This window comes from Furipterus horrens, unplaced genomic scaffold (assembly GCF_987537825.1).
Source record: "Furipterus horrens unplaced genomic scaffold, mFurHor1.1.pri manual_scaffold_10, whole genome shotgun sequence".
In the NCBI taxonomy this organism is placed as follows: Eukaryota; Metazoa; Chordata; class Mammalia; order Chiroptera; family Furipteridae; genus Furipterus; species Furipterus horrens.
Window position 1 is genome coordinate 64,395,903 of NW_028327180.1, and position 72,089 is coordinate 64,467,991.

At 41.1% G+C, this 72,089-nt stretch overlaps 2 pseudogenes; both read right to left on the minus strand.

The window, feature by feature from the left end:
* Window positions 1-31,934: 31,934 nt before the first annotated feature.
* On the minus strand, window positions 31,935-32,391 carry LOC150000515 (calmodulin pseudogene; annotated as a pseudogene).
* A 5,400-nt stretch (window positions 32,392-37,791) lies between these two features.
* LOC150000516 (U6 spliceosomal RNA) lies at window positions 37,792-37,862 on the minus strand (annotated as a pseudogene).
* Window positions 37,863-72,089: the final 34,227 nt, after the last annotated feature.

Sequence of the window (72,089 nt, forward strand, 5' to 3'; positions counted from 1 at the left end):
GCAGGAGCAGAGCAGATGAGCTTATTGCTGCAATTTTATGTGAATCGACATAAGCGAGCTTGAATTTTTAAAAGAGTGGTGCACAACAACCACCTTCTTGTTCCCGGGGTCCTTAACAAAATGTTCAAATATGTGCACAAATATGACTGTTGAAGCTTTATTCTGAAGTTCAAGCAAAAACAACATAACTTGAAATCACAATGAGGTTAATAGTGAAAACTGAAATTACATTTTTAAATAGCTTAGAAAATAATCTGAAAATTGGGTTGAAGAAAAATTATTCTTCAAAATCCCTTTTGTGCCCATAAAGTAGATTAGACACGGTCTTGGATAGTGATCCCAGTGTGAAATAATTCATGCCACTTCTATTTAAGGAAAATAGTATTTTCTAATGTGTAGAAATTCTGCCTTCAAGATAACCTATCAATCCTTTGCAGTGAAGAGAGTGGATGAAGGATTCTAAACTGTTCCTGTTTTCAGGGTTTAAATGCTATTAAAATACCTTAATAGCTTCCCAGGTGGTTGTGTGAATCACGCGAGTTAAACAAGATGAATACACCCAGCAGACGGTCTGGATCACAGAAGGTGCTTAATAAATATCTTCTATATTTGAAAATGTTTCTTAAATATATGCATATATTTAAGCAAGTGATCAAATTTTTCTCCGCAGATGTATGTGTATAGGAAACTCCAACAACAGTTTGGAATAAGAGATAAACCTATCTGTATTTTAACACTTTCAGTTTCAGTGTTAAAATATACACACAAACACAGACAGAGACATCTATGAAGAAAAATATGAGCACTTACTCTGGCCTTTCTGAGGTGGCATTTACTCTCTTATTCCATGGATCATCTTGACCCCTACTTGTTGATTCAACAAAGATTTAGTAATCTCACCTCTAGGTGGCGCTGTTCTTAGTGGGGTTTCATCATTAAATAAAGCCAAACAAGTTCCCTTGCCCTTATTTTAGGGAGATGACGCACTAGCTGGTGGGGGACAACAAAATAAAACACAACATTAAGTTGGACTGTATGTAAGATGGTGAGAAAAATCTATGAAACGTAAGTCAGGAAAGGGGGTTAGGAACTTATAGACAGAGAGGCAATTTTCTTTTAAAAGTATATTTTATTATGTTGTTACAGTAGTTCCAATTTTTTCCCCTTTGCTCCTCTCTGCCCACTTACCCCACTTCCCACAGCAATCCCACCCCCCATAGTTCATGTCCATGGGTCATGCATATAAGTTCTTTGGCTTTACACTTTCCTATATTATTCTTAACATCCCCCCTGTCTATTTTGTACCAACCGATTATGTTTCTTAGTCCCTGCACCATCCCCCGCCCCCCAGCTGATAACCCTCCAAATGATCCCCATACCTATGATTCAGTTTCTATTCTGGTTTGCTTAGTTGGATTTTGTTTTTATTTTTCAGATTCAGTTGTTGATACTTGTGAGTTTGTTGTCATTTTAGCGTTCATAGTTTTGATCTTCTTTTTCTAAAGTAAGTCCCTTTAACATTTTATATAATAATGGCTTGGTGATGATGAACTCCTTTAGCTTTACCTTGTCTGGGAAGTACTTCATCTGCCCTTCCATTCCAAATGATAGCTTTGCTGGGTAGAGTAATCTTGGTTGTAGGTTGCTTTTCATCACATTAAATACTGCCTGCCAGTCCCTTCCTGCCTGAAAAGTGTCCTCTGAGAAATCAGCTGATAGTCCTACAGGCACCCCCCTGTAGGCAACTCTCCACCTCTCTCTTGCTGCCCCCAGGACTCTGTCTTTATCTTCCGCCTTCGGTATCTCAGTCATGATGCGTCCTGGTGTGGTCTCCTCTGGGTCCAGCTCGCCCGGGATTCTCCATGCTCCCCGGACCTGTATGTCCATCTCTTTTGCAAAATTTGGAAAGTTTTCCTCATTTTTTTCAATTCTTGCTTCCTCATTCTGCACTGGTTGACTTTTTTTCTTCCTTATGTTCCAAATCATTGATTTAAACCCCAGTTTCCTTCCCTTCACCATTGGTGAATTTTTTGTTTCACTTAGCATAGCCTTCACTTCTCTTATGCATTTGCTGTACTCAAGGATATCTGTCAAATCTGTGAGCATCTTTATCACCAGTGTTTTGAATTCTGAATCTGTTAGGTTATCTCCTCATCTGTTAGGTTGGCTATCTCCTCATCGCTTAGTTCTCCCACTGGAACCTTGATTCATTCCCCCTTTTGGGCCATACTTCTCTGTCTCCTCATTCTGACAGGCTCCTGTGTTTGTTTGCCTCCACGTCCCAGGTAGAGCTGTCACTCCTGTTACATTGTAAGGGGAGGTGTCTTAGGGATTGGTCAATAAAGGGTGACCTGTTTCACCACGTTGTGGTGCTGTATGGGGGGAGGGGTCCGAGAGGGAACAATGCCACCTGCCCAGCATTCGCCCCTTTTCCAAGTACCTCTCCCACTTTTGCACCGGACTGATGCTCCTGTAGCTGCTGCCCTGGCCATTGTTCCCAGAGTGGGTGGGTCTGCGTATGTTCTAGGACTGTGGGGGCCCTTTAAACAAGCGGACTCTGCTGAGACCCGCAGTTTCTTCCTCCATCCCAACCCCCACTGGTCCGCACAGTCAGAAGCAATGAGGCTTGATTTTCCCCGGTGCTGGGACCATGAGCTGCAAGGTCCGATGAGGAGCTGGGGATGCTCGCCAGGTGTCTCTTCTGACATTTTAAAATGTGTGGCTGCACTTTCTGCTGGCCTGCCACTGCCGCCACTTATGCTGTCACCACACCACATCCTCTCTGCCCCAGCTCCGCTACTCCTACCCGTCTGTATGAGTATTTCTTCTTTATATCTTTGTTTGTTGGATTTCCATGCAGCTTGATTTTCTGGAACTTCTGGTTGTCTCTAGTTTTGGGTAGTTGTATTCCTTCTTAGTTGTGGAGGGAAATGCAGCATGTCTGTCTACACCTCCATCGTGCCCAGAAATCCCAGGGAGGCAATTTTTAAATACAGTGATAAGGAAGGGTGTCATTCAGAAGATGACCTGGGAGCAAATGCAGGAAGGAGGTGAAGATGCAGAATACAGTGAGGTCGGTGGGAAGGGCTGAGCAGGCAGGAGGAGCATGCGTGGTGAGTTCCAGGATAGTGTGGAGGGTAGGTGGCTAAGGGGTGTGAGCAAGGAGAATGGAGGACGAGAGGAGGTGAGCAGGGCAAGGGGTGTGTCCTGGGGCACCCTTGGCCGATATAAGGCTGTCACCTATACTAGGCTGGGAAGGTTGCTGGCATTGAGCAGGGGAGGGCTGTGACTGCACACGTTTTAACACACATTCCGCCAGAATGGGTCTTGCAGAGTCACATCCAATGTGCAAGTTAGGATCTCAAACTAAGTTTTAAGTAACACACCTACTCGGTATCCCTTCACGATATAACACCTTTAGGTTTGTTTTCTGTTTTCCATTGTAGAGTTAAAATAGCAAAAACAAACAAAAAGAAAACGACTATTTTTAAGCGGAATTCTAATCCAACATTTCCAGAAACCGCCTTCAAACCCCTTTGTGAACCCACAGAACAGAGGCTGATGACTCTGAGTTAAATGAGCTCCAAGACCCTCCTAGCGCCACATTCTCTGTAGCCCTCATTGTCAGGATACTACACCAGGGGCCCAACTTCCATTTTCTAGCTACAGGCATTTCTGCCTGACTTTTAAATCTGTTCTCCAGCAGGTTGTAAGTACATTTTTCTGCATGTCCTACCTATCCTATTCTCAGGAATTGTGCACTCCTTCACCTGCTGCTGTGTACCGGCCCTGCCAGCATCCACTTTGAGCAACACCTCCAACTCGCTGGAGCACAGGCCTGTTTCATTAGCCAGACTCCAAAACGCCTAGAGGTGCTGAGATTTTCTGATCATGTGATATCTTTTCAGAGGTAACGCCCTCTGTGATTCAAGCTGCAGATTCTGGTTAGATATGGACACCAGAAAAATGTTTTTATTTTTTATTTTTTATAAAAGTATATTTTACTGATTATGTTGTTACAGTAGTCCCAATTGATTTTTCCTTTGCTCCCCTCATCCCAGTAACCCTCTTCCCTCCAGCAGTCCCACCCCCCTTAGTTCATGTCCATGGGTCGTGCATATAAGTTCTTTGTCTTCACCCTTTCCTATATTATTCTTAACTTTCCTCTGTCTATTTTGTACCAACAAATTATGCTTCTTAATCTCTGCACCATTTCCCCATTTTCCCCTTCCCCCTCCCTGCTGATAACCCTGCAAATGATCCCCACACCTCTAATTTTGTTCCTATTCTGGTTTGCTTAGTTGGATTTTGTTTTTATTTTTTAGATTCAGTTGTTGAGATCTTGAGGAAGACAACAGTTCTTCCTACCTCTGTAAAAGTATTAGCTTCTGGATGGGATCTCTTTGACTGACCCAATGGATAAGGAGAGAGAATAAGTCCTTTGGGGCCAAATAGTGAGAGCGATGACATTTCTAGAGCCTGTGAATCAGACTGAAATTTGTGCACCCCCTTCTGTCCCCCTATGTAGTGGCACTTTAGGGACTCCAGACCCTAGACAGAGTGGTTCCAGACTCTGAAAGGACCTACAGCATCCAGCAGAAGAGAAGCAGGGTTGAAGGGACCATGCTTGAGGAGTGACGGATGGATCAGTGCAAACCTCTGCAGACCTGAAACTTAAGCAGCATCCTAGATATTTGATGCTGCACACAATGCTAAGATTTTAGATAAGCATGGTGGGGGCATAACCCAGCTGTGTCTTAGATTTTATTTCTTGCTATTCACACCCAATGGAGGTCTTGGAGATGAACTGAAGGTCGCTTTAAAAAACGAAAGAAATGTGACATTGAGTGTATATTGAGTATGTACAATAGATTAAGATTTACACCATATGAAGTCCTCTATCCCTTAGGCAATAATGGCCTTTAAACATATTAAAAAATAAGTTCCTTTCCCCAATGACACTGTTAACCAAGTACTTGTTGTTGCTTCAAATTCTTGTAATTTGTCTCATTAAACAACGGTTCTTAGCAATCACATTTATTCAGCTAAAGAATGTCAATAAAGTTGACACTCATCCAATAGAAATTTTCCATTCTTTGATTTTAGACCCTCAGAAAGCTTCAAGTAAGAGTTACAATGCATAGAACATTAAACTATTTTAAAAAATTAATTATTACCACACCCTGAAGTAGATCAGACAAATGTCTAATTTCATCCACTTAAGGATGTTTAATCTTTTGAGAATTGATGCTGGTCAGCAGAGGCAGTCTGAGAATGAAGAGGATGAACTCATGAGGTGGGCGAAAACTGGACCCCACTCTCATTTAAGCCTCTAAACCCAGCTGTGTTAGGAAGGCCATTCTGAGATTTTATGCCATGTTTCATAAGCTAGTCCATGAGAAAGTTCTGATGCGACTAATAGAATTTTCACTAAAAGATTAAGTGTGCTTTGAAGTCAGACCACATGTACTCAAAGCCCAGCTCTTTCACTTGCCAGCTTTGTGACCTTGGACAAGTCAATCAACGCGTTGTGCTCAGCTTCTTCCTCTGTAATAGAGGTGTAATAGTAACACCCAGCTCCATATGTAAAGAGCCATAATTAAGTGTGTATGTGTATTATACTATGATTTCTGGTACTTAGTAGGTGCTCAGAAAATGCAAGCTAGTGCTATCACAATCAGTGTGCACACTGGAAAAACAATTACCTGGTTAAGAATAGATGCATTAAAACAACCAATTCATAGTAGGAAATTGAAAAACAATACTAAGGCAGAGCAAAGGCAGAGAAAATAGAGCACACTGCAATTAAATGGAGCTCCAAGAATGCTAAAGAAATTCTTAGTAAAAAAACAGGAAACTAAAAATAGTGAGGACATAATTTTTTATATTTGATGACACCAGCAGCACAAAATCCATGAATCAAAAGTTGCCAACCAGTGGCCCAGACATTCTATTTTATTTTTAAAATGGAATCTTTGATTTTGGTGCTAAAACAAAAACTCCATGGAAAACACCAACCAGTAGATATTCTAAACTGGCAGAATTTTTGTCAGCTATTTCAGTACCTTAGTTGTACATTTTCCTTAATTTTTTTTTCTGAGTGTGTTAACAGAATTATATGAAACTTGAATATTAAGTTTCCAGTTTCCTGAGAATTTTGTACACTCGGAGCAGACATTTCTACAGACATGTTGTAAAAGATCTTTAATGGAATGCAGTTCCAGTCAGAGGCTTTTAATTAGGGCTTGAGACAAATAAAATAACATCAAAAATCAGATATTAAAATTGGAAAATAAATTATATGGCAGCAGTTATTATAGTAAAATGATCATTTATATGAACACTTTATTGTTACTTTTAAAATATAGCTAGTCAGTTCCTAGGCTTGAATCAAAATGTAGGAATGAAAAATAATACAATGTAGGAAAAGAAACAAGTCATCAACCTTTCTGCCTATAGCAAGAATTTTTTTATTGCTGATAACTTATAAATGTATGCATATATTCTATAAATATTAAATCTTAAGGTAAATTTTATTACTTTTTCTCTAAAGTGAGTCCATCTCTGGAATGGAAGTAGTAGCAAAATATAACATCAATAAAATACTGCAAATTGCATAATTTTACATAAATGAGAAAACCTATTTAATATTATTGTAACTAATCATTTCTTATATCAACATTACCAAATAATTGGAAGAAATATTTAAACAGTGTAACCCCTACATTTCCCTATTAGGAGTTCTATGTCTCGAAAATGTCTGTGACTTAGATTATATATAATTATGTGCATATAGCTACTATCGTCAAGCTCTTTTAAATAAATAGATATTATTGTGGTATTAATTCATACATATACTATACAGATGTCCAAAAAAAAAAAAAAAAAAGCAAGGATCCTTTTCTAAACTACCCACAAGGAGACACAGGCACTGCGTTGGAGGAGTTTTAACAATAGCTCATTATCTTTTGTTTTAAACAGTGTCTTCTGATTAAAATCTCTACTATATTAATGTTCTCTTAATCCCAAATTAAACTTTCTACAGGCTCTTCCTCTCTTTCACTTTCCTCTTCCAGGTAAAATTAGGGTACAGAGAACACTTTGCAGCCCTTGAGGCATGGAGCGAGGGGTTCCCCAGGCTTGTCTGGTGTCATCCTGGTATGAGCCTTTGCCGTGGGGAGCCAGTAGAAGTGCCTTTGATCTTTATAATCACCTCTGCATCAGCCCTGTTATCCCTTCATGGTGGAGAGGGCTCAGCCTCTGGTGGTCTACCAGGCTTTGAATAGAGAGCAAGGTGAGACCTATTCTGTTTGCCACTTTCTCCAGATCCTGCCTAATAGACATTCCCAGTGATTCCTGGTGCACTAGCCTGGAAAGGGGCAGTCAGGACACAGGGCACAGACTGTCTGTGTCCTTCTTTTCCCAGTCCAAGGTCACCCAGGGAAGTCTCTCACTCTCCTCTCTGTGTTGCAAGGACTGCCCTTACCTTACTCTGGTTTTGTTCTACCCCTGGTTTATGATGAAATTCTACAATCCAATCAACAAAGCTTGGCCCCAGATGTGTCCATGAAATCCTCTTCACACAGCCTACCTTTCATACCTATTTTTATGCTCTTCACTCAAAAATCCCATTCTGGACATTGAATGCTAAGCATCGACTCTATCTTCCTCTTGGCACCCTTCCATAACAACCAAAATCTGTGCTGAAGAAACATAATGCTTGTGGAGGAATGAATAAGCAAGAGTAAAAGGAATTTTTAAGAGGATAAAAATACACAAATGTATTTCAAAATCTATTATTTGCTTTTCAGTTAGAACAAGCCAACACTTCCTTTATTCAAACTTAGTGAACAGTCACACCTACATTGTTATGACCAATGACAACTTCAAGTTAAATATGTTTAGACATCATGAAAATCTGTGGAAGGATATGAAAAATAATGTTAATTGTAACACAAATTTAACCACACAAACATAGAAAGGGAGGAGAGCAATGTACTTGGAGAATATGTGAAAGATGCTGTAGCCACCTGAAGGATTTGGAACCGTATCTCCTTCAAGGGGATTCTCCCCCGGCACCATCTCCTCCTCCTCGTTACTCTCATATATAAATGTTATGTAAGAGTTGTCTGTAAGGAATACAATAGTCATCAGGAGCCATGACTAAATTTGATGCATAATTAACATAGCAGAGAAAGGGAGAGTGACTGTCTACCAGAGATGGACACTGTAGACAAAAGGGGGCCACGTACTGAACTTGACAAGCTCCAGAGAGGCCTGCATGGTGATCTTGCAAACTCAGACACACAAGGTAGCCACATAGGATGGTCTGAACAGAAACATTCCCAGCTTAAAAGTGGATCATGGGAAGAAGTGACATCCTGGGCATGTAGCTTCCTTGACAAAGGTCAGTCTTTACTTTAACTGAGTCTGTCTGTTGTCCTTTTACATCCTCCAGGAAAACAGACCTTTGGAATGTCAGAGTAATCTCCTCTTCCAGACCCCTCAGGGCAGGAGACCACCAAAACTCTCAATGTTATCTTGCTCCTCATCCCATCCCTGTGTGCTGTAAATAATAACTGAATCATCCTGTAGCCACCAAGGTAAATGAAGTGTGTGCCTCTCCATTTTATCTTTTATCCAATCCCATAGACTTCTCTGCCTGCTTTCTCCCCACTTCCTAATTTACAACCAGTGCATCTCTTGTAACTCCATCCCCCATTTACATCTCCTCCTTTGATTCTAATGTATAAAATAAGATGCAAAACTGCCATTCTCTGGAACATATTCTCAATCCATTGAGATTTTGCTTCCCAACAGTTGTCACTTTGGCTAAAATAAATTCATAGACATTCTCTACAGGTTTGGACATTTCTTACGTCGACAATGCAATGGCTGTTGGAACTTTGCTTCTCCTTATTTCTGGGAAAGAGAACCTTTCCATTTGTATGAAAATAGCTGCATTATGTATTTTCCCATTTTTATCCAAAGTATTACACTGATGCTGAATAGTCAAAGGTGGGTTTGCTAGTTATTAAACTCTTCTCTCTCAGCTCTAAATCCTCTTTTCATATTCATTTTGAGATAGTATGGCTAAAATGCTACAAATCACATTGTTGCTTTGGGCTGGTTCCCTGTTGTCTCAGCTGATGCCCAGTACCAGGGAGAGACAGAGAGACAGACAGACAGACAGACAGACAGAGGCTCAGGCTATGGGAGGGAAAATAAACTTGTTCTGTCCTGTTTGCCCTGTGTTTGCCTCCTGTTTGCTTCCTGCTCCTATGTCATCATGTTATCAATGCTAAAAAAACATTTCCAGCAAAGGAAGCTGTGGTTTCTTCCTGTAGCAGTGTTTGACTCCATTTTATATTTTTCCAGCACTTTCAGAATCAGCTTTGTTCAACTGCTTACAGAGACCCTCACGCCAGCCCAACAAGGTGGACCCTGGAACAGCATGAGTCCACTTACGCGTGGATTTTTCATTTTGTAAGCAGATGGTGTAAATTTATGGTATCAGTAAATACAGTACCAGGCTGTAAATATATTTTCTCTTCTTTATGATTTTCTTAAGAACAGTTTCTTTTCTCTAGCTTACTTTGTTTTTAAAACACAGTATATAGTACACATAACATACAAACCTTGTGTTAATCAACTTTTGATGTTATCGGTAAGGCTTCTAGTCAACAGGAGACTATTTGTAGTTAAGGTTGCAGGAAGTCAAAAGTGATATTAGAATATTTGACTGTCTCTGTGGGGTGTTGGTGTCCCCAACCGCCATGTTTTTCAAGGGTCATTTGCCAGTGTTTTTCACAGAGATCTGGGTTTCAGCTTCATCAGGCCCCTCCTTCAAGCTTCTGATTTGTATTAATATTCATTGCTTTACTTTGTTTCCCAAATCCAGGGTATATATCTGCTTCCTGCAGTTGCTATCCTTGTGATACCATAGTGTAAAAATTGCTTTGGTTAAATGATCTCTTTTAAAAAGTAAATATTTTCTTTTATAACAGTGAACTGATACAAATGAATACTTTTTGTGACTGTTCTATGTGTTCTGAAAAATAAAATACTTGCTATATTTTTTGGAATGTGATATTCTCCATAATGTTCCAGACATTTTCTATTTTTTTTGTCCTCACATAGGGACATGCTTATAAATTTTAGAGAGAGGGGAAGAGAGGGACAGAAACATCAGTGTGAGAGAGAACATCGATCTGTTGCCTCTCCTACATGCCCAGACCAGGGACCAAACCCACAACCTAGTTATGTGCCCTGCCTGGGAATCAAACCTGTGACCTCTCAGTTTACAGGACAACACTCCAACCAAACCTCACCAGCCAGGGCTATGTTCCAGACATTTTCTAAAGAGATTACATATATTAATTCATTTAACTAAACAAAATGAGAAAAATAAAAATCTTGGGGTAGATAATATAATTCCTATTCATAGGCAAACAAACAAGCATCAGACAAAACAAAGAAAAACTGAAGCATAGTGAAAAAATGTAACTCACCTAGGGTTACACAACTATTAGATGTTAGAGCTGGGATTCCAAACTGTCAGAACATTCCTCTTAGCTGCCATAAGTTATATGTGTGTATTGGATCCAAAATCATATCACTCAGAATTTAGTGTGGGAAACAGAAACCCATTTGGATTTTTCAAGGAGTGAAGGATTTCTGATAAGGGATTAGGCTTTTACAAACCCTTTAGATGAGAACTATGGCGCCAGAGCCTGTCACCAAATTTTTGAATTAAAAGTCACTACCCGACACAACAATCCAGATCCCAGGAAACCACTGTTGCCATTTATAACTCTGGAAACTATTGCTGTCACTGCATTGCTGCAGTTGACACAGCTACTCTGCATGCAGCAGGTTCTTACAATGGGATACAAATTACAGTGGTACCTCCGTGCTTCTGTTAATTCATTCTGAATCTCGTTACAAGTGCCAAAACCAATGAGTACCAATGAGTACCAAATGAATGATGAAGCATTTCCTCTTGCGTGGCGGCAGTGTGACTCATACAAGTTCCAGCAAATGTGACCAGTCCCGAGCAAGCACCAAGAGCTGAAACTTTTTTTTTTGTTATCAAAATGCAATGAGTACAGGGTTTGACAAATTCTGGAGCCGACAAGTACCAAGGTATGACTGTATTTTCATGCTCCACTCTTTCCTATTTTTGTTGCCTTTAGGCCACAACTTTCATCACATCCCCACATGCTCCAGAATAATGATCTCAAGGATGCCCATATCCTGTGAAAAGATAAACTTAAGCCCTGGCCGGTGGCTCAATTAGTTGGAGCATTGACCCTTGCACCAAAAAGGCTGTGACTGCATCCCAGGTTGGGGCGTGAACAGGAGGCAACTGACTGATATTTCTCTCTCAAATCTATAAACATATCCTCAGGTGAGGATAAAAAAAATGTTAAAATTATTTAACATATTGAAGTATGTAAACTTTTTAAAAAAGTATATTTTATTGATTATATTGTTACAATAGTTCCAATTTTTTCCCCTTTGCTCCCCTCCGCCTAGCACGCCCCCTCCCCCAGCAATCCCCCCGCAAGTCCATGTCCATGGGTCGTACATACAAGCTTTCCCGCTTCACCCTTTCATATACTTATTCTTTAAAAAAAATTAATTAATTATTTTAACAATAAAAAATAACAATTGGATATAAAGAATCCTTATTATGCTTTGGAGCTTGCTCTGCTTTTCTTATCTCTTAAACATAAAAAATCTCTCGCAAGGAATGTATGAAACCTGGCACCTAATGCCAGTATGGTGTCAAGATGTTTAATAGACCCTGACACAGACTGGCCACTGTGCCCTCTATATTGATACTTGTAATCTGTAACTGTCAACTGTAATTCAGGTGCCTAAAAGCTATTGATAATTTATGAATTTTGACCTTGTATCTCCCATGTATACTCTTCTCAATAAAAAGCGTGAGGAATGGAGATCTTGCGCTTTCTCCACTTAGAGGGAACAGCCACCTCCTTTTCTCCCCAGACAAAATACAGTGTCCTGGACAAGTTTGTTCCACCGTGATTGTGAAACTTCTGCTGGACAGAGTAGTTTCCAACTGAGCTGGGGCGTTAGAGGCAGCTCAGCCTCATATTTAATGAGTTATATCAGAATAGAGATAAATGAAGAAAGATAAAGAAATCTTGGCCTTCTAATATCTACCCTACATGGTTTACAACAAAGCCATCACCTGTGTTTGCAGATTAATAGATACCACTTATGAGTTCTCATTCTACTCCAGGGAGTTTGCTTCTCTTTTTCATACATCATTTTATTAATCTTCAGAGTAACCACAGCTGAGGAAACTGTGTCTGAGCGATATTGAAAAACTGGTAAAATCAGTTACCTGACCAGTGGCAGGGCTATTTTTTGAACCCGGGTGCTCTTTGTCCAGAGGCCAAGTGCTAAATCACTACATACTCTCTCTGCTAAATGTCCATCTCAGCACTGAGCCCGTTAGTTTGAACCTTCAGTAAACTTCTGTGCATGCTCTTCTTGTCCTGTTGCACAGATCAAGAAACTGACACGGGGAGAAGTACAGCAGCTCATCTGAATTTAGCAAGTAGATGGTAACTCCAGGGCTCTCTGGCCGTACACCTAAAACTTTCTCCTTGGGAAGGCAGGTGGAGTACAGGTAAAACATCACCTCCTGCAGAAGTGTAAGATATGGGCAGGTTCATCTAAGGACCTCTTGGCTTGGTGAACTTTGGCTAAATCCCCAACAGGTTCAGATCATGTTTAGGGGGACTTAAAAATTTTATTAAGGCTTTCAATCAAGATGGACAGATAAATGCTGTACTTGCATCCTCCCAATCAAAATTAACACTACACTACAGAACCATGATCATTGAGAACTGCCTGAAATCTAGCTGAAAAGAAGTCCTATAAGGACACAAAGAAGAAACCAAGATGAGACTTGAAAGAGGGGTGGACACATGAAAAGAGGGGTCCTATACCCATGTGCAGCAGTTAAAAATTGGGAGGAATATTTGGACTGCAGAAGTACTCCCTGACAATCCGATGGCACCAGGGGCAGATCCAGGAAGTGCAGATCAATCTAAGAAGCAGCAACAAACAATAAGAGTCACAAAAATGGGGTGACAGAGAAACAACCCCCCACCCCCATCGAAATGAAAGGTAGAATCCCCAAAAAGAGTGCTAAATGAAATAGAGGGGAGCAAACTATCAGATATGGAATTCAAACATGGATTATGGAGAAGCTCAATGAACTCAGCGGAAACTACAAACAACTTCAGGGAAACTACAAGGAACTTACTGAGAATTACACCAGCATGAAAAAGGACATAGAAGCTATCAATAAGAGCCAGGAGGAAATGAAGAATATGATCTCTGAATTGAAGAACACAGTAGAAGGAATTAAAAGCAGGCTAGAGGAAGCAGAAGATTGGATCAGCGAGCTGGAGGACAATGTAGACAAAAACTCCCAGGCAGTGCAACAAAATGAAAAAAGACTGAACAATACTGAAGATGTTCTAAGACAGCTGCAGGACAACATGAAATGTAATAATATTCGTATCGTAGGAATTCCAGAAGGAGAAGAAGAAAGCAACGGATAGAAAACCTCTTTGAAAAACTAATGACAGAAAACTTCCCTAACATGATGAGAGAAAGAGTCATGCAAGTCCAGGAAGAACAGAGGGTCCCAATGAAGAGGAACCACAACAGGCCCACTTCAAGACACATCATAATTAAAATGGCAACATTCAAAGACAAAGAGAGAATCCTAAACGCAGCAAGAGAGAAACAACTCATAACATACAAGGGAGCTCCAATAGGCTATCATCAGATTTCACAGCAGAAACACCACAAGCCAGAAAGGAATGGCAAAAAAATATTCCAAGCAATGAAAAACAAAGGCCTACAACCAAGAATACCCTACCCAGAAAGGCTCTCATTCAAAATGGAAGGTGAAATAAGGAGTTTCTAAGACAAAAGAAGGCTAAATGAATACATCTCCACCAAACCAGCATTGCAAGACATGGTAAAGGGTCTGCTTTAAGAAGATGACGAAACAGAGAGAGACAGAGAGGAACACAAGTACAAAGGGGGAAATTGACAATGAATAAGTACCTACCGGTAATAACCGTAAATGTAAATGGATTAAATGCTCCAATCAAAAGATATAAGGTAGCTGAGTGGATTAGAAAGTGCGACCCACATATATGCTGTCTACAAGAGACCCACCTTAGAACAAAATATCTACACAGACTGAAAGTAAAGGGATGCAAAAAAGTATTTCAAGCAAATGGACATAAAAAAAAAAAAGCTGCGGTAGCAATATTTATATCAGACAAAACAGATTTCACAGCAAAGGCCATAAAAAGAGACAAAGAAGGGCACTTCATAATACTTAAGGGAAAAATCCATCAAGAAGATATAACCCTTGTAAACATATATGCACCCTACTTAGGAGCAACCAAATATGTAAGGAAAATTTTGAAAGATGCCAGGAAAGATATAGACAGCAACACACTCATAGGAAGGGACTTTAACTCCCCATTGTCAACAATGAACAGATCTTCGAAGCAAAGAAACACCAAAGATATTGAAGCATTGAACAACACTCTAGATCAAATGGACTTTTCACCCCAAAGAAGCAAAATACACATTCATCTCAAGTGCACATGGAACATTTTCAAAGATAGACCACATGGTAGGACACAAAACAAGTCTCAATAAATTCAAGAAAACTGAAATTCTATCAAGCGTCTTCTCAGATCACAATGGCTTAAAACTGGAAATTAACCTCAAGGAAAAAACTCAAAAACATTCAAACTCATGGAGAATGAATAACACGCTATTAAATAATGAATGGGTTAACAATGACATCAAGGAAGAAATCAAAAAGTTTCTGGAAACTAATGATAATGAACACACAACAACCCAAAACCTACGGGATACAGCAATAACAGTTCTGAGAGGAAAGTTCATAGCAATACAGGTCTACCTAAAAAAGCTAGAAGAATCTCTAGTAAAAAAATTTAAACCTATATCTACAAGAACTAGAGGAAGAACAACAGGCAAAGCCCAGAGCGAGTAGACAGAAGGAAATCATCAAGATCAGAGCACAATTAAATGACACAGAGACTAGACTAACAATTCAAAGGATCAACAAAAGTAGAAGCTGGTTCTTTGAAAAGATAAAATAGACAAGCCTTTAATCAGGCTCATCAAGAAAAAAAGAGAGAGGACCCAAATAAATAAAATCAGAAATGAAAGAGTAGAAATCACAACCGATACCACAGAAATACAAAGGATTGTAAGGAATTATTATGAACAACTGTACGGCAAGAAATTTGACAACCTAGAGGAAATGGACAAATTCCTGGAAACATATTCTTCCAAAATTGAATCAAGAAGAAGCAGAAAGCCTGACTAGACCAATAACAACTAGTGAAATTGAAGCAGTAATCAAAAAACTCCCGACACACAAAAGCTCTGGACTGGATGGCTTCACAGGTGAATTCTACAAAACATTTAGGAAAGAACTAACTCCTATCCTCCTCAGACTATCCAAAAATTCCAAGAAGAGGGAAGACTCCCAAACTCGTTCTATGAAGCCAGTATTACCCTAATTCCAAAACCAGGTCAGACACAACAAAGAAAGAAAACTACAGGGAAATATTGCTGATAAACATAGATGTTAAATCCTCAACAAAATATTGGCAAACCGGCTCCAGCAACACATTAGAAAGATCATACACCACGATGAAGTGGGATTCATCCCAGGAATGCAAGGATGGTTTAATATTCGCAAATCAATAAACATAATACACCACATCAACAAAATGAAAGACAAAAGCCACACGATCATATCAATAGATGCAGAAAAAGCATCTGATAGAGTCCAACACCCTTTCATGATGAAAACTCTCAGCAAAATGGGAATAGAGGGAGCATATCGCAACATAATAAAGGCCATATACGAGAAACCTGAAGCCAACATCATACTCAATGGGCAAAAACTGAGAGCATTCCCCCTGAGGTCAGGAACAAGACAAGGATGTCCACTCCCTCCACTCCTATTCAACATAGTCTTGGAAGTTCTAGCCACAGCAATCAGACAAGAAAGAGAAATAAAAGGCATCCAAATTTTAAAAGAGGAAGTAAAACTGTCATTATTTGTAGATGACATGATAGTGTACATAGAAAACCCTATAAACTCTACTCAACCTAATAAGTGAATGTGACAAAAGAGCAGGGTACAAAGTCAATATTCAGAAATGGAAGGCATTTCTGTACACCAGCAATAAGATCTCAGAGATAGAAACTAAAAGAAAAATCCCATTTACCATAGCAACAAGAAAAATAAAGTACCTAGGAATAAACTTAACCAAGGAGGTAAAAGACCTGTACTCAGAAAACTACATAACACTGAAGAAAGAAATTAAGGAAGATACAAATAAATGGAAGCATATACCATGTTCATGGATGGGAAGAATCAACATCATTAAAATGTCCATACTACCCAAAGCAATTTATAGATTCAATGCAATCCCTATTAAAATACCAATGACATTTTTCACAGACCTAGAACAAATAGTTCAAAAATTGATATGGAACTAAAAAAGAGCCCGAATAGCCACAGCAATTTTGAGGAAGAAGAACACAGTTGGAGGAATCACAATATCTGATATCAAACCATACTACAAGGCCACGGTAATCAAAACAGCCTGGTACTGGCATAAGAACAGACGTATAGATCAATGGAACAGAATAGAGAGCCCAGAAATATAACCCGGTATTTGGTCAACTAATATTTGACAAAGGGGGAAGGAACATAAAATGGAGTGAGAAGAGCCTCTTCAACAAATGGTGTTGGGAGAACTAGACAGGGACATGCAAAAAAATGAAACTAGACCACCAACTTACACCATACACCACAATAAACTCAAGATGAATCAAAGACTTAAATGTTAGCTGTGGCACCATAAAAGTCCTAGAGGAAAACATAGGCAGGAAAATTTCAGATATCCCACATAGCAACATTTTCACTGGTATGTCTCCTAAGGCAAGGGAAATAAAGGAAAGAATAAACAAATGGGACTACATCAAACTCAAGAGTTTGTGTTCAGCAAAAGAAAACATCAGCGAGATGAAAAGGAAACCAACCATATGGGAAAATATATTTGCCAATGATACCTCAGACAAGGGATTGATCTCCAAAATATATAAAGAACTATATGACTCAACACCAAGAAGAGAGACAACCCAATTAAAAAATGGGCAAAGGACCTGAACAAACACTTCTCCAAAGAGCACCTACAGAGGATCCATAAACATATGAAAGAATGCTCAACATCACTAGCCATCAGAGAGATGCAAATAAAAACCACAATGAGATACCACCTCACACCAGTCAGAGGGCCATCATCAACAAATCAACAAACAACTTGTGCTGGTGAGGATTTGGAGAAATGGGAACCCTGGTGCATTGCTGGTGGGAATGCAGACTGGTGCAGCCACTATGGAAAACAGTTTGGAATTTCCTCAAAAAAATAAAAATGGAACTGCCTTTTGAACCAGCAATTCCATTGCTAGAATTATATCCAAAAAAATCCTGAAACACCAATTCAAAAGAACCTATGCATCCCTATGTTCATAGCAGCACTATTTACAATAGCCAAGTGCTGGAAACAACCTAAGTGCCCTTCTGTAGATGAGTGGATCAAAAAACTGTGGTACATTTACACAATGGAGTACTACGTAGCAGAAAGAAAGAAGGAACTTCTACCATTTGCAACAACATGGATGGAACTGGAGAATTATGCTTAGCGAAATAAGCCAGGGAATGAGAGAAAAATACCTTATGCTATCACCTATTACAGGAAACTAATGAACAACACAAACAAATGAGCAAAATTGAACCAGAGGGCATAAGCTTATGATCTCATTACCTGAGTGATTGTACATATAGGCCTCACTTAATCCTGTCTGCACTGCTGCCTCCAGAGACTCAACGATTTGGCTGAACTAAGTGGCTGGGTTGTGAAGCATGGGGTGTTCTGTGGGCTTCACTTAAAAACTGGTTTCTCTTTTCTGTCCTAATGGCTTGCACAGAAAGAGCCCAGAGGTCTGAGAGGGGGGAAACCTAAAATATTTCCCTCAGCCCAAACTACGTATAATGGGCAAAAGTGTTTTGGATAGGTGAGATGTGCCTGGCACACCTTCCTCCAAAGAAGCCCTTCTTTTCTCTAATGTGGGACATTAAAAAATTTATCCCTGTCTTTTGTCATCTAGTGGTTATGGATTGAATGATGTCTTTTAACCCTGTTGCCAAATCTGTTGCCCCCAGAATACAACAAGGATGCTAGCCTGTTAAACCAAGCACACTGTTGTCCGGGGACAGTCAACTGACCTGGGGTCTGCAAGATCCTTCCCCATGTGGGAAGGCCATCCTCCCCTCCACACCCCCACTCTTATTGGGGATTTCTGGACCCAAGGGTAGGTAGGACGATGACCATGTCCAGCTTGAAGCAGCTAGAGGAGCTCGAGACCTTTGCCCATTGTCCTTTATAAGATAATAAAGGGTCTTAAGTCTGAGAGGGAGGGATTGTTATTTTTTATTGTTAAAATAATTAATTAATTATTAAAAAAAGAAGAAGAATATGTGAAAGGGTGAAGTGGGATAGCTTGTGTTTACGACCCATGGGCACGGACTTGGGGGGGTGGATTGCTGGGAGAGGGGTGGTGCTGGACGGAGGGGAGAAAAGGGGCAAAAATTGGAACTATTGTAACAATATAATCAATAAAATATACTTAAAAAAAAAAGAAGTACCCCCTGAGGAGGAAGGAGTCCCAGCCCCATACCAGCCTGCTCAGCTCAGGGTTCCAGTGCTGGGAGGAAAGGTCTCCATAACTTCTGGCTGTGGAAACCAGTGGGGATTATGGTTGTATGAGTGGAGGACTTCTAAAGTCTTAGGCATTTTGCTAAAAGGGCCGACACATGAACTTGCACAGATTCACTGGCTCTGAGCTCCAGTGCTGGGGCAGCACTTCAAAAGGCGCCAGGGACATACAAGGAGCAACTGAATTGTCTGGCTTCAGGTTGAGGGCTGAAGGTCCAGCTTCCTCCCAGACAGAAGTTCTGGCAGAGGCCATTTCTCCTTTGTCGATCCCTCCCCACCAGAGCTGGCAGGTGGGCATCATATCTGAGTCTTCAACAGCCAGGCTAACAATGTTTGCCCCACCCTGGTGATGCCTTTAGACCCTGTGCACAACAGGACAGCATGTACAATGCATAAGGGGCAAGGGGACACACATCAAGTGACCATCCTGGGTGACCAGGGAGGCTGGGCCACTGGGCCCTACAATGTCACCTACTACATAAAGCCACTCTACCAAGACTGGGAGATGTAGAAGCTCTTTGTGATACAGAGAAACAAACACAGACGTAAAGGGAGCCAAAATGAGTAAAGAAGCATATCCCAAATGAAAGCACAGAACAAAACTCTAGGAAAAGAATTCAACAAAACAGAGACAAGCAATCTACTGAAGTTTAAAACACTGGTTATAAGAATACATAATCTCAGTGAGAACCACAACAAAGAAATAGGAAAGATGAAAATGGAGATAGAAAACATAGAAAGAACCAGCCAGAAATGAAGAACATGGTAACTGAAATGAAGGATACATGATAGGGAATCAACAGCAGAGCAGAAAAAGCAAAGGATGAAATGGACAATTTGGATGATAAGGAAGCAGAAAACACCCAATTAGAGGAGCAAAAGAAGCACCCCCCCCCCCCACCAAATGAGAATAGTTTGGGGAACCCCTTAGACAACTTCAAGTACGCCAACATTCGCATCATGGGGGTGGTGGAAGGACGAGAGAGAGAGCAAAACAACTGAAAACCTATTTTTAAAAATGATGGAAACTTCCCTATCTGGTGAAAGAAATAGACATTCAAGTCCAGAAGGTACAGAGAGTCCTCAACTCAGAGGCCTACACCACAACACATCATAATTACAAAGTCAAAAGTTAAAGACAAAGAGAGAATATGAAAAGGAGCAAGAGAAAAGCAGTTACTTATTTACAAGGCAGCTCCCATAAGACTGTCAGCTGATTTCTCAACAGAAAATTTGCAGGTCAGAAGGGATTGGCAAGAAATATTCAAATACATTAAAAGCAAGGATCTGCAATGAAGATTACTCTCCCCAGCAAAACTATTATTTAGAATCGATGGGCAGATAAAGAGCTTTCAAGATAAGCAGAAGAGTTCATCGCCACCAAACCAGTAGGACAAGAAATACTAGAATCTTCTTGAAGAAGAATACAAATAGATCAAAAATAGAAATAATAAAATGGCAATAAGTACATATCAATTAACAATTATTTTAATAGTTAATGGTTTAAATGCTGCAATCAAAAGACATGCAGTGACTGAATAAGTGACTAAACAGGACCCTTACACATGCTGTCTATAAAGGATTCACTTCAGATTGAAAGACACACACAGATTGGAAGTAAATATATGGAAAAAGATATTTCATGAAAATGGAAAACAGAAAAAACTATGAGAGCAATACTTATACCAGACAAAATAGACTTTAAAACAAAGGCTTAACGAGAGACAAAGAAGTAACCAGCAATTTCACTTCTGGGTATTTATCTGAAGAAACTCAAAATACTAATTAGAAAAGACATATGCTCCCATATATTTACTGGAGCATTATTTACAATAACCAATATATAAAAGCAACCTAAGTGTACATCAAGAGATATAGAGAGGCTTCTGGCCAAGATGGAGGCATAGACAGACACGCTGCATCTCCCTCCACAACTAAGAAGGAATACAACTACATCAGAACTAGAAACAATCAGAAGTTCCAGAAAATCAAACTACATGGAAGTCCAGCAAACAAAGATATAAAGAAGGAATACTCATACAGACAGGTAGGAGGGCCGGAGCCAGGGCGGAGAGGAAGCGATGTGGTGGTGGCAGCAGCAGCAGGCTGGCAGAAAGCGCAGTTACACATTTTAAAAAGTTCGGAGGGACCCCTGGGGAGCATTCCCAGCTCCTCGCCGGACCTCGTAGCTCACGGGAAAATCAAGCCCCATTGCTTCTGACTGTGCAGACCAGTGGGGCTTGGGGTGGAGGCAGAAACTACTGGTCTCTCAGCAGAGTCTGCTTGTTTAAAGGGCCCCCACAGTCCTAGAACATCTGCAGACCCACCCACTCTGGGAACGACAGCCAGGGCAGCAGCTAGAGGGGCGCCAGTCCGAAGCAGAAGTGGGAGAGATGCCTGGAAAAGGGGCGAGTGCTGGGCAAGCGGCATTGTTCCCTCTCAGACCTCTCCCCCACATACAGCGCCACAACATGGTGAAACAGTTCGCCCTGTACTGAAGGCTCCGCCCCTTATAACGTAACAGGAGCGACAGCTCTACCTGGGACATGGAGGCAAACACAGGAGCCTATCAAAATGAGGAGACAGAGAAGTATGGCCCAAAAAGGGGAACGGATCAAGGTTCCAGTGGGAGAACTAAGCGACAAGGAGATAGCCAACCTAACAGATGAGGAGATAAACAACCTAACAGATACAGAATTCAAAACACTGGTGATAAAGATGCTCACAGGCTTGACAGATATGCTTGAGTACGGCAAACACATAAGAGAAGAAGTGAAGGCTATGCTAAGTGAAACGAAGGAAAATCCACACAAAACCAATGGTGAAGGGAAGGAAACCAGGCTTCAAATCAATGATTTGAAACATAAGGAAGAAAAAAACAGTCAGCCAGTGCAGAATGAGGAAGCAAGAATAGAAAAAAATGAGGAAAACTTCCCAAATTTTGCAAAGAAACTGTACATACAGGTCCGGGAAGCATGGAGAATCCCGAGCGAGCTGGACCCAGAGGGGACCACACCAGGATGCATCATGACTGAGATGCCAAAGGTGAAGGATAAAGAGAGAGTCCTGGGGACAGCAAGAGAGAGGTGGAGAGTTGCCTACAGGGGGGTGCCTATAGGACTATCAGCTGATTTCTCAGAGGACACTGCAGGCAGGAAGGGACTGGCAAGCAGTATTCAATGTGATGAAAGGCAACCTGCAACCAGGATGACTCTATCCAGAAAAACTATCATTTGGAATGGAAGGGCAGATGAAGTGCTTCCCAGACAAGGTAAAGCTAAAGGAGCTCATCATCACCAAACCATTATTATATGAAATCAAAGGGACTTACTTAAGAGAAAGAAGATCAAAACTATGAACACTAAAATGAAAACAAACTCAGAACTATCAACAACTGAATCAAAAATGAGAACAAAATCCAACTAAGAAACCAGAATCGGAACAGAATCATAGGTATGGGGGTCATTTGGAGGGTTATCAGCTACGAGGGGGACGGAGTGAAATGGGGATATGGTGCAGGGATCAAGAAGCATAATCGGTTGGTACAAAATAGACAGGAGGAAGTTAAAAATCATAGAGGAAAGGGTGAAGCCAAACTTATATGCACGACCCATGGACATGAACTAAGAGGGGTGGGATTGCTGGAGGGAAGGGGGGTACTGGGCAGAGGGGAGCAAAGAGGAGAAAAATTGGAACTACTGTAATAACATAATCAATAAAATGTACTTAAAAAAAGAGATATGGATAAAGTGGTGGTTCATGTATAATATAATGAAATATGTCTCAGCTATAAAAAAAACATAAAATCTTACCAGCTGCAACAACATGATTGGACCTAGAGTATTGTACTGAGTGAAATAAGTCAGAGAAAAAAAATACCATATGATTTCACTTACATGTGGAAACTATGAAACAAATGAACAGCAGAACAGAAACAGACTAATAGATACATAGAATATCTTCATGGTTATCAGATGGGAGGGGGGTTGTGAGGATACGTGGGAAAGGTGGAGAGATGAAGGAGGACAAATTGTAGTTACAAAATAGCCATAGGGATGTAAATACAGCATAGGGAATGTCATCAATAATATTGTAAAAACTGTATGGTGTCAGATGGGTACTAGATTCATTGAGGTAATCACTTCATAAGTTATATAAATGTCTAATTACTCTAATGTACACCTGAAACTAATGTAATAGTACGATATGTCAACTTTAATTTAAAGAAAATTTGAAACATTATTAATAAAACTTAGGTATGGCAGCTCATAATGATTTAGCAGGTGCATCCCATGAGGGTTCTGAAATGTACACCTCCAGAACTTCATAGTCAATCCACTGTGGTTCCCAGTCTCCTGTGGGATTCCACCGTGGATGCTAAATCTCCAACAATCACAAGCCTTTTCCTGCCTCACTTATGTCTTTAGGAAATCTGAGAACAGAAAGAAGTACAATGTGGCTGATGTGCAGGTGTCTGAAGGTCATCTTTGGACTCTACCCAGGATTATAGCTATGGCAGGTGAGGGCTTTGCTTGTCTTTAAGTGCTATTCAAAGTGTGGGCTCTGAGCTGTTTGTTAACAATCCAGGAGTCTATCAATCAGACACTGAAATAACATATATGTGTTGTTGAAACTCAGTGGTGAGTTGCTTGTGAAGCGAGCTGGGACTACTCATGCACATGGGACCACATCTCAGTCCATCATGTACTGGGGAAAAAATAAAGCTGGCCCTTTACCATAGATAGTTTGAGGCACACTAGTCTAAGCGTTATTTAAGGGCCTTTTGGGGAAAAATCTAAAATAAGCATTTCATTTCACACCAGAACAATAATAAAACCAATGATAAAAATACATACCTGGCTGTTTGGCGTCTCGTCGGCTTTCCAGGAACTAATCGGCCTCCGCCCAGAGGCGAGTGTCAGTAGCTGGGCCTCCAACACCGAGGCAGCCAGCCCTCTCCCCTGCCCCGCGGCGGGAGAGCCTGCCTGTCAAGGCCGGTGGTGGTGGTGGTGGTGGTGGGGGGGGGGGGGGTGGCTCTCTCACCCTCCGTCGCCCCCCTGTTTCCCGCAGCCTCCGGCCAGCACCTCGAGCGCCGGCCTCCTCTTCCATCTCCGTCACTGCCACCAGCTGGCTCGACCGCCCCGCTCGCCGCTTCTCCCAATTTGAGAAGCAGAGCAAGGAAACAAGTAAAACTGCGGCCATGAAAGCCCTGAACCGTTGCTGTCACCGACCCCTGCCGGCCCCGAACGCAACGAACCGGGGTCCCGGCTGCGGCCTCTCCGCTCCGACGGCCGCCGCGCCTGCCTATCCCACCACCGCCCCTACGGTCAACGTTGCCGCCCCCGCTCCCACCGCAGCGCCCGCCGACGCCGCCGACGCCGCTCCCACCGTCGCCACTGCTTCCGCCAAGGCCGCAGCTCCCACCGCCCCTCCAGACGCCGCAGACGGAACCCAAACACTGTAAAAAAAAAAAAACCAAAAACGAAAACAAAAAAATACCCCAGCAAAACGAAGGTACTTAAGGCACTTTATTCATTGTTCCCAACTGGCTAGGAATATGTTGATTAGTGGAACTAACTTTGATTACCTCCCAGGGTGATGTCGAATTCTGTTGTAGTGTGACCAAAGCAAATATTTGTCAGTGTTAACATTTCTAACAGATATGTCTAGAGTAAATAAATACTAATGGTTGTGTTGGTTTTGACTAAAGTGACTTTTTGTTGTTGTTGTTGCCCCCCCCACTCACCCACCCCCACTTGCTCTTCCCTGCCCTGCCCTCCCACCCTGCTCCCACAGTCACTCCCCACTGACTTCTGATTTTCTGTTTCCTTCTTTTTTTTAACAAGTAAATACTATGGGAGCACTCTTAAAATACTTGTTTACCTTCTTAATTGAAAGCTTCTGAGGAAGAAAATCAAAATTTATGTAAAGGACTTTTTCCTAGGATATATGAAGTACACAAGTGTGCCTGCCCTCTGGCATCATTAATATTTGTTTAATGTGCTCGTTAGAAAGCTTGCTTGGCTGAAGTTGCCCTGAAGAGCGCCTACCTTCTGACTACTGCTATGTATTTTCTCTTCGCAAAAAGGAAGATTTGTAGCTAAATACAAAGTTCTTTATTCATAAGCCACTGCTTGCATTTAGGAACAGATTCAAAGGTGGAGTAGGAAGAGATGAAAAATGGCTTAGGAAACTCTGGATATTGGCTAGTTTCTTAAAGAAAAAGATTTTATGTACTTCTAGAGAGAGGGGGGAAGGGAGGGAGAAAGAGAGGGAGAGAAACATCGACTACTTGCCTCTTGCCCCCCACTGGGGACCTGGCCAGTAACCCTGACTGGGAATCAAATTGGCCACCTTCTGGTTTGCTGGCCGCTCATTCCACTGAGCTGCACCAGCCAGGGCTGGGCCTGGAGGTTTTGATGGCTTTGAAAATTGAGGTGACTTGAGTCTGTCAATAAAAACCACTTGGAGAAGTTATAAGACTTTCCAGACCCGTTGGCTGGAGTCCTTGGTTGGGAATCTAGTGGATGTTCTTGACTGGAATGATGTAGATTTATTAATAGCAGGCCTTCAGATAATGATGGCAACTGTGTGCCAAGCACTGTGGTAGGCATTTCACACATGTTTTCTCTTAATCGTCACAACCCTATGAGGAGGACAGGTAGAGGATTAGCTCTATTTGACAGGCAAGAAAACCAAAGCTTAGAGGGGTTAGAGTGATTTGTCCAAGTGAATTCTTAAGATGTTCTAGGCACTCTTTATAGATGTACTTAGTATAATTTCACTTAGCAAGCAGCTAACTAACTTACTGGCACATATATCTTTCCTGAGAACACCTCTCTCTTTCATTCATAATTACTAATTTCAGCTGGATTCAATTTGTTGTCAGTTCATTCTGTTGTGAGGCTATGTGAACCACAGTCTGATGGGGTAAGGGACTTGCTTGTGATTACAGCATGAATCAGCAATAGAAACTTCTGGGCTGATCTTCTGGCCTCTAGGCTGTGCCACCTGTCAGCTCTAGAGCTAGAAATACTGATGATGCCCAAGTATATAACAGAAAAATAGATGGCCTTTAATTTGGTAATGGAGGGAAGAGACTGAGATATGCTTACTGTTATATGGTAGAGACCTTTCAATTAGGGGAATGTGGAATAACTGAGACACTGGATTAAGTTCTCAAGTCTCTTGTTGATTCTGGGGTCCTGAGTTCTGGATTGGAGCCATTGAACTGACTGGTGGTCTTGTCCCTTTCAGAACATGTCTTGACAGTAGTTCTTTGCAGTTAGTTGTTCTCAGCTCTGGCTGTGCATTAGAATTTCCTAAGGACCTCCCCCCCCCCCCCAGCTTTTCTTTATTGATTATATTGTTACAATAGTTCCAATTTTCTCCCCTTTACTCCCCTCCACCCAGCATCTCCCTCCCCCAGCAATCCCCCCCCCAAGTCCATACCCATGGTTCGTAAAAAATATCTATCCCTCCCTCTCAGATATTAAGACCCTTTGTAATCTTGTAAAGGACAATGGGCGAAGGTCTCAAGCTCCTCTAGCTGCTTCAAGCTGGACATGGTCGTCATCTTACCTACCCTTGGGTCCAGAAATCCCTAATAATAGTGGGGGTGTGGAGGGGAGGGTGGCCTTCCCACATGGGGAAGGATCGTGCAGACTCCAGGTCAGTTGGCTGTCTCCGGACAATGGCGTGCTTGGTTTAACAGGCTGGCATCCTTGTTGTGTACTGGGGGCAACAGATTTGGCAAAAAGGGTTAAAAGACATCATTCAATCCATAACTACTAGATGACAAAAGGCAGGGATTAATTTTTCAATGTTCCACATTAGGAAAAAAAAAAAAAGGGCTTCTTTGGAGGAAGGTGTGCCCATTATATTTAGTTTGGGCTGAGGGAAATAGTTTATGTTTCCCCCCTCTCAGACCTCTGGGCCCCTAAGGACCTTTTTTGAAAGTAGTGATATGTGAGGCCCTTCCCTAGCAATTCTTTTGGTCTCGGCTTGGCCCTTGGGCACTGACATCCACAGCTTTAAAAGTCTCTGCAAGGGATTCTGTTGTGTAGCCAGGATTTAGAAACCACCGCTTTAGAATTTAAAATTTTCAGCAGAGAACTTGCTTCTCCCAGGAACTTGACTTTCTTGTCTGCTTTCCCAAAATTTCAATCAGATCATCTCATTTCTATCTCCTGTAAGAGAAAGGAGGACAGATTTTACCCCTAAGTTATTCACATGTATATCCTAGCAAGTTGTCTATAAAACATTTCAAAAACAGTACTCTGAATTTTATCTCTGGGTCCGAGGCCTGACTGTCCCTTCAAACTTGAACTGCCTGTTGCCTGGATGTAGAGATAAGAGCCAATTTCTCACTATTTTTTAGTATTAAAAAAATTTTTTTTTATTATTTGATTTCAGAAGGAGTGAGAAAAGGAGAGGGAGAGAGAAACATCGCTTTGTTGTTTCACCTTTTTATGAATTCATTGGTTGACTCTTGCATATGCCCTGATTGGGGATCGAACCTGCAACCTTGGCATACTAGGGTGACACTCTAACCAACTGAGCTACCTGGCCAGGGTCCAACCTCTCACTTTAGATGTCTGATTTCATGCCTTCAGGGAAGTGGAAGACAAGATGAAGGAGTTGATTTTAGCAACTAGAGTCATAAGTCTGTTTGCGGTCAGTTGTTGTCATCAGTTTTAGAAATGACAATTCTCTACTCATCAGAGAGGAGTCCTGTAAGCACTATGAAACTGTTTCCTTGTCAGTGTGGTAATAAGTGACTAAAATGATGGAATCTGGCTTTATCTAAATGTATGAAGACTATTAGGTGCTTGTCTTAAAAGCATCAGGGTCAAATGCAGGATCACCTGAAACAGTCTTGGGTAATGAGGTTTGGGGACTGTGTGTTTTCTGTATATGCCTCTTCTCTTCATTAGGCTTCAGTGGTTCTCGTGATAAAGTTAGCTGGGGGGGTCTGTGTCCCTCTGACTTTTGTATGTATTTGAAATCTTATAAACCAGTTCCATGGGTTGAGGGCAAGGCAAAATTTTGTCTGAGATCTGAAGTCTCACCTTTGAATTGTTACCACCGATGCCGTAATTGTTGCTAACTGAAGATGTTGGTAAAAGTGTGCTCCGTTAATTCTAACTTCCGACGAAATGCTGGTCACTTCCGAACCTCACTGGGATTGAAAGGTAAATGGTAGGAGTGAGTCTAGCCCGGCAGTGTTTGAGCGACCATTTGTTTTCTGTTTGCCTTGCTGCCATCTCACAGGACTATTTGCCTGTCTCTTGGGTTGTAGTTTGGTTAGTTTAGAGAGGATGGCAAACCCTTCATTTACCCCATGTTGTTGACAAGCTGAGTGTGAGGTGATAGCTGTCAAAATCTGGAGTGCAGGTTATCAGCTCACATTTCCTTTCCTTTGCAGATATGCTTCAGCTTGGATTGATTTAGTCTGGTGTAAAATAAGTCGGTCATCTTACTGTTCTAGAAATCATTGTTTCTGGGTGCTTAACAGTTTTAAGAATTACCCAGATAATAAGTATATAGAACAATAATTCTGTATACTGAAGTCAGAATCTTAGAGGGTGAGGGCTGAGTACAGGAATCCTTTAAAAGCTCACCGGAGTGATTTCTATGAACTGGTAAAAGTGGGTAATAGTTCCATTTCCCAAAGGCAATTGTCCTTAACAGCCAGCTGCGTTGCCTTTTCAAACATGTTTCTAATAATTACACATTTTTAACACTAAACAGGATTAAGCTATATATTTTGGGGAAAAGAGTTTCTATTTCTAAGGCTCATGCGGAATCCTCTTGACTTTGGAAACCAGCACTCCCTTCAAGTTTGAGGGTCAGTCTAATGGATTTCTTCATTAAGAGTCCCTCTGCCTCCATTCTCTTTTAAGTTTTTGCTTTAATGCCATTAAATGCATGTGCAGACTTGATTTGGTCAGATATCCATGTTGAAATAAGACAACATGGAATGGGCAAAAGGACAAGAATGTTAATAAATTAGTTTTTCTTTGGTCTAAAGGCTAATTTCAAGACCTCTTTCACCTTTTGTTATTTAGTTGTGAATGTGTCTCCAGATAGGTTTAAAAACAAAATAAAACAAAACAAAAACAAATCTAACTCAATAACAATTTGTCCGAGGTCTGGTTTAGTTGTTTTCTACACAGATAAAGTACTAATATTTAATTTTTTAACAGTATTTTCTCTTACAATCTTCTCTCCTGATGTTAGATTGTGAGCTTTTCACTAATTGTTAAAACTCTCTGAAATATTACTTTTTCCCTCAGACTCTTTTCTCATGATAAAATATTCATAATACAATACTCATTATTTTAAGCACCCCTAAGTGCACAATTCAGTGACATTGAATGTGTTCACAATGTTATGTAAATACCACCACTGATAACCCCTGGTAACCTTTATTTCTTATTTCTGCTACCTAATATAAATGAAATTACATAGTATTTATCCTTGTGTGTCTGGCTTCTTTGACTTAGCATAATGTTTTCAGGGTCCATCCACGTTGTAGCACATATCAAAACTTCACTCTTCTTTATGGCTCAGTAACCCATGGCAGTTTGAATCTTCAAGGCCAACAAGGGTGTGTCTCTGCTATTTGGGTCTTACTTCTTTCATCTCTGACCTTTAGGTCCTCTCTGGTTAAGTCAGGTCCACCCAAGGTAATTTGCCTTTTGATGAACTTGAAGACAACTAATTAGTAACCTTAATGACATCTACAAATTCCTTCACCTTTTCCATATAATGCCAGCTCATCAAGAGAGTGACATCCCTCATATGACAGGTCTCACCTACACTGGACGGGAGAGTACAGGGTGTATACATCAGCTGGTGGGAGTCTTGGGGGGCCATCTTAGAATTCTGCCTATACAGAGATCAGTCGAGAAAGTAGGCTCATAGTTCCAAACTACTCCTTTCCTTGGCCCTCAGATTCTTCATCCATAAAGTGGGGTGGGTAAGCCCTACCTCACAAGATTGTAGAGAAGGTTCAATGTGATCACACAGATTGGTGGTTTTCACCCTGACTTCACATTAGAATCATTGGGTAGGTGCATTGGGTAACCTCAGATCAACTCATTCAGAATCTCTAGGATGGGGCTTAGGCATCAGCATTGTTTCAAAGTTCCCCAAGTGCTTCTGAGGCACATTTGATATATTGGTCAGCTACTGCCACAATAATGCTGTGAAACAACACCCAAATCTCCATGATTTACAATACCAAACTTGTTTTTCCACGTCTGTGTCTGCCAGATGGGCAAAGGTTTGGACAATTTCAGTCGAGTGTGAACTCTCTATCCAGGCACTCTAGGCTGTGTGTCTCATTCTGGCACACCAGCAGCTCTTTGGGCATTCCTTGGTTATGGTAATGGCAGGAATGCAAGAGGCCATAAAAATGTGATGCCTCCTGAAGCTGAACTGTATCACTTCCCCGTCGTTCCACAGTTCATTGGCAAAGGCAAGTCACATGACTAAGCTTGGAACCAAAGGGGCAAGGAAGTGGACTCCACCCACAAGCCACATGGCAAAGAGTTTAGATATATAATGCCACCGAGGGAGGATGTAGAGTGAGAACAATAATCCAATTTGCTACAGCTGATAACCACCGATACAAGGCAAAAAACCAAAAACAACAACAACAAAAAAAACCGAGAAAATGCCGAAGAAGAGAAGGAGCTCAATAAATACTGTGCCTTCTCCTAGAGAGCAGACTCCCTCTTGCTGGCTTGTTCCAGGGTGCAGAGGAGGAGGCAGCTCTGGGGGATGTTTCTGAACCAACAAGCAAGAACTTTCCAACAGTCCCCCCACAAAGGTCTCACCAATCAGAAAACAGTAAGTAGGCTACAGACCGGCTGGGACCAATTAGAGATGCACACACCCGCCTCCCGTGTAGTCTAAGGCCCTCGCGGTTTCCTTGTATAAAAACAACACCCTAACTCCCTAGAGACAGGCTGATCACTTGGGTCAGCTCCATCCCTGTCCCCCCTCTGCCCCCGCCCCCTAATAAAACCTTTCTTTCTCTGGTGCCTTGGTTCCTGTTCTCTCTGCTCAACCCCACCTCTCTCTGTGCTCCTGGTCTCTGCCAGACTAACATTTTTGGTCCCCCCTGTGAGGAGGGGTAACCCAGTTCCTGGGGCCTTGGTCTCATAGAATTGGGACCCCCTCCGAACTATCGGCGAGGCCGGGGCAAGAGACACAGGAGGAGCGCCTGGGACTTACGACACCTCAGCTCTGCCCTTGTCAGGACGTCCAGACATCACCACCATCACAACTTATTGACGGGTGAGTGAGAGCCTCTCAGGGAACTCGGCTCTCTACTGACTAGGCCTCTGGTGGCCTCTTCGGAAATCCTAGTGCTAGATCAGCAGTTCCCTCCTGGTGCATACAAAGGACTTTTTCTTTTGGGGAGGGGGGTAAAATTCTTTTTATTGGAAAACAAATACATCACTTGGAATGGATTTGAGGCAAATTGTTCCACAAGTAGGTTTTCTTTAAGTGGCTAAACAAAGTTTAAAAAGCAAGTAACAATAAAAGAAAATGTTTCTGGTACAGGACCAGCAGGACAGAAAAATAGTGTACGAGTACCTGGATAATACACCCATTTTGCAATAGTGCAACTTTTAAGTACATATTGTTGACTGTCCATAGGCCACGCGGACTTACAACTCCACACTCCAACAACAATATGCTGACAGTTCCTAAAGGAAACTGCTTAAAAGACATAACCCAGATGTTCCCTCATTCGACCAACTCCACCGGTTTACATGTGCAGAAGGATTAGATACATCCAGAGTAAGCCGCGTGCAACTTGCCACTTGATCAATTTTCAAAGATAAAGATTCAGGACAATGACAATAAGGGAAGAAAACATGGAGGAATGAAGTCCTAATTACTATTCATGCATATGTTTTTGACAGTAGGGGAAACCTTTTACAGATGCATTACAAACAAAGGAAAGGCAGATAAACAATTTTGTACAAGAAATTTAACACATTTTGTACAATGTCTTCATTTTGCTGCCATTATTTGTAGAAACTCTTCAGAGTTTACTTGACCATCACCATCAATATCTGCTTCCCTGATCACTTCACCAACCTCTTCATCTGTTAACTTCTCTCCAAGGTTTGTCATCACATGGTGAAGCTCTGCTGCACTAATGTAGCCATTGCCATCCTTACCAAACACAGGGGATGCTCCTCTAATTTCTTCTTCACTGCCTGCGGCTTTCGTTTCTCTAGCCATCATTGTCAGAAATTCTGGGAAGTCAGTTGTGCCATTACCATCAGCACCCACTCATTAATCATGTCCTGTAACTCTGCTTCTGAGGGATTCTGCCCAAGAGACCTCATTGCAGTTTGCAACTCATTTGCTGTAATGGTTCCATCACCATCATTGTCAAATAGTGAAAAAGCCTCTTTGAATTCTGCAATCTGCTCTTCAGTCAGTTGGTCAGCCATGCTGGAAGGGCCACTGGTGTCTGAGACACAACCACAGAACCACTCTGCTCTATCGCTCACTCGCTCCACTCGAACTAACTCGGACTTTTTCTTCTGCTGAGACAAACTAGGTCTGGGACGCCCATTTCTCAGCCCGCTCTTGTTCTCTCTCGGACTGTAGAGGGGCCTCGGGGTGCCTGACTCCCCTCGCGGTCCCCTATTTACTCGGCCTGAGCCTCCACATGGCCCTCACTATGGGTCCCGGCCAGTCACTTTTACCTAAAGACTCGCCTCTTGGCTGTTTAATGAGGAATTTGAAAGCCCTCGATCTGGGCAGTGAAGTCAAACCAAAAAAATTAATATTCCTCTCTAAGGTGGCCTGGCCCAAACAGAAACTAGACAATCAAAGCCAATGTCCCGAGAATGGGACCTTTGATTATAACGTCCTCCTAGTTCTTGATAATCTCATTTGGCCTAAGGGCAAGTGGGCTGAGATGCCCTATGTCCAAGCGTTTTGGATATTTCGCAGGCACCCCTCTCTCTGTCAGTCTTACACCTCTCTCTGTCAGTCTTACACCTCTTTCCAGATTCTATCGTTTAACGAAAAAGCACCTGGTGAGCGTCCCATTCCCACACCAGGTTCTGCTCCCTGGCTCTTCCTTCTCATCCTTCTTCTCCTCCATGGACTTTGATCTGGCAGGTCACCCTCCCTCCTAAGCTGCGCCAGGGGACCCAGACTTTACTGGGTCCCCTTGCCTGCCTGGCTCTGGCCTGGCAGCTTCTCCCACTGCTGCTCCTGGCCCAGCCCCTCGCCCTGCTGCTCCACCGCCCTCCTCTTCCCCTATGCACTCACCTGAACTTTCAACTTCTTCCCCCCCAGCACCACCCCCCACAACCTCTACACCCCTTTACTCCATCAAGGGCACAGAGTCCTTCCCAGCCCAAACCTATCCTACCCTGGAGGAAAGCAGCAGGACAAGATGGAGTCACGAGGGTGCATGTACCCTTTGCCCTCTCAGATCTAGCTCAAATTGAGCAGCAGCTTGGGTCCTTTTCGGCTGACTCTACTAAATTCACAAAATAATTCCAATATCTTACCCAAACATATGACCTAACATACCAGATGTTTATGTAATTCTTACATCAGCCACCACTCCAGAGGAAAAGGGGCACATCTGAGCCGCGGCGATAGCCTAGGCCGACGAATTGCATTTCCAAAACCCTGATAACCATGTTGGCCCCACTGTGGTCCCATCTGCACCTCCTGCTTGGAACTACCAACCCCAGTCTCCAGACTTAGCCAAAATGTCTCACCTCCTTACTTACCTCACCGGGGATATGAAGAATGCAACCCTTAAGGCCGTCAGCTACAATATAATTCAAGAAATAACCCAGGCCTTTGATGAGAACCCTGTGGCTTTTCGGAGCCAGCTCACAGAGGCTGTGGTCAGATATACCAACCTCAACCTCAATACCGAAGGAGGGAGACTATACCTTCACACTCATTTCATATCCCAATCTGGCTCTGATATCAGGAAAAACACTCTCAAAATTAGAAGGTGGTCCCGAACGCGCCCCCCCTCCCCCGCCTGCCCCTCAGAGACCTATTTAAAACAGCTTTCTGGGTCTTCAACAATAGAGAGGAGGTGTGAAAGCAAGAAAAGGAGAAGAGAAATCAGGCTAAGTATTTAATGCTAGTCACTGCCCTCCAGAATGGTCAGGCCCAGAGGAAAAAGGCTGCCTCAGCAGAGCCTCCCCCAGGACCTTGTTTTCAATGCAGCAATCAATGACATTGGGCCAAGGCCTGCACTACCCCTCCACTACCTGGTCCCTGTCCTCTGCGCAAACAGACTGGGCACTGGAAGGCTGATTGTCCATCGGCCTCACACTGAGGGATAAAACACCTTCCTCGGGCAGGCACCTGCCTCTAACTTGGTTCTTGAGCCAGATTTCGCCATCTCTGACCTTCTCGGACTCACTTCGGATGACTGATGAGGCCTGGGTTCGGAGGCCCTAGCGTTTGCCATCACCACAGCTGGACTGAGGGTAACAATGGTGTTAGCAGGTGTTAGAGGGTATTTTTCAGATGTCCAGCCAGTAGGGTAATTAGCTGAACTTGGGTCCCGGACTCAGGACCCCCGCGGTTGCATGCTCTGACCAAGCAGAACAGGGAACTTAACCTAACTGTTATTCCTTTGAGCAGTGACCTTTTCCTTTGAGCAATGACCTGGGAAAGAGTGGAAAATTTTTGTCTATACAAGCTGTACTTCTGTCCAAGTTCCTGCCCCTGCAGGAACAAGAATGCACCTGAAATGCTTTATAAGTCCCCCAATCCCTAAGGTTGGGGCTGTCCACCTAAGTCCGGCTTGTGGATGGGTGGGCAGTCGCTGGCCAGCTAATAAAGGCTCTTTAAATTCTAATTTGGTTGTCTCCGACCGTTTGGTTCTTGCACTTGCTCCACAACAGCAGGTAAGCCAGTCTCATTCCTCCTAGACACTGGGGCCGTGCACTTAGTACTACCAGAATATTTGGGATCTTTGTCCCCTTCCTCCATCTCTATTGTAGAAGTAGACAGAACACACCGTCGACTTAAAGTACCCCTCCTTTAACCTGCATGCTAGACCAACAATCCTTTCCACACCTCTTTTGACTCACTCCCTCCTGCCCAGTTCCTCTACTAGGCAGAGACATCCTAACTAAACTCCATGCTATCATACATCTTCCAGCAATCCTCACTCCACAAACACCTTGGCAACCGGCTACGGTCCTGCTACTCTCCCTGGGGATCTCTGCACTCTCTAATATAACCCCCACACTGCCCAAGCTTGCACAAGTAAATCCTGTAATCTGGGACACTGACCACCCATCAGTAGCAAAACATCATCCACGAGTGCAAGTCTCTTTATAACACCCAAATAACTATCCCAGCAAACAACAATACCCACTAACCCCTCAGGCATTGCTAGGTCTGAAACCAGTGGTAGTAGACAGGCTATTTGCTGCAGGTCTCCTACGGGTCACTAACTCCCCTGCCAACACCCCCATCTTAGCAGTTAAAAAACCTAAGGGTTCCTATGGGCTGGCGCAGGACCTTTGAGCAGTAAATGGGGAGGCAACCATCCCCATCACACCTACAGTCCCCAATCCTTATAGCCTTCTGTCAGGACTCCCGCCAACAGCAACTCATTTCCCACTTCTAGACTGAAAAGATGCTTTTTTCACTATTCCCCTCTCCCAATTCCCAAAACCTTTTGATCTCTACGTGGACATATCCAGTTACCCAGGAAAAACGACAACTTACATGGACTGTCCTTCTCCAGGGATTTCGAGACAGCCCCCACTTTTTTGGTCAGGCCCTGGCTGCAGACCTCACCCATTTAGAGCTAGCCCACAGCACCCTCCTACAATATGTAGATGACCTGCTACTTTGCAGCCCATCCTTCGAGCCTCTCAAAGTCACAGGGTCGCCCTACTGAATTTTCTTGCCACCAAGGGCTACTGAGTCTTGAGAGACAAAGGGCAGTTTTCTCAAATCGAGGTCACCTATTTAGGGTTACTCCTCGCTGCCCCAAACAAAGCCATTTTGGCCCGCCAAGAGGAACTGATCACAAGCACCCCCTTCCCCCAGTCCAAGCTAGAGCTCCTCTCCTTGCTCGGCTTGGCCAACTATTTCTGAGTGTGGGTCCCCAATTTAGGTCTTACAGCCAAAAGCCTCTATTGGGCCACCTCTGGAAATCTTCACAAGCCACTGGACAGACTGTAGGCCTTGTCCTTCCACTTAGCCGCTTCGGAGAGGCCCCAGGCCCGGCCCCTGCTATTTCCCTACCTATAACACCCTTATCTTTTCCTTCTCTATACCGATAGTCCAGACGGCTATGCCCTTGGTCTCTTAGCACAGGATATGGACCTGAGACCAGGGCAGTTGCCTATTTCTCCAAACCATCAGATTCTCCTTTTCTGGGATGGCCTGCGTGCCTAAGAGCTCTCACTGCAGCGGCTACTCTTGTGCAGGAATCCTTAAAACTTGTTCCCTATGCTACTGTTGAGGTCTTCTCTTCTCACTCTGTCTCTTCTCTCTGAAGTCATCAGGCTGTAAATAATTCATCTCCATCATGCCTCCAGTTCCTGCATGCCTTTCTTTTACAAAACCCTCAAGTATCCCTTCACAAGTCTCCCTTTTCACTCAACCCGGCATCATTCCTTCCTCTCCTGCTGCCTATGAACACTTGACTCTCGGCACAGCTGCTTGGATATAGTAGATCATTTTCTCCATCCTCCCCAATTATACAGGGCTTTTTCCTGTCTCCTCCAGTGCCTAACTGGTTCATCGATGGCAGCTCTCTTAAACATCCCTGCCCAAGAGCAGGATATGCCACCGTCATGCTTGAGACTGCCCTTGAGTCAGGACCCCTGCCCCCAGGTACAATCTCTCAGCAAGCAGAATTAATAGCATTAACACCAGGCCCTAGTCCGGGCCAAAGTAATATAGGTCAACATCTACACGGATTCCAAATAATGCTTATCACGTTATTCATTCCCATACCCCCATCTGGAAAGAACGAAATACCTCACTTCTAAATACTCACCAATTATTAACAAGAATATAATTCTCAAACTTTCACAGGCTGCCCCGTTACCCCACCCCCCACCCCCCAAAAAGCAGCCATCATTTATTGTAAGGGTCATCAACAAGATAAGGGACCTATAACACAGGGAAATAATTGGCCTGATCACTTGGGTCAGCTCCATCACTGCTTCCCACCCCCACCCCACCCCTGGAAAAAACTTTCCTTTCTCTGGTGCCTTGACTGGTGTCCTCTGTGCTCCCGGTCGCCCCCAGACTAACAGTGGCCAATGTCTAGGCCGTTCTCCCATCCCTACATGTTGCATATCAGTGGCAAATTGTGCACCATAACTTGGTTCCATTCCCCCCTTCAAGAAGCAAAGAAGCAAGGTAAAATCTAAGAGATATGTATTTTAAATACACTCAGAATTTTAATTTAAACTATAAAATGATTATATAAATTATTATTTAAAAAGCTAAGAATATTGCTCACATTTCTGAGAGCTTATTTTGTCAATTTTCACTGGGAAGCTGGTGTTGTTATCATCATCTCCATTTTACAGACCAGGAAACCAGACGAGTCACACAGGTAAAGCTGGGACTTGTCTTAGGCTCTGCGCCCACCGAGTCTCAGAGAAGTGGGGTAAAATTCCCAAGGCGAATAACAAGTGAGTACAAATTGAGAACTAAATTTCTTTCTTTCTTTCTTTCTTTCTTTCTTTCTTTCTTTTTTTTGATAATGATTTTTTTCTTATTTTTCTATTACAGTTGTCCCCTTTTCCCCCCATGCTCCCTCCATCCCACTCCCGTAGTCAATGCCCACCCTGTTGTCCATGTCCATGGGTCATTCATACTAGTTCCTTGACTTGTGCAGCGGCCATGCTAATCTTCTCTGTATTGTTCCAATTTTTGTGTATGTGCTGCCAAAGCCAGCATGAGATTTCTTATCTAGCAGCTTTCCCCACTACATCTCTCCAATTTCATGTGGGAATTCTGACTCACTTTAGTAATTACCTGCATAAACACTCACTAGGAAATATAAACATGCTCTCATCATCTTAAAAACAGTAAGCAAACTCACATTGAGAGAGGCTTTACCGTGTTGCAGGCCCTCTGCTGGGTGCTCTGTGTTCTTTATTTTATGTCATCATCACAATATATGCTCGGGGGGAAGCTATGTCAGTATTTTCACTTTTTAGGTAAGGACTCTGAGGCTCTGAGAGGTGAAATGACTTGCCCGAGGTCATGCAGCAAGATGTGGCCCAAACTCAGTTGGGACCCAGGTCAGTGTGAAGCTCTCAAGCCTTTGCACTGAACCCCAGTGCTGAACAGGAATGAGTGCTGCTTTTCCTTGACTTCACTTTACCAGTGTCCCAGGCTGCCTCCATTCATGATCACTAAGAGGTGACTGATGTAATGCAGCCTGTTGTACCTGGGAGTTATTCTTAGCAAGTTCCTGCATAAATCCCTCTTCTCCTACATTAGGAAGGAGTCTCCTTCCTCAATACATTTTCTGGTTGGCATGGCGTTTTATGGTCACCTTGATATGCTGTGAGGTCAATCAAGAGGCTCTAGGAGCCTGTCGAGATGGACGTGGGTCCCTCGATCAGCAGTTTGAGAAACACTCCCTTTTCCTTTCCTAGGCTGTCATTCATTAGGTGATCCGAGAGACAACCAGATTCCTTTCTGACCAAGCAAACATCTTTGGTTTATCCTCTATGTTCAATTCAAAAGTAGTTGAAAACAATCTTTTGTTTCTTTACCATGTTTCCAAAGATGTTTTAATTGATGGATAGAGGTTGAGAACTCGATAATGTCCAGAGAATGGAGAGGATGACGCCTAAGCTCATGTTCACATTCTCGACGTTGGTAACTGGCTTCAACGAAGTTCACTTGCTCTCTACCTTAACAAAAGAAGATGAGTGCGTGGGTTACTTTTGCAAGGATACTTGGATTTTCCATTTGGGACCAACTGAAGTGACTTCTGCATCACAGAGACCTCTGCTGTCATCCATGCCAGACCTTACTAATAGATCATGGCACTGTGGCCTGCTCAGAGCAGTTGTGACCTTAAAATCCTTCCCAGTTGAGGGCACCAGGCAGCCTCTGCCACTGATCAAACTTGGATTAGAGATGAAATCAATTTGTTGAGTGTAGCAGGGTGCAGCTTTTTTGTCCTTTTTTAGTTTAGGCATCTGTGTTTTCCTACTGCACAGCCTGGATATGGGCCAAACTGGATTGAGTTAAGATACTCATCAAGGCATCTGATGGGAAGACAAATTCCTAAACAGTGAGAAATGAAGGCTGAGGGGGTGATTTGTGGAAGATCACACAGCTAGTAAGTGAGGCAAGAGATTTAGTAGATTTGGGAGTCAGATAGACCCAGCTTCATGTCCTGGCTAGGCCATTTCATCCTTTAGTGATGCTATGCAGATCATTTCAAATCCCTGAGCCTAAAATGCCTCATCTTTAAATTTGGAATAGAATGCTACCTACCTCACTGAAGAACGGTAAGGATTAAAATTAGATACTGCCTATGGAATACCTAGGAGAGAGCCTGGCAGGTAGAGAAATTGCCTAATAAATGTTAACTATTATTCGTACAGGTTTTAAAAAAATCTTATGCACAAGACACTTAATATACATTGTTATGAAATGGGACAACTTTGTGAGGAGCTGCCACTACCCCCATTTTACAGATCATCTGATGGAGACTCAGAAATAAGATGTCTTTCCCAGCATCACACAGAAAGTAAATAGAAGAGGTAAAATTCAAATGGCAGATATGGAAGACACAAATCCCTGCTTCCTTAAAGTCTTATTCAGATACCTCTATCTCAATGAGATGTAACACGACCATCCTTTAAAAAGTTCAACCACTTCCTGGGTGTCTGTTTTCCTGCACCCTGCTTTGTGCTTCTCTCCAAAGCACTCTTTGCTTTCCCTCTCACTTTCTTGCTATATAATCTGTTTATTTACTATGCATATATTTTATTGCCTGTCTCACTCTTACTTGACTATAAGCCGACAAGAGCAGGGAATTTTATTTTGTTAACTGCTGCTTTCGCTGGACTGAACACCGTGCCTCACACCTAGTAAGTGCTCAGTAGATATTTGCTGAATAAATGCATGAACTCTACCTCGCTCAAAAGATTGTTTTATACCATACCATGTCCTCAGTGTTTTATAATTAGAGCTATCACTTGCTAAATGCCTAGTGAGGCTGTCCTGCCTCCAACGCCCCAGCTCAGTTAGAAACTCCCTGTCCAGCAGAGGTTTCATGGCCATGGCAGAACAACACATTTATCCAGGACGCTGTATTTTGTCTGGAGGGATGGGAGGTGGCTAATCTCTTTAGGGGAGAAGAGCAGAGAACTTCTGTCTCCCGTGCCTTTTAGTGAGGAAGGGGGTTTGGGAGATATAAGGTCAAGACTTATGAATCTTCAATTAGCTTTCAGATGCTTGGGTTACAGTTGACAGTTATTGATTACAGATGTCACTATAGAGAACACAGTGACCAGGCTGTGTCAGGGTTCTGCTAAACATCCTGATGTCATGCTGACATCAGGTGCAAGGCTTCATACATTTTTAGCTACAGATAGATTATAGTTAACTAAGCAATAAGAAAATCGAGCAAGCTCTAAAGCAGTGGTTCTCAACCTTCCTAATGCCGTGACCCTTTAATACAGTTCCTCATGTTGTGGTGACCCCCAACCATAAAATTATTTTTGTTGCTACTTCATAACTGTAATTTTGCTACTGTTATGAATTTTAATGTAAATATCTGATATGCAGGATGTTTTTTCATTGTTACAAATTGAACATAATTAAAGCATAGTGGTTAATCACAAAAACAATATGTAATTATATATGTGTTTTCCGATGGTCTTAGGCCACCCCTGTGAAAGGGTCGTTCGACCCCCAAAAGGATCGCGACCCACAGGTTGAGAACCGCTGTTCTAAAGCATCATATGCATTCTTCAAACCCAATTGCCATGGGAACCCTCTGAGTGGCCTCCGGTCCAGTCTGGCACATAGCCTTTCGGTTTTCCGCTGAGAACAGGGAGGCCTTCCCGGGGAGGCGGTGGGGCCAGGTTCACGGCTTGTGCTACAATTCCTGAAACCACAAAGAGTGGTCCCCTACAGCTTACCATGTTTTAAGCATCATGGAGGCATCATCATAATAATGATGCTTAATTTGACCATAACCTACCGTGGAAGGTGTGATTATTCAGGCTTTGCAGTTGAGGAAACTAACAGTCTTCAGGGTTACGTAACTCAGTGCCCGTCCAAGGGCTAGGAAGGGGAGCCATATTTAGGTCAGCTGCACGTGAAGACATGCTCTCCTTCCCCGGCCAACATCAAATTACAAAACCTGGCTTCATTCAGTCTCAGAAGCTGTTCATGATTATCAGCTTAGGACCAACATTTTTTGTTGGAGAACCGTACCCTTCTTTAGCTCAAAAACCTCATTATGCCTCATGAGCAGACTCTGTTACATACATATTCCTGATTGGAGCCCACCAAAACCTACAGAAAGAGAATCCTCAAGGTGAGAGGAAGTTGTGGGGAGTCCATGTATCTAATTCTTTATAAGAACCTAGGTGATTGCTATGATCAGGCTAACTTGGGAGAAATAATGGGGTTCATCTACTCATCCATCCATCCTTTTCCTCATCTTTAAAATGAGGATAGTACCAGTACCCAGCTTATGTGGTTTCTTTTAAAGGTTAAATGAGGACATAGGCTTAAAACAGTGCTTGGCATGTTGTAAAAGCTAAGGAAGACTTATACATGGGTACTTCCTCTGGGCTTGGCACTCTTCTGTTACCAGGGACACAGCAGAGAGAGACAGACAAAGGCCTGGCCCTCCTGGTGCTGCCCACCTATCTGAAATGAGCACAAATTTTGGCATCGGACAAAACTGCATTAAACTCCTGCCCTTGCCACTTACACTCAGCTGTGAGTATGGGCAAACTACTGAACTTCTCTGGAGCCATTGCTCAAATGTGAAGTGGGGTTAATAAAATTATTATTAAGTAACAAAAGTGTTTTGCAAGACACTGAGGCTCAGAGAGGCAAAACAACTTGCGTGAGGTCACACAGCTAGTAGGTGGCCAACCTGAAATTTGAACCCATGTCTAATAGACTCTGGGTTACCTGCCATGTCACATGGCTTCCCACAGAGAGAGGTGGCTCGAAAGCTCACAGGGAAAAGGTGGAAAGGATTATAAACCCAGTGAAGGCTTCACCCACCTGGTGAAAACCTGCAAACTGAAGCGCATTACACTGGGGTCTTGTGGAAACTCTCCTGCGACAAAAAGATGTCCAGACTTACCTCATTTCCTTTAGCTTCAAAAAGAGTCTTCCTGCAACACAGGAATTTGGACAGTCCCTTGGAGAGATGAGCTTTCTCCAATCTCATCAGGCAAGAAAGGATTTGGGAGACATAAAAGGCAGCAGTATTTATTTCATAAAGAGGTAATGGCAAGCCATTTGGAGGGAGTGGTGGCAGAGAGATGAAAAGGTCACAACACAGTTGGAAGCTCATTTCCTTCAGAGTGGTCAACAGCAACCAAAGAGGACAAAAATGAGAAAATATTGCAATGGGTGCCCCTGAAACACAAATTATCCAGGAGATAGTACACTGCATTGCTCACCACCATAAACAGTTTTGAAAAAATGGTTATGATATCTTTTAAAGGCATAATGATAGATGAAACCCAATAACATGTCTTGTGTGTGTGCATGTAATTGCATTTCTTTTGTTCTAGTGTTCTGTGTTAATCACTTCTTTGAGCTGATGTAGTTGACAGTGGTTAGGCTGAGCCTACATAATGCAAAGTGAAGTACATGCCCCTCTTCCCTGGGTAACCTGTACTTGGCCATACTATTGATGTCTGCTGTGCTACAGAAGGGGCTCCGGAAATCTGGATGCTGATTCGAGGCAGACTGATGGGGGCAAAAAAAAAAAAAAAAAAAAAGGCTTCAAATCTGGGAGGAGAGAAACCAGGAGGACCGTGAAGATGGGAAGGATGTGGGGGAACTGTGTGTTCCTCCTGAAAGAGGTGCCCATGGGAACAGGACAGGATTTCGACAATCTTCAGCCTGCAGACCCCTGTGGAAGATTCACAGTGTATGGTATCCTGTTCGAGGCTATGTGACCCTTGAGACCAAGTGATCTCCACTTCGGCCGAGCTCCACTTTTCTCAGTCTGTGACCATAGCATAACACTTTTAAAGCTCTGACTCCTTAGAGAAAGCTTGCAGAAATAGGACTTCAAAGTGATAAAACTGAGCAGAGCTGTTAATCATTGTAACTAAGAATGTAACATAAACACACATGATTATTAGCTCAATTATTTTAAATGAAATGATTTGTGAACTTGGTTAAGTAACAACAAATTAGGCAATCTTCTGATTTGTTCAATGTTTTTTCCCCCATTTTGACTTGTTTACTATTGAGTTTAAGATTCATGCACACAACCCATTGAACTCTTAAGAGATGAATTCAGTTTTGAATCCATTATTTATTTCTGTATAGTGATTAAATACAGCAGTGTGGGAATCAGAGAGGGCAGGTTTATATCCTGGAACCCTCACTTTCTAGAGGTGTAACTTTAGGAAAGCTCTGAACCTCTCTATTTAAGCTTCAGTTTCCTCATCTATGGACTGAGAATGATAATAATTGGACCTATTTTATTAGCTTGTGAAGATTAATTGAAATAATGCAGATAAAAAGCTTAGCAGGGGCTGGCAGAAGGCAAGTTCTTAATAAATGTTGGTTATCATCATTATCTCCATCATCAGAAGGAAGGGGTTGAGATTAAAAGATGAACTGTCAATCTTTCTTCCAGTCTTAGGGATCCTTGAGAAAAGCTGGACTCTGTGTTATCAGTGTATTCATAGAGATAAGTGATGGTCTTGCTGGGGATTGCTGTAGGCTGACCACTGTCCCAATGATGTCCCTGAGCACACTGTTCTTGGTTGCTGGGTTTATTTATTATATAACCTATAGCTTATGGAGTGCAGTTTCTGAAGGATGGGAGCATAGCCTGCACCCCTCCAAGTACTCTGTCACTAGTGAGGTATTCAAGCCGAGGGACCCAGAACCCTGAAGCTTCCCTCTGGATGGCCCAAAATGGGGACTCGGCAGCTTCTGCTCCCTGGGATCTCAGCAGGACAGCCGGCATATCTTCAATGATGAAAATCTACTAGTGACAAAACATAGGAAAGTACAGCTTCCTCTTTTCATCACTGAAACTCACCAGAAGGTCATATGTTCTTTGTTGCAGAACGGAAATATCCACCCAAGAACATAGTCAAAAGTTCTGAAGGTGACTTTTTGGACAACTCTGGGAGACCCACAGATGCACAAGATTTTAAGTCCTAGCCTGAGCAGCACACTTGAGGCTTGGTTTTTCTCTGGATGATACCACTGGGTTAGAAAACCCTCATGAAATCTGGACCCAGAAAGAGAACTAAGAAAGTGGACACCAAAACGACCAATGGAAATCTCCAGAAATCAGCAATGGCCAACACCGACCTGAACAGACACTCCTCCAAAGAGGACATACAGACGGCCAAAGATGTATGGAAAAATGATCATTGTCACTAATCATCAGAAAAATGCAAGTTAAAACCACAATGAGATATCATCTCACACCTGTCAGAATGGTTACCATCACTAAATCAACAAACGAGTGCTGACGAGGATGTGGAGAAAAGGGAATCCTTGTGCACTGTGGGTGGGGCTGCAGACTGGTGCAGCCACTACAGAAAACAGTGTGCAGTTTTTTCAAGAAATTATAAATGAAACTGCCTGATGACCCCATGCTTTCACTTCTGAGAATATATCCAAAGAAACCCAAATGCAAATTATTTACAATAACCAAGATTTGAAAGCAGCCCACGTGCCCATCAATAGATGAGTACATAAAAAACAAGTAGTACATTTGTACAAAGGAATACTACTTGGCTGTAAAAAGAAAAGAAAGAAAGAAAAAGGGTGGGGGGGGAGTCTTACCTATTGTGACAGCATGGATGGACCTGGAGGGTATTATGCTAAGTAAAATAAGCCAGTCATTAAAGACAAATACCATATGATGTCACATATACATGGAATCTAATGAAGAAAATAAACAAAATAGAAACAGACTCGGAGATACAGAGAACGGACTGAGAACTCTCAGAAAGGAGGCAGGTTGGGAAGCTGGGTTAAAAAGGCAAGGGATTAATTAAGCAAAAACAAACAAACAAAACAGGCACAGACAACAGCATGGTGATTGCCAGAGGGAAAGGAGGGTGGGGAGGCGGAAGAGGGCGAGAGGGTGTCCACGGTGGTGAAAGGAGTCTTGACTTTAGGTGCTAAGCACAGAATACAGTGTGCAGATGATGTATTATAGAGTTGTGCACTTGAAACCTATATGGTTTTATTAACCAACGGCATCCCAATAAATTCATTAAAAAAAAAAAAGAACAAAAGAGAAAAAGAAAAAATGAACGTGTGGCATACAAACTTCACATTTGAGATAACAGGATCTCTGGATCTGTCACATTCCAGTACATACCTTTTAGAGATTGGAAATATCAACTAGATCACTCTCCAGGTCCAAAGAACATTCATTTGCCTTTCTGTCATGGGACAATTAAGAAAATCTACCAGACAATTCAGACCGAGATGCAGCACACCGGGCTTGTTCTGAGTAGCAGGCTTCCCAGCTCACATGGCACGTTAAGTTGCAGGTCTGACCCAGACGGAGCCCTGTAAGGGCTGCCTGTGCCTGCCCTGCTTCACTGCTGTTGCCCTGGGAACCAGTACTGTGCCTGGCACACAGAACATGCACGCACAGACTTGAATAATGTGAATGAGTCCTAGCATATGTTTTGTTTTAGAAATATTTATTCAAGAACAGGTCACAGAATAGTAAAGAAATACATTCCATAGTACTTAAAGAAATCATTACAAAACATATCATTTCATTAAGGTGCAATTAAAATATTCAAAATGGCACATGTCTCTGTTATTTCAAGCCAGTATAACAGATTTTACATTTTTTAAAACCTAGCTTACTTAAGTCTTTAATAAGTCCAAAGTTTTTTCTCTTTGCTTTTATTTGCTTTAGCCCATATCTAAATTTTTAGCTTTGCAAGTTAGGGATTCCCCATGGACTTGTATGATCGATTTACTATATTGTGGCCTTAATATACTTACTTTATTTGTCCAAGTTTTACTTTTCCCAAGTGTAAACTGAAATAACGCCACTAATCTTGCAAAAGATGCTGCATATAATGTACATCAGGTACTCGGCATGCAACAAATATTCTATAATTAATATTTTACAAACCTAATCACTACTCATTTGTTCCCGATAAATTCTTGTCCTATTTATTTCCAGACAGTGTTCCAGCTTGTCAAAATCTTTTAGAATTCTAATTTTCTTACCTGTAATTCCCCTAGGTCTATTATCTGTATATCGGGTAAACTTTTCAAAGCCATTAATAAGAACATTTGAACGGGACAGAAGCCGCATAGTACACCATTCAAGGCTGAACAGTGGGTTCACAATGTTATTCAATGCTCTTTGGATACATTTACTAGCAAGAATTAATTACAGATTCATTGACCTATACTATCATCTAATTGATCACTTTTTGTTCATTCATGAAGATTTCAAGGCTTTCTTAACTAAAGACATTCTAAGTTGAATACATTCTTTGGATTTACTAACCTTTGGGTATATATTGGTAGTTTTATTACGAATGAAGTCAGCCTATAAGAAGAAGATACACCAAAACAAGTTTTCAAGCTGAAGTGCAAAATAATATTAAGAACAGCTCTCCAGAAACCAAACCAAGAAAGTTATAGTCTATAACGTGCTAGAGATTGTTTTAGGAGGGAGAGGAAGATGGGGAGCTAAGAGCTGAGTGAGTGCTTGCTCTTGGCAAGAGACAGAAATGCTAACCCTTCAAAAGAGAAACAACTATTTACATAAACTGGTTACCTAAACAATACGAGGAAAGTCCAACCAGCCATTTCTTAATCTCTGCAGCAGAAATGAACGTCTTCCTAAGGGTGGAGGAGGAATTCTATTCACCAATAGATAAATCAGTAGTTTTACTTGTTATCTGATGACAGTATGCAGATAGGAAAGTGTCCCATTTCTAGCTGTAGAGCAAACTTGATACCTAAACTCTTCCTCTGCAACAAAACACAGAAATGCTGAATAAGATGTAAGAAACAATCTATTAAATGAGTAGGAGAACTTCCAAGACAGTAAGGGGAAATCCTGAGGGCCAAAATGGAAGGGAAGTGAAAAGGAGAGAGAGAAGTTGTGAGCTGACATTCTAGCTATTCTAGCTGGCCTGGCACAATTTGCCAATCTCATCATCAACCTATGGGTTTCAGCTTTTACAGCTATAAGGGAACTCATGTAACCTTGGACTTGCAATAGGCAGCAAGTAGGAATTAAATGCCCCTCCTACAAAGCCCTCTATAAATATGAGGCAAGTTGAGGATGACCCCTCAGTGAAAGGGGGAGTCAAGAGAACACTCTGCCACTAGGACAGGCAGATGAGGAAAAGTGTCTGTCCTGGCCTGGGGGTCTCCACATTACTCTTGAGGTCTGGAAACTCTGAAGCTGAGAAATTAAAACAATAGTGGTCCTTTGTCAGTCACAGCCTTGGGAATATGACATAAGGAGACACAAAACTTATCCAGAAGGCACTGTTCTTAACACGTCACTCAAGATTAGTACAGAGAAAGCCCTGCTGAAAATAAGCTCCTCTTTCAAAAATGCAAAATACCTGCCTACACAGTCTAATGAATATAAGAATCAACACATACAGACAACAGGAAATTGATTCAATAGAGCTATTTGAGACACTATAAAGGATGGAGAAAGTCATTACTGATGTAATAGGAACTGAAAAGTTAAAAAAACACCTAGACACCCTGAAACAATAGGCAGATCTGAAGAATGATACACAGCTAGAAATTGAAAGCAACCCAATGAATAATTTTAGGAGATTATATAAACAGCTGACAAGATAATTCATGAACCAGAAAACAGATAAAAAGGCATCACAGAAAGATAAGGAATAGGAAACACAGAGAGCTTAAAAGAGAAAGTGAAAAGAATGAGTAGGTCCAATATACATTTAAACAAAATAGTAACCATACTATCTGTGTCTTTGAAATGTGTTCTCCATAACATAGCAACTTTTTATTCAGTAACCTTTGAAAATCCAAACATACTTCTGAAACACTAACTTGTTTTCAACATTGCTTATTTTTAAGGTAGTTTGACCATGATACATAGAGATGGTTACTATTTTGAAGGGGTTTTCTTCTTTTTACATATGAATATTAAATATCTTTCATTCATACATAAAATCCGGGAAACACGTTGTAAGGAAAGGCCACCTCAAAACCAGCAGGACATTTGTTGTACTCATCCTACAGGAAAAGCTGCCAGCAATGCTCTTGCTTTCCTGCTGCCTCTGTTTCAGCTGAAGTGTAAGTTAGAGATTCTACTGAAAATGATTCAGTGTGTACTTGAGAAGAAAAAGATAGCTGTTTAGTCAAGAAATGGAGTGTGAGTGACAATTATGTCTAAAGTATGCAACAAGAGATGTTCCTTGAGACCCTCAAAGCATCTCTAAGTGACTGAAGTGAGAAGTTCACATTAAAAAAAAAAACAAACACACAGTAGATAGTTTGCTTAGTTACAGAGTAATACTATATATTCAACATATGTGGGTGGGTTAGAGATAAGAGCCAACATATCATGTCTGAAGGTTGATTCATATGCATATGGTTGAATTCAAGAGTGATTCAATACCACATGCAAGTTTTCCACCCTGGGAAAGGTTGGCTGAGGTTTTTGGGGTCCATGGCCTGTTGTAGGAGTAAATTGACTCGTCCAGCCACACTGAGCACAGTTCCTTCCTCCACTCCTTTGAGCTTCTCTTGTATTCTCATCAAGAGATCTTCAGGAACTTTGTTGAAACTCTGGACAATTTCACTAATGACAAGAACAAAAAGGCATTAATGAGGTAGATCATTTCAAAGGGTCTCGGGAATAGAAAAATCTGAACAACTGACATTCTTCCTAAAATACTGCTCACCTGAGATTGTTTGCATTCCTGGTCATCTGCATTCAGAGCGAAGTGGAGCTCAGTTTCCTTCCCAGCCTCTGCTGTGAGTACAAAGCTTTCAAAGGCTTCACAATCCAGTCAAAGAGGAGATCATACAGGAGGACCTAGATAGGAGAACATACATGTTAGAAGAACAAAATGCAACTTGATGATGTATTTAGTAACAGTAGGAACACTATTATAAAACTAATAGAGGCCAGTCATATGGTAGTTGATTGGGGGAAGGGATAAACTTACTGCATAGGCTTCTTGTTTCCTTATGGAGGAACCTACAGTAGTATGATGCTCTGGGCTTCTTATCCCATTCTGAATGAATTCATTCCCGTGCCACAGTTGGGGGCAGTGACATCCCTTGACTCGTGTTTCCTCATGTGGTGAAACTAATCTAGTAAAAGGAGATAAGCACTAGTCACTTTCCTTCTTCTCTGACTGTGTCATGGGTAAGGGCATTTACTTTGCAGGCCCAATTATAACTCATGAGGCTAGGCTAGGCTATGAGTTTGATAGCACTGGCAACCCTATTTGGACCTCACTCCTAAGTCTTGTTCTCCAAGAGTTTTCATAGTAATAACCTGACATTTTGACCTCTATCCTATTCCCATTCCCAGAGCTCTTCTCCTTTTTTTTTCTCAATTAGTTCCAACTTTGAGTGAAGAGAAAAAGGTCTAATTTATTGAAAGTTCCTCAAAACCCAAGATCTAGTGCTGTGTTTGGCATATTAAGTTATACATGGAGAAAAATTTTAATACCAAAATAACTGGTATGGCCAGAGCAAGTGGCTTTACATAATAAATTTTAGTAAGTGATGTCATGGGGGATTTATGACCTTGACAATTCAGAACAGCTGACTGCCTCTGCTGTTTATAAGCATCAACATTTTAAAAAATACGTCTTAGCAAGTGCTTACCATGCAGGTCTTAATAAAAACTGAGGACTCAATTCTAGGCATGAGGGACGTTGCAGGATATTCCAGCACTATAAAGTTAGAACACTTTTTTACTGATGGCTTTACTGTGTTTCTCAGCAGGTCTTCAGGATGAGACTGTACAATGTATTTAGCATTACATGTTTAATGTACTGAATCAGCAGTACCAAAATCTGGTATCTGTTTATGCGGTTCTGAGTGTCCTCCAGGACCATTAAAAAATCTGGAGGGACTGACTGTGAATATAAGTGGTTTGTCCATAAGTTCAGGGCCCCTACGTGATTTCAAGTTGAGCACTGGCCTGGCTTTAGATTTCAGAGATCCAAACCAGTTTCATTGCCAAAGGAAGGAATCTTTTATTAATCGACTAATGAAAAGAAATGAAGGCCTCAATTATAAAGAGACTACATGGTCTTCTTGGGTTGAAGCAGAGAAACACCACAAAGTATTTCCAACCCAAAGACTTATGTTAGGAATCATATATGCAAACTCTAAAATCAAGAAGGAAGTGATTTGAAAAATATACTGCAGTCTACCTGTTAGAACAGAAGTGGCTGAGAGAAGACAACACAGGAATATAGACCCATTAAGTGAGAGCACGGTGTCTCAGTCCCAGCGCTGTGCACATTTTGGGGCTGGACTGTAGGGGATGGTGAAAGCTGAAGTTACAAAAGGAAGGCCAACTCCCTTGGCCCGGATCAGGTATTTGCAAGGTCTTGCCTGACTGAATACATCTGCAACATGTAGCCTTTTGATGACCAATGCTGGAGCTGTGGGGCCTGGAAACAAAGCAGGAGCAGGGAACATCCTGACTACTAGATTAGAGCAGGAGCTACTTGCAAGATAATCTGAGAACACTCCGCCTACAGCTTTCTCAGGAGTTTCTCATCATTTCCTTTCTTAGAAGTTTCACTTGTTAGTTTTACCTCCTGACTGCTGATGTCAGTAGCTGATGTAATGAAACATTATAAATAAACGTGGTCGACTCAGGCCTGCGTCATTGTCTCTCCATCTGAGGGCAATGGACCATCTGACTCCCGCTTTGCATTATACTTGTGTCTTGTGTCCTATGTCTCCTGTCTGTGTTTTTCTTTTTTTTTTAAAGTATATTTTATTGATTATATTGTTACAATAGTTCCAATTTTTCTCCTTTTCTCCCCTCCACCCAGCACCCCCCTCTCCCAACAATCCGCCCCCACGTCCATGCCCATGGGTCGTACATACAAGCTCTCCTGCCTCACCCTTTTATATATTCTTCTTATTTTTTAAAAAAATAATTAATTAATTAAGTATTTTAACAATAAGAAAAAGCAATCCCTTTCTCTCAGACTTAAGACCCTTTATAATCTTATAAAGGACAATGGGTGAAGGTCTCGAGCTCCTCTAGCTGCTTCAAGCTGGACATGGTCGTCATCCTACCTACCCTTGGGTCCAGAAATCCCCAATAAGAGTGGGGGTGTGGACGGGAGGGTCGCCTTCCCACGTGGGGAAGGATCGTGCAGACTCCAGGTTGGTTGGCTGTCCCCGGACAACAGCATGCTTGATTTAACAGGCTGGCATCCTTGTTGTATCCTGGAGGCAACAGATTTGGCAAAAGGGTTAAAGGACATCATTCAATCCATAACCACTAGATGACAAAAGACAGGCATTAATTTTTCAATGTCCCACATTAGGGAAAAGAAGGGCTTCTTTTGGGGAAAGTGTGCCAGGTTCATCTCACCTGTCCAAAACCCTTTTGCCCATTATAGTTAGTTTGGGCGAGGGAAATATTTTAGGTTTCCCCCCTCTCAGGCCTCTGGGCTCTTTCTGTCCAAGCCTTGAGGACAGAAAAGAGAAACCAGTTTTAAAGTGAAGCCCACAGACCACCCCATTCTTCACCAACCCAGCCACTTAGTTCAGCCAAACCATTGAATCTCAGGAGGCAGCAATGCAGACAGGATTAAGTAAAGCCTATATGTACAGACAATCATGCAGGCAATGAGATTGTAGGCTTATGCCCTTTGAAAACAGAAAACACATGTTAATTTATGTAACATAACCCACATACAAGTCTCTAAATCTGTAGGACTGTCTTATCGGAAAGATATCCAGTTGCAAGGCACTTGACATTCTTCTTGCCTGTAAATTAAACATCCTTGATAATGCCACAGACCTAGTTTAACTTTCAAATGAAAACAAATTTTAAATGAAAAGAAACCTTAAAGATTTCTACTGCACTACTTTACAGTCCACCACTGAGCATTGTGATTTTCCTTGAATCGCAATTTTTCTCCCTAAGATTACCCTCCTTGTCATTAAAGGGACTGCATTAAGTCCATTTTTAATTTATCCTGTTCATTTGCATAAACACAACAAGAGCAGAAAATGACCACTTATGATCTTTAGTTCTGCTTTGTTGGAACTTATGCAAGGAACATTTAGGGTGACCTTCAGTCTGCCCTTCAAGGCACAGAAGCAGCACCACATACCTGGCATTCAGCCTTGCCTGTAAACACCTGTCTTTTCCAAGTCCTTCTGGTTTTCCATTGTGCCTTAAGGTTCCTTCTATCCATCTTTCAGGAAAACAACCTTCATTCCTTCCCTGGAAAGATTGCCATGGACTGCGCATCCATCCAAGGTACCAGGCCTGTTATCTTGTGGACTTTTATTACCTTTGAGAGTCAATCCTAGTTCCTCAGGGCTTTTTGGTAACAACCAAAGCCCAAGCATGTCTCCTTCAGGTATGACATTCCAGTCAAAGTCTTAGTTAAAAAACAAACAAACAAACCTCTATTAACAACTGGTCTTATTAGTTTTATGCAAAGAAACCTATGTCATTACTTACTCCTCTAGAATGCCAAACTCTGGAGGGATCAGATAGGGAGAAAAATATACAATGTGAAGAAAAATGCTTGTCCTTCTAATATTCACTGAACTTGCATTTCTATTCTTTATATTTTCATTTTTTCCCCCACTAAATCTTTTTCCATTACAGTTCCACTTTTTCCCCCCTCTTGCTTCCCTGCACCCTGCCCCCCTTCTCCCACGTTCAGTCCCCACCAAGTTGTCCATGTCCGTGGGTCATTTATACATGTTCTTTGACTAAACCCTTCCCCTTCTTACCCTCTTCTCTCCCCACCATCTCCCCCTTTGTTACTGTTAGTTTATTCCTTGTTTACATACCTCTGGTTCAATTTTGCTCATTTGTTTGTGTTGGTCATTAGTTTCCTGTAATAGGTGATAGCATAAAGTATTTTTCTTTTGTTGCCTGGCTTATTTCGTTAAGCATAATTCTCTCTAGTTCCAACCATGTTGTTGCAAATGGTAGAAGTTCCTTCTTTCAGCACTTATTCATTGTCATTTTCCCCCTTTGTATTTGTGTTTCTCTCTGTCTCTCTCTGTTTCTTCATCTTCTTAAAGCAGACCCTTTAGTATCTCTTGCAATACTGGTTTGGTGGAGATGTATTCTTGTAGCCTTCTTTTGTCTTGGAAACTCCTTATTTCACCTTCCATTTTGAATGAGAGCCTTGCAAGGTAGAGTATTCTTGGTTGTAGGCCTTTGTTTTTCATTGCTTGGAATATGTTTTGCCATTCCCTTCTGGCTTGTAGTGTTTCTGCTGAGAAATCTGATGATAGCCTTATTGGAGCTCCCTTGTATGTTATTAGCTGTTTCTCTCTTGCTGCTTTTAGGATTCTCTCTTTGTCTTTGAATGTTGCTATTTTAGTTATGATGTGTCTTGAAGTGGACCTGTTGGGGTTCATCTTCATTGGGACCCTCTGTGCTTCCTGGATTTGCGTGACTCTTTCTCTTCTCATGTTAGGGAAGTTTTCTGTCATTAGTTTTTCAAAGAGGTTTTCTATTCCTTGTTCTTCTTCTTCTTCTGGAATTCCTATGATACGGATATTATTACATTTCATGTTATCCTGCAGCTGTCTTAGAACCTGTTCAGTATTGTACAGACTTTTTTCATTTTGTTGCACTGTCTGGGAGTTTTTGTCTAAGTTGTCCTCCAGCTCACTGATCCGATCTTCTGCTTCCTCTAGCCTGCTTTTAATTTCTTCTACTGTGTTCTTCAATTCAGAGATCATATTCTTCATTTCCTCCTGGCTCTTATTGATAGCTTCCATGTCCTTTTTGATGCTGGTATAATTCTCAGTAAGTTCCTTATAGTTCTTCTGGAGTTCACTGTAGTTTTTCTGGAGTTCTTTGTAGTTTCCGCTGAGCTCATTGAGCTTCTCCATAATACATGTTTTGAATTCCATATCTGATAGTTTGCTCCCCTCTATTTCATTTAGCACTCTTCTGGGGACTCTACCTTTCCTTTCAATGGGGGGTTGTTTCTCTGTCTCCCCATTTTTGTGACTCCTATTGTTTGTTGGTGCTTCTTAGAATGATCTACACTTCCTGAATCTGCCCCTGGTGGCTTCAGATCCTGTACCAGTCTGGGCCTAGGTAGCCTGTTGGAGACTTCCAGGGATCTACTGCCTTTGTCTGTCTTCTTTAGTTGTTGATCTATTCAATCTGTGATTAGGCGTCAGGCTTAAGGACCATGGTGTGGCAGCTTAATTCCTGTAGGCAGGGCTTTTGCTTCCCTTCAGGCTGACGCCACTTGGCCGGGAATGGTCTGCCTGCAGTGTGGGGATGAGTCAGCGCTGGTACCCGGTCGGCTGCTTCCCCAGCTCTCCTCTCAAAGCCACCACACCAAACTCTCCCCAAGCATCTCCAGTCCTCTATGCCTTCCCTCTGCTTGAGCCCAGGGTAAGTGGGGGCCAAAATATTTTTGTATGTGATCCGCTTAAGAGCTCTTTTTCTCCAGCTGTTTCTGGCTAGCAAGAAACCCTGTGGCTTTTCGCTTTTCTCAGCTGGATACTATTGTACTTTCCACTCTGTTCCTGTAGGCTGGGAAGCTCAGCTGAAGGTTTAGACCCTGCCCTTCTCAGGGGGAATCCTTGGCTGCTGAGCTGTTTCTCAGTCCCTTCAGCTGCCACTTGTGTGAGCCCAGCCAGCCCTTCCGCCGTCTCCGCACTCCCTACCCATCACGTTGTGATGTAGCGGCCTTTTCTGTCTCTCCGTGGTTATAAGACTTCTCCTCGGTTGGTTATTCCAGATGATTTCTCCAAAATTAAGTTGTAAATCCAGACTACTGGGAGGAGGTTAGTGTAGCTTCCACTTACTCCTCCACCATCTTGTTTCTCTGTGTTTTTCTTTAAATCTCCGAGTCGGCCCCCTCTCTGGTACCTTAGGTTTCGACCTCGAGCTGCATGGGTCGCGGCAATGGACCTCTCACAGTTGTGAGGGCTGCCCTGTACACAGGACGTTTAGCGGCCTCCCTGGCCGAAACCAGCTAAATGTCGAGCGTATCCTTTTCACCCCTCTGCCCCATTAGGAAAATCAAAAATGTCTTTAGACATTGCCAGCTATCCTCTAGGAGACAGAACTGCCCTTGGCTAAGAACCTTGGAGTCAAAGAAAGAGATTTTCTTAGTGGAACTGATTAAAATCTTGGAGGATACAATGGTCTGTTAGGAAGAAAAAGCCATCATGAAGGCCAGATGAGACAAAGGCTCTGAGAGGGAAAGGGAAACACACCTGAGTCAAAGCGCTCTTAAAGAGGGATTTGGTGAGCGAGGAGATGTTTTCACTGATATTCCATAAGAAACAGTGACTGTAGCCAAGTGAAACCTAAAAGGGGAAAAGCAATGAAAACAAGAGAGGTGCCTGGAATGGCATCTGCAGGACTGGGACCTCTGCTGCCACTGAGAAGCACCGTCCTAAAACTGAAGATGCACAGCCTTCAATTGGCAAACTACTCAGAAAGATTGGGACAATCAAATGATTTCAGGAAATTTGAACATTCACGGAGGGAACATTGGGTACCTCAGTGTAAAATACACAAATCACGAGACGGTGACCTTTTCAGTCACACAGGTATTGCAGGTGGAGATGCAAGTCACTTCTCAGGCTCAAAATGCTCCAGTAGTTTCCATCTCACTCAGCAAAATCTAAAGTCCTTACCGTGCTGCAGGAACTCCTTAGTGACCTGGCCACTGTTACTTCTCTCACTTGATATCCTATGACTATTGAAAGATTGAGGCTCAGGAGCAGTCTGACATTTGACTAAGAACTCTTCTGAGTCCTTGAAGAAATGACCCTCTAGCAGCAAGTGTTCACTTAGCACATGGTTCCTAAAGGAAGCCCAAATCTACCCAAGCATGAAAGACCCTTCTGCCTGATAGTGAGCAGAGGAAAGTATGGGATAATCTTTTAAACTTCTTTGGATCTTAAATTAATTTGAAAAGTTTGGACTTTTTACCTTAAACACAAAAAGGGAAGACAATTTGACTTTAGACTTTCATTTCTACATTATGGAGACATCCGGGTTATCATTTACTCTTACTGCAGAATCAATGGCAAACTGTAATAAATAGTATGTAGTATCACAACTGAGATGGAAAAAAGAAGAGGGAATGCATTTTATTCAGCCTTGGCAACAGCATAGCCTCGTGTTTAAATTGTCAACATACTATTGGGATCCTTTTCAGCACCCCCTTTCTAGCAAAAATTTATAATGCCACCAGCACTCCCAAGATCTATAAAGAAGCCTTTGGTTCGTAAGGGTGGACACAGGACCATCCTAACAGACTGTTCTTTTCACTCTACACAGGATACAGCCCCATCCTTGGTACCTGATCAGAGGCTTAGTGGTTAATGCCAGTGAATTAAAGACAATGATTCTCAACTCTGGCTGCACACAGTGGAAGAGCATTTAAAACATGTCAATGTTCCTGAAGCATCCCTAAAAATTTGGTTTGCATTTGGTCAGCATCAATATTTTTTAAAGACAGTACAGGTGACACTAAAGTCCAGCCAGGCCCAGCACCACCAGGTTGAAGGAACGAAAACCTAAAGAATGTAAGTAAGTGAGCATGCCCGTCCTCCACTTGCCACGTTTCCCTGAGGAGGAAGACTCCTCACCTCTGGCTGCACATACCTTTTCCCAGGATGGTCAATGAGTGCCTTAGGGACACAGTTCTTGCTGGGTAGAGCCAGGGTCAGAAACACTGGAAATTTCATGACTGACTTCCCTTTCTGCCCTATTTAACATGAGGCAGAGAGCCTAATGGAGTGTGTGTGACCTGCAGATTCAAACCCCCACTGGGTGACCGTCCCAAGGCCAGGACAGTAGAGAGGCCCAGACGCAAGCCAGTCTGGCCCTCACTCCTCAGCTACGTGCCTCCACTAACAACGCTGACTTTGACGTCCATGTGTCTGACTACATGGTTCTGAACCTGGCAGGGGAAAGGAGATAACTTGAATTCTCTCAGTCCTGCAGTGGCCTCCATTCTGAAGACAATGAATACCAAAAGAAGGGTCTGAGATGCAGAAGTGCTGATTTGCATATTAAAGACTAGAGATTGCTTATTCTGCTCTAACACTGTAAGAAACCTGAGGGAACTGCAGGCATTCTAAACCAGTCTTTACTGATGTGTGCAACCCCGCCCTCCTACTTCTGGGTACCAGCTCACCACATTAAAATGAAGCACTGTGCCTCAAATCAGTGTCTTGTTGACAAGATACAGTCCATCAGGTAGAGGAATAAAGAGTTCCTTGTAATATACTTTACCACTACAATGGTTAACAGGGTTTCCCGAGAGTTTCTCTTAACTTCCGTAGTTTTCTCACAGCATCTACAACCACATTATAAATATGGCCTTTGTTACACACCAATGTTTTCCACATCTATCTGTCTGTCTGTTTAGCTATCTAGATGGCTAGCTTCATGTGTGGTATACTCAGACCATTCTTGATAATAACTTCCAAATTAATATCTCAAAGAGTGTAATACTCGGCAGAGTGGGTTTTCAGTAGAATTTTCTAAAATGAATACAAATATATGTCTAAGTGAAACAAAATAGAGAACCCAGAAATAAACCCACACTTATATGGTTATTCAATCCATAGCCGAGGAGGTAAGGGTACACGACAGGGAAAAGAGCCTCTTCAATGATGTTGGGAAAACTGGACAGATACATGTGAGAAACTAAAACTGGACAATGTTTTTACGCCATACACAATAATAAACTCAAAATGGATTAAAGACTTAAATGTAAGACCTAAAAACCATCAAAACTCCCAGAAGAAAACATAGGCAGTAACCTCTTTGACATCAGCCCTAGCAATATTTCCTTCAGATGTGTTTCCCCAAGCAACAGCAATAGCTGTTAGATAGACCTAAAGGGTATTATACTAGTGAAATAAGTCAGACAAAGAAAGACATGTACGCTATGGTTTCACTTCTATGTGGGATCTAAAATAAAAAACAAAATCAACAAAAGAAATCAGAAACAGACTCATAGATGCAGAGAACAGACTAATGGTTGCTGTGGGGTGGGGGTGGGAGATGAATGAAAAGGTGAAAGGTGTCATATACAACACAGGGAATACAGTCAATAATCTTGTAATAATTTTGTATGGTGACCTATGGCTACTAGATTATGATCAATCTAGTATGGTACATAAGTGTTGAATCCTTATGTCATACAGCACCTGAAATTAATGTAATATGGTATGTCAGCTATACTTTAATATATCTGCAAATATAATAATACAATACTACAAAATACTTCTTTCAGTCATTCATTATGGTAATTATTACTTTATTTTGACCATGCTCTGCCCCATTAAAAGTTGAGTATATAGACCTATGGTGGGAAAGCTATGGGGAACTGCAGATTTCTTTTAGCAAACATTAGAGGTGGACAATAAGTTCCTTTGGGAAGGCATATAAGCCCAACTATGAGCGCCCAATAGGCGTTTCAGCAGTAAAAAGGGAGAGTTAGCTAGAACAGAGGTACTAAAGGCAGAGGTGGGATGCTTCCGGAAGAAGTTGGGAAGGACAGTACATAGGATATATTGGAGGAGGTCCCAGGTTATCTGAAAGAAGGGGAAATGATTATGATTTTCACCCAAGGTCTGTTCCTTAGTACTGGCAAAGCACCGAGATGTAATTCTAGAAATGAATTCTATAATCTATAGAAATCGACTATCCAAATAATTATTGTGACATCAAAAATCATCATCTTTACCTTACATTACATCACTTAACGTCTGAAGACACCTTCAACACCAGTAATGCCCATCCCATCCACAATATCTCCAGTGAGTCTAAAAGGACCGTTTCTGGGGTAAGAAGGATTTTATCCTCTTCAAAAGCAACTTCTAAGTGAAAATTACAGTGAGGTTAGGAGGTTCCATAGCTAACTGACTTTCTTCCCAACTGGCACATAAACCTTGTAGAGGCACCAAATAACTCGTCACCTATATCCCCTCAGTACTACAGCACACACTAGTTTATTCTATTTCTGCTCGGCTTGACTTCCTCATTTCTACCACTGTTTAGAAGGTCCACCTGAAATAAAACACTCACGAACTACTTCTGGACAGAATAAGAGAAATCTTGATTAAAAGGTGATTTTAAAAATGAAGTAGTTGCAGGTAGAATTTAAAATGCAGAGGGCGAGCCAAGTATCGCTGGTTTGATGCCCAGTCAGGGCACAGAACTAGGTTGCACGTCAGGTCCCCAGTTGGAGGCGTGAGTGAGAGGCAACCACACAGTAAAAAAAGAAAAAAAGAAAAAAAAAAGGAAAACAAAATAAAATGCAGAGGATATATCTATATGTAAAATCATTTTATATTCATAAAATCCTTCATCTCTTTCCAAGGTAATTCAATTTCATGCTCTCTTAGTAAATCATTTATGCAGATTATACTGTACAGTTTCTAATTTATGAAAACTACACCTTCTTAGAAATTTTAAATTCCACATTGTAATAAAACCTCTTCTCCTGCACACTTATTAAACAGTCTTCAAACTCATTGAGAGTTCTAGTCTATTGACCTCTCCTCCTTCTCTACTCAGCTCAGAGTATAGACTGCATGGTTGATTGCTCTCACTCTACCTGGGAAATCCATGCCCCACCACACCTCTCATTTCAAACTAAAACTTAAACGACTTATGTCTTTTGTATTTAAAATAAAGAGGTTTCAGTGACAACCCAAAACGGAGGAATAGCACTGAATTAAAGCACCATTCAGCAGAGGCCACAGACCCGACCTGCGGCTGAGCCGCGATTTAGGCCCTGTCTTAGAAATGAAGACCCCAGGGCTCAGGACACGATGCAGTTCAGGGTCAGAGCACGCAATGGTTAGCATGGCTTACAGTGCACCTGCAGGTTACCTGCCCCTGCTTGGTAGACCACATTTCACCTGAGGGCCAGGCTGAGCACCTTAAAATAATTACATGCTTTTTAAAAGAGTAATTACATTAGATAATGACATAATATACTCCTGCCATATTACTATTTAAAAGGAACTAAAGGACTTGATGATATTTTTTGTTTGCTTCAAGGAACACAATGAGTAGTCTCATTCTTATTTCAAAGTAGTAAGAATTTGAATGGGAAGCTATGATTCTGAAAAGAAAAAGCAATATCATTATTAAAGCCTGCGGAGAAAGATACTGACAAGTGAAGGCATATAACTAAAAACTACAGCAGCTTATAGTTATTGTACAGACACAGCAAGAAGAGTGATGGATTACATGCAAGGCATTCCATGGAGGAAATGGAAGCCTTTTCACTTTAAACTCCAAGGGCACAGTGAGTAACTAACACCATTTTAAAACACTTTTGACCCAAAAAACTCTCAGTTACTCAGTTAAAAGACTTGCTTCTATACAATTCTCTGCAACAGAAGATTACCCAGAGAAATCAAATAATGAAGTCAGTGGAGTCATTTATTATCAGTCGCACCAAAGGATATTAAGTGGAAAAGTGGAGGGGGTTGAAGCTATTAGATAAAAATTACGTTTTGTATCATGTGTGAATTGGAATCATCAGGACCTTCATATCTGTAATTACAGTATCGCTAGTGATCTTAAAGATATTTACATATGGATTCCAAAATTAATATATGCCCACAGGAAGTAACATAGCCAGAAGTGAACGTTCATTCTTTACACACGTACTTCTCTGAGTCTTCCACTGAGTGGCATCAAAGTTTGCTAATATAATAGAAGCATCACAAAGTGCCTCAATACTTCTGACCATCTGAGGTCTCCTACTCCTGATGGTATGTATTATTTCCTTTGCACCCTGGATTGGAACCAATTAATGAAAATAAAAACAAAAAGAAATGCATAACACCATACTCAAAACTTCAAATTTTCAGTTATAATAAAAAAAGAAATAAAAAGTGTATGTACACATGTAGACAACAAAGCACTATAATCCCTCAGATCCCCGTATGAATGAAAAATATCCAGATGTAATAATTTGGGCATGGCTGCCTTTTAAATCTATTTTTTATTTGCTCAGTGCTGTGAGAAAAAAATGTGAAATATTATTGGTATCTCCTTTGCTTTTATCGAGAATGAATACAATGTATTTGAGGGGGAAATTTTTTTTCTTTTCATTTACTAAAGTAATTCATTGTAAAAATTCCAGAAAAGCATAAAGAAGAAAACAGCCCACAGGGAACCCACCTGTGATCACATCATTTTGAACTGTTTTTCTAATTCCCCAATCTAGCATTTTCTGTACTTTCCAATGGCAAAGACTAAGACATAAGAAAAGACTGACCTTAATCATCTCCTTAGAAAACTGCATCATTAGAGTTACCTAAGAAAAACTGTGTGTACTTGAACCTATGTGAAGTAGGAGCACTGAGCCAAGAGCTAGGGGTATAAAGAAGTGTGCATAACCCATGACAAGGATGAATTTATGTCAAAGATTTTAAAGCACAGGGTAGAATATTGGGTTGAAATAGACAACTTGCCTTCATCGTGCCATTAACTTCAGAAACCTCAGAACTTCTAAGCCAGAGGGAACAAAGATGAAACGTCCCCATAGCATGCCCTTCTTCACTTAACAGGCATTGATGTAAGTTTCAAGTGCTCTACATAAGAAACGATACGATCTTCTTGCAGTGCACAAAGAGTGCATCCATCCAGCTCCAGCTTTCATGGAACATTTACTGCATATTTTGCATTGAATAATTATGGAAAAACAGAAAAGCCATCAGATGGTATAGAACTACAAAACCATGCATGATATATACATAAATTAAAGAGGCAGAAAAAGACAAAATTCTAAAGATTATAAAAAAATGAACTTACTCATTTTTCATGTTATTTGTTGTGTTTATTGTTTTACTTTTTGTCTTGAAATGAGTTTGTGCAGCCCTGATGGACTGGTGTGATTACTTGGTTGGGTATCATCCCCCAAAGTGGAAGGTCATCCGTTCAATTCCCAGTCAGGTCACATGTCTGGGCTGCAGGTTCCGTCCCCAGGCGGGCTGCATTCCAGAGGCAATGGGTGGGTGTTTCTCTCCCTTTCTCCTTCCCTTCATCTCTCTCTAAAAATAAATACAAATCTTCACAAACCAAGTTTGTGTATTTCAAAAGCTTTTGTAGGCAACCCAAGACAAAGTAGACTACCTAAGGCATTTAGTTAATTTTATTGCCTACTTACACTAAAATAAACAGACCAAAGGCAGGCTTGAATAAATGACTTAATTATATCAATTATATTGCTTATGAGAGATATTAATTATAACTCTTTTGTATTTAATTTCAACACCTATCCCTTTTCATTTACGATAGCAACAAATCAGAAAAGTGAAACAAAAAGCTAACATCCCTACAATATACAATGACCTTAGAACCAAGGCATAATCACATGCTTTGGGTTCTATGTATCTGTATATACACAGTCAGTGTGTATCTGTACATCTTGTCACTTATAGACACCTCAGTTACCTGTCTCTGGTCTGAATGTTCTCTTCCCTCATAAGGCCCACTTCCTCTTTGACATTCTTCAGGAGAGTCTGTTTTCAAATTCGGAGGATTTCGTGTATTGTGGTTTTCACTTCTCTGGTACTGAATGTCTGAGAACCATGCTAATGAGAGAAATGCCTTCAGTTTTCCATTTCTTTTTGCTTTTATTTTTGACACTGTTACATGTGCCCACCATGGTCCCCAGTGTTGCCCACCGGCATCCAGTCCTCCCTCTTCCCCCTTCCCGGCCTTCCTCACACTATTGTCTGTGATGGGCTGGGCATATCTCTGCTTTCTCCATCATCACTTACAGCCAATGCCATCGCCTCAGGAAAACGCTGTCATGTAGGTCCTATTTACAGATTCTAAAGGCATCTAATCACTCAGGTCAAAGGACTACTTACACTAATATTTAACTCATTTATGAATCAGCTCAATTACATGAAGTGCAGCATTTTCTTCACTTTGAAAAAACTCTGATACAGTTTACATTTGTACAGAGCTGTGCAAAAACAAAGGTCTCTGTACAATTTAGAGATAATTACATTATGCTTTTCATGCTACACTTACTTAGTGAGGTAACCATTTCCAAAATTAGTTAAACTAAAGAACTAAGAGGGAGAAACGTGAAGGTGGAACCGGGTTGGGGTTCTGAAGTCCTAATATTTCTTGTGGAGTGGTTTGACTACAAATGAATAGCAAAGGCTGATGGGCACATTCCTCAATCAGCTGGTTTTGTAGACGAATAAATGGAGCAATTATCATAAACTATCAGAGTAGCTGCTGGTGCAAAACAAAGGAAAGCACATTGGACCCTTTCTGTCCATCACAAAGGAAATACCCTTGGCACGAACCTCATGGGTGCCATCTCACATTGTGCAGCCCATGAGGTCTGAGACCAGCTCCAGGAAGCTTTCTCACTTATTTTTATTGCAATTATGGTAAAATCCAGATATTTTTCTATAGCAGAATATCTGGAGGGTTCCTTTATCTCATGCCTTTATGGAAGATACCCATGAAGTATTTTATACAATTAACTAAGCACAAATATCTAATTCATACCAATCATATACAGCCATTTTCTAGTATAAACTTTTCATTATTCTTGGCTGAATTTAGCTAAAACACTAAACCAGTGCCTCAAGAATTCTCTTTATTCAGTTCTGGAAGGGGTTTCTCTTCTTTAATCAGCCAAGCTGGCCTATATTGCTTATGTTTTTACCACCTGTTCCTGTCCAAATGCTCTGCTGAAGAAGGGCTCCTGCCTTTGTTACTATTTCCAGATAATCCTGGACTGCTACAGCTGCTATGTATCCAAGATTATAGGTACAAGATTCTCACTGGTTGTGTTTTTACAGATATTGTTTTTCCCCCCACAAATATTGCTCATCTTAGTGTAAAGAAATGTCCTTCTGTCTTTTTTTTACTCTCCATTCACTTGCTTATAATTTTTGTCTCTCCAAATGTGCCTACATTTTATATTTGCCAAAAAGTTTCTTAGGAGAATAAAATATATATCAGCTTAAGAATACTTGAAGTTTTAGGTTTTTAAAATTTTTCCATTATTTCATTCATCTGTTACAACAAAGATTTTGTTGATGGGGGAAGAGGGCAGATATAATCCAAAGTTTAGTTATGACATGTAAACTAAAATTCATAGTTTAGATTATTTCTTTCAAAGAAGATTAATCACTCAACAAATGAAAACAATGGTTTGGAGTCTAGTTTCTCTAGACAGGGCTATACTAAGAAGTCCAGTGTCTTCTGTCTTGAAGCTGTGCCACTTTAGAGAGATCTTGATCTTAATTACAGCACCACTTCTTATTAGCATATGACCCTAGGCATGTCACTCATGATCAGTTTTCTAATCTGTAAAATGAACATAATTACCTACCTATTAGCTTGTTGTACGGACAGAATGAAGTTATTCATGTTGAGCACTTAAGACACTGCTTTACACATAATGAGGGTTTCACAAATATTATCAATTATAATTGAATCTGGACATAAAAAGTGTTCTTTCATCTGTTCATTTTGATGATTTTGACTTTTCCTGATGTTGATTTGTTTTTTAAACCTAATTTTCTTGAACCTTCCTTTGAAAAATGCCGCTTTTAAAGATTGAATTGAGAAGGCAGACATGGGATGGATGTGTTCTCAAGAAGCCTTGGTATCTGATTCCGCCCAGGTCTCCACTAATCCACTGTCTTAGGGTTAGTGCTTCAGTTCCTGTTTACAGAAATCTAATTAATGAGACTGAAAAAATGGTGGAGGAAATGTGGGGGTGAATTTTGAAGAACCCTAGTTCTGGGATGGGCCATGGCCATTGGGTCTATTCCCTTACAATTCCTCTTTCCTGGCCCCAGAGGCCCCACGGGAAGATGAAGGCTGGCGGTCGTGCTGTAGCCGCAGAGACCCAGGGGTGGTCCCCCGGATGTCGGATGTAGACGTGGAGAACTGGGGTCAACCCTTGCCCTGGTGCTGAGGGAGCATTGGTGCTTTATGGGCAGCCCCAGGGTCCTGCTGCACATCTCACCATCTGCTTTTAGCTCTCTGCTCAATGGAACAGCAAATGCACACGAACACGTGGGCATGAGAGTTAAGACTCGAGAGATAAGTACCCAACTTTGCTGCAGGGAAAGTGCTAAAAATCAGTGATAGAGGCAACACATTTCATGTTTCAAATCTGTCAGCAGTGAGGAGAGATCAAAAATATAATATAATACAATATAAAAATTTATTTGTGTGCCCTTTTAAATGTAAATCATCAAAAGGCAGCATACCTAATAGAGGACCACATGTTGAAATAGAATATGTGAGTCAATTTCAGCTTTTTACTAATGAGATATATCATTTAAAAAGTCCTTTGAATGTTCAAGTCATGGATACTACTTTTAAATGTTTCTCACTAGTATTGATCCTCTGTTTGGTGGGTGAGGCATGGGTAACAAAAAGCTACCTCATAGGTGACATGCTGGTTCCTAAGAAGATTTAGGTTCTGCCTTCTGAAATGGTCCTCAGAGGGAAATAGAAGTATTCCTGCCCCTGAAAGAAAACAGATCATGTAGCACAGATGACTGTTGAAGAAAATAAGTGGAAGTGAGGGAGAGAAAATGCCTTTTAACTTTACTAGAGTTATTAATATGTGTAAGTATAAAGCTCCAGTTTATATTACTTCCTATAGTATATATATATAGCCACCTAGGATGAGAGAGAAGAGCAAGTGTATGCCCAGAGATACAATACAAACATCACTTTTAATGAAACCTTTCAGGTCTGCTTTTAAAGCTCAGTGTTTGAGAGGTATTACTATATGCAAGGAGGCATTCAAATGTTGTTAATATGCATAAATATACATCAAATACATCAACATGCTTCTAAAATTGGTATTGCTGTTACAGGGTCTCATAACTCATTCTTAAACATCTATGAGTATGCCTCAATATATTCTTCTAAATTGGGAAATAAAGCAGCTTTATAAAACTGAAAATGTCATACAAAGATATATTTCTCATTTTTAATGACCTCTTTTAAAGCAATTATATGGTACAGTATTTCTAACTGACATGCACAAATGAGAAAGACTTATATTTAAACATCATCTCATGCTTTGTCATTAAGAAAAGGATTTAATATACACATGGGATGATTCCTGTAAGTACTTCCCATTATCTTTCTTTTACCTTCTGCTTTTGTCTTGCATGTTTATTACATGAGCATGTTCAGTTTGTAAAAATTCATCATGCTGTACATTTCTAATATGTGCACTTTCCTCTATAGTATACACCAATATTTTAAAAATATTTTTTAAATTTTATTTTTAGAGAATGGGGAAGGGAGGGAGAAAGAGAGGAAGAGAAACATTGATGCGCAAGAGAAACATGACCTCTCAAACCTGCTACCTTTTGCCTTGTAGGACGATGCCCAACCAACTGAGCCACACTTGTCAGGGCTCCAATGTATTTTTATTGTTGGCACTATTACAGATGGCCCCCATCCCCCCACCCTTTGCCCCCTTCCATCTAGCTCCCCAAGCCCTGGCCTTCACCACATTGTTGTCTGTTCCTGGCTATACCCATTATCTTTTAAACCAAAACTCTACCTGGAAAATTTTATAGTCTCAAAGAAAGAACATACAGAAAAAACTAAGTGGGTCACTACCATCTAAAGGTTTCCCTCCCGGTATTTCATTAGAGACATGTGTATGTCTGGGTCTGAGTGTTGTGCATATATTAGATGCACTTCTCAGAAACATACATAATTTTCATAAATTTTACCTATAAAATGTTAATATCTTTTCTGATACACTATCACCTTTATATTTCCATTCAATGCTATATTAAGTTATATTTAACTGTGTTTTAAAATTGGAGCTCTTGAATAGTCTTTAATGACTAATGATGTTGAGCATCTTTTCATGTGCTTGTTAGGCAATAAGTTGTGAGGTATGTTATCTTATTTGGAGATCTGTTTATTTGTATCATGCAAACATTAAAAAAAAAAATCCTCACCTGAGGATATGTTATTGATTTTAGAGAGAGAGGAGGGGGAGAGAGAGAGAGAAACATCAATAGGTTGCCTTCCATATGTGCCTAACCAGGAATTGAACCAACAATCTTGCCAGGGCTCATGCACTCATTTTTAATTGGATTATTTGCTTTTTTATTGCCCAGTTATAAGAGTTCTTTATATTTTGGTGAAAATAACAGATGTTGGCTAGGATGTGGAGAGACTGGAACCTTCATACACTGCTGATGGGAATGAAAAATGGTGTTGCTTCTGTGGAAAATACTTATGCAGTTCCTCAGAATGTTAAACATAAAGTTATATGATCCAACAATTCCACTGTTAGGTATACATCTAAGGAGATTGAAAACATATGGTTACAGAAAAATTTGTACACTAAACATATGTTCACACAAAAACTTGCTCATAGCAACATTATTAATAATAGCCAAAAAGTAGAAATAACCTTTAATAGATTAATGGGTAAACAAAATGTAATATGTTTATACAATGAAATATTATCCAACAGTAAAAAAGAATAATGTACTGATTCATGTTACAACATGGATGAACCTTGTAAACATTATGCTAAGCAAAAGAAGCCAGACACAAATGGTCACATATAAAATGATTTCCTTCATACAAAATGCATAGGGAAGGTAGACCAGTGATTGTGAGCAAAGAGAATTTAGTTATTATTCTGCCAAAGACAGACAAACAAAAACAATAACCAGAAAACTCTCTTGCACACCAACCATTGCTTCCAGTGCAATAGGTTATTCTTATTCCAGATTTTAAAAAACGTGTATGTTCTTGCGGAACTCTTTCCTACAAGGTCCAGTTTAGTGTTTTGAATTTTCTTTTTTATTTTATTTTATTTTTTGGTTTTTCAATTACAGTTGTCCCATTTTTCCCCCATTGCTCCCCCCTCCCAGCCCATCCCTTCTCCCACAATCATATTCCTCCCAGTTGTCCATGTCCATGAGTCATTCATACATGTTCCTTGACTAGACCCTTCCCTTACTTATCCCCCTTCTCTCCCTCCCCTCTTTTCCCTACTGACTACTATTCTAGTCTTTGCCTATTTAGTTCGTTTGTTTGTGTTGCTCTTTAGTTTCCTGTATTAGGTGATACCATATGGTATTTTGCTTTCTTTGCCTGGCTTATTTCACTAAGCATAATTCTGTCTAGTTCCATCCATGTTGTCGCAAATGGCAGGAGTTCCTTCTTTCTTTCTGCTACATAGTATTCCATTGTGTAGATGTACCACAGTTTTTTGATCCACTCATCTACAGAAGGGCACTTAGGTTGTTTCCAGCACTTGGCTATTGTAAATAGTGCTGCTATGAACATATGGATGCATAGGTTCTTTTGAATTGGTGTTTCAGGATTTTTTGGATATAATTCTAGCAATGGAATTGCTGGTTCAAAAGGCAGTTCCATTTTTATTTTTTTGAGGAAATTCCAAACTGTTTTCTATAGTGGCTGCACCAGTCTGCATTCCCACCAGCAATGCACCAGGGTTCCCATTTCTCTGAATCCTCACCAGCACAAGTTGTTTGTTGATTTGTTGATGATGGCCCTCTTACTGGTGTGAGGTGGTATCTCATTGTGGTTTTTACTTGCATCTCTCTGATGGCCAGTGATGTTGAGCATTTTTTCATGTGCCTATGGACCTTCTGTATGTCCTCTTCGGAGAAGTGTTTGTTCAGGTCCTTTGCCCATTTTTTAATTGGGTTGTTTTTTTTCTTGATGTTGAGTTGTATAAGCTATAAGCTCTTTATATATTTTGGAGATCAGTGCCCTGTCTGTGATATCATTGGCAAATATGTTTTCCCATATGGTTGGTTTCCTTTTCATCTTGCTGATGTTTTCTTTTGCTGAGCAGAAACTTTTTAGTTTGATGTAGTCCCATTTGTTTATTTTTTCCTTTATTTTTCTTGCCTTAGGAGATGTATCTGTGAAGATATTGTTATGTGGGAGACCTGAAATTTTCCTGCCTATATTTTCCTCTAGGACTTTTATGGTGTCACGGCTTACATTTAAGTCTTTAATCCATCTTGAGTTTATTCTCGTGTGTGGTGTAAGTTGGTGGTCTAGTTTCATTTTTTTGCACGTCCCTGTCCAGTTCTCCCAGCACCATTTGTTAAAGAGGCTCTTCTCACTCCATTTTATGTTCCTTCCCACTTTGTCAATTATTAGTTGACCATATAGACCTGGGTTTATTTCTGGGCTTTCAATTCTGTCCCACTGATCTATATGTCTGTTCTTATGCCAGTACCAGACTGTTTTGATCACAGTGGCTTTGTAGTATTGTTTGATGCCTGGTATCGTGATTCCTCCTGCTGTGTTCTTCTGTTTCAAGATTGCTTTTGCTATTCGGGGTCTTTTTTGGTTCCATATGAATTTTTGGAGGATTTGTTCTAGGTCAGTGAAATATGTCATTGGTATTTTAATAGGGATTGCATTGAATCTGTAAATTGCTTTGGGTAGTATGGCCATTTTGATGATGTTGATTCTTCCCATCCAAGAACATGGTATTTGCTTCCATTTATTTGTATCTTCCTTAATTTCTTTCTTCAATGTTGCATAATTTTCAGTGTACAGGTCTTTTATCTCTTTGGTTAAGTTTATTCCTAGGTACTTTATTTTTCTCGTTGCTATAGTAAATGTATTTTCTTTTTTGCCTTTGTCTCTGATATTTTATTGTTGGTGTACAGAAATGCCTTAGATTTCTGTATATTTATTTTGTACCCTGCTATTTTGCCGTATTCACTTATTATATCGAGTAGTCTTTTAGTGGAGTTTATAGGGTTTTCTAGGTATACTATCATGTCGTCTGCAAATAGTGATAGTTTTACTTCTTCTTTCCCAATTTGGATACCTTTTATTTCTTTGTCTTGCCTGATTGCTGTGGCTAGGACTTCCAACACTATGTTGAATAGAAGTGGGGAGTGTGGACAGCCTTGTCTAGTTCCTGATTTCAGGGGGAATACTTTCAGTTTTTGTCCATTGAGTATGATGTTGGCTTCAGGCTTCTCATATATAGCCTTAATTATGTTAAGGTATGCTCCCTCTATTCCCATTTTGCTGAGTGTTTTCATCATAAATGGGTGTTGTACTTTATCAAATGCTTTTTCTGCATCTATAGATATGATCATGTGATTTTTGTCTTTCATTTTGTTTAGGTGATGTATTATATTTATTGATTTGTGAATATTAAACCATCCTTGCATCCCTGGGATGAATCCCACTTGATCATGGTGTATGATCCTTTTTATGTATTTCTGGATCCTGTTTGCCAAAATTTTATTGAGGATTTTAGCATCTATGTTCATCAGTGATATTGGGCTGTAGTTTTCTTTCTTTGCTGTGTCTTGACCTGGTTTTGGTATTAGGGTAATACTGGCTTCATAGAAAGAGTTTGGGATTTTTCCTTCTTCTTGGATTTTTTGGAATAGTTTGAGGAGGGTAGGAGTTAGGTCTTCCCTAAATGTTTTGTAAAATTCGCCTATGAAGCCATCCAGTCCAGGGCTTTTGTGCGCAGGGAGATTTTTGATTACTGTTTCAATTTCCTTCTTTGTTATTGGTCTGTTGAGACTTTCTACTTCTTCTTGATTCAGTTTTGGAAAGTTATATGTTTCTAGAAATCTGTCCATTTCTACTAGGTTGTCAAATTTCTTGCTATATAGTTGTTTGTAGTAATTTCTTATAATTGTTTGTATTTCTGAGGTATCAGTCGTGATTTCTCCTCTTTCATTTCTGATTTTGTTTATTTGGGTCTTCTCTTTTTTTCTTGATGAGCCTGGCTAGAGGCTTGTCGATTTTGTTTATTTTTTCAAAGAACCAGCTCCTGGTTTTGTTGATTTTTTTGATTGTTCATTCAGTTTCTATGTCATTTAATTCTGCTTTGATCTTGATGATTTCCTTTCTTCTTCTTGCCCTAGGCTTTGTTTGTTGTTGTTGTTCTAGTTCTTGTAGCTTCAGGGTTAGATTTTTTATTTGAGATTCTTCTAGTCTTTTCAGATATGCCTGTATTGCTATGAACTTCCCTCTTAAGACTGCTTTTGCTGTGTCCCATAGGTTTTGGGCTGTTGTGTGTTCATTGTCATTAGTTTCTAGAAATTTCTTGATTTCCTCTTTGATGTCATTGTTAACCCATTCATTATTTAATACCATGTTAGTCATTCTCCATGAGTTTGGGTGTCTTTGATTTTTTTCCCTGAGGTTGATTTTGAGTTTCAAGGCATTGTGGTCTGAAAAGATGCTTGATATGATTTCAATTTTCTTGAATTTGTTGAGGCTTGTTTTGTGTCCTATCACGTGGTCTATCTTTGAAAATGTCCCATGTGCCTTTGAAAAGAATGTATATTTTGCTTCTTTGGGGTGAAAAGTTCTATATATATCAGTTAAGTCTATGTGGTTTAGTGTGTTGTTCAATGCCTGTATATCTTTGGTGTTTCTTTGCTTTGATGATCTGTCTGTTGTTGATAACGGAGTGTTGAAGTCCCCTACTATGAGTGTGTTGTTGTTAATATTCTTCTTGTGGTCTTCTAGTATTTGCTTTGTGTATTTGGGTGCTCCTATGTTGGGTGCATATATGTTTATCAGTGTTATATCTTCTTGATGGATTGTTCCTTTAAGTATTATGAAATGTCCTTCTTTGTCTCTTTTTATTGCCCTTGCTTTGAAATCCGTTTTGTCTGATATGAGGACTGCTACCCCAGCTTTTTTTTCAGGTCCATTTGCTTGAAATATTT